Source organism: Ceratotherium simum, chromosome 21 (genome assembly GCF_057802395.1).
Source record: "Ceratotherium simum simum isolate JZ-2026a chromosome 21, ASM5780239v1, whole genome shotgun sequence".
Taxonomy (NCBI): Eukaryota; Metazoa; Chordata; class Mammalia; order Perissodactyla; family Rhinocerotidae; genus Ceratotherium; species Ceratotherium simum.
In genome coordinates, this window is record NC_141920.1 from 27,810,119 (window position 1) to 27,879,863 (window position 69,745).

At 50.6% G+C, this 69,745-nt stretch overlaps 3 protein-coding genes across 9 annotated transcripts in view; 1 reads left to right on the plus strand and 2 right to left on the minus strand.

Moving 5' to 3' along the window:
- Nucleotides 1–745: 745 nt before the first annotated feature.
- Nucleotides 746–40,715, minus strand: HM13 (histocompatibility minor 13). 6 transcript variants are annotated; one of them, XM_087445450.1, is made up of 14 exons: nucleotides 40,429–40,715; nucleotides 31,188–31,286; nucleotides 30,708–30,836; nucleotides 25,286–25,368; nucleotides 19,915–20,003; nucleotides 17,897–18,036; nucleotides 17,675–17,800; nucleotides 16,787–16,844; nucleotides 13,663–13,746; nucleotides 10,387–10,423; nucleotides 8,318–8,420; nucleotides 3,965–4,050; nucleotides 2,101–2,247; nucleotides 746–1,182 (listed from the first exon to the last, which is right to left on the minus strand). In XM_087445450.1, the coding sequence occupies exons 1-14, from the start codon at nucleotides 40,609–40,611 to the stop codon at nucleotides 1,083–1,085; spliced, it is 1,464 nt and encodes a 487-aa protein (XP_087301576.1). In that variant the 5' UTR covers nucleotides 40,612–40,715; the 3' UTR covers nucleotides 746–1,082. The 6 variants fall into 6 exon arrangements, with proteins under 6 accessions (XP_087301576.1, XP_087301577.1, XP_004442558.1 ...); XM_087445451.1 differs by lacking the exon at nucleotides 30,708–30,836 and having other exon boundaries at nucleotides 40,429–40,714; XM_004442501.3 differs by lacking the exon at nucleotides 30,708–30,836 and having other exon boundaries at nucleotides 17,897–17,982; nucleotides 40,429–40,713.
- Nucleotides 40,716–60,422: 19,707 nt separating this feature from the next.
- On the minus strand, nucleotides 60,423–68,913 carry REM1 (RRAD and GEM like GTPase 1). 2 transcript variants are annotated; one of them, XM_087445454.1, is made up of 5 exons: nucleotides 68,799–68,913; nucleotides 67,152–67,524; nucleotides 65,989–66,071; nucleotides 62,574–62,775; nucleotides 60,423–61,289 (listed from the first exon to the last, which is right to left on the minus strand). In XM_087445454.1, the coding sequence occupies exons 2-5, from the start codon at nucleotides 67,489–67,491 to the stop codon at nucleotides 61,018–61,020; spliced, it is 897 nt and encodes a 298-aa protein (XP_087301580.1). In that variant the 5' UTR covers nucleotides 67,492–67,524; nucleotides 68,799–68,913; the 3' UTR covers nucleotides 60,423–61,017. The 2 variants fall into 2 exon arrangements, with proteins under 2 accessions (XP_087301580.1, XP_004442560.1); XM_004442503.3 differs by lacking the exon at nucleotides 68,799–68,913 and adding an exon at nucleotides 68,551–68,630.
- Nucleotides 67,826–69,745, plus strand: part of DEFB124 (defensin beta 124) — a 6,527-nt gene continuing 4,607 nt past the window's right edge. Inside the window, exon 1 of the transcript XR_015555609.1 lies at nucleotides 67,826–67,951. The gene's annotated coding sequence lies outside the window, so the exon portion shown is untranslated. The remainder of the gene's footprint in view (nucleotides 67,952–69,745) is intronic.

Below are 69,745 nucleotides of genomic sequence, written 5' to 3' on the forward strand. Positions count from 1 at the left end.
GCAGGCCAGGGCTGCTGTCTTCAGCAAACCTTGGAGAAACCCTGGTTCTGGGATCTCCAGCTCTCGGACCTGGATGGCCCCCCAGAAGCACTGGGCCCAATCCTTTCCCACTCTAGACTCTCCAGGAGCTCTGGCCCTTGTGCTGTGACTGGCCTCGCTGTGGGGAAGGGGAGTGGCTCCTAGAAGCAGGCCTTGCAGTAGTCATTTTGGAAGAACCTTGGAAATGGGCAGAATGGGAGCCATGGGGCCTTGACCCAGCTGAAGCCATATGGACATTGGGACCAGGGAAGCTGGCTCCTGCCAGTCTGGGAATAAAATCTAAACTCGTCCCTGGGGCCCATGAGGCCCTGCCCATTTCTGTTCCTTTCAGATACTGGTCCTCTTGCTGAGTCAGGTCAGCCTTTTGCCCACCCCACCTTTCAACCACTAGCACCTGTGCAATTCTCTCGCTGCCCCCAAGTGTTGGGAGGAAGGTAGTGAGGGAAACTGAACGGCTGTGGGGAGAGGAGCGCTCATGGGCCCCCTCTGCTGGCTAGAAGGCGTCCTTGGGGGTGCTGAGCTGGCAGACTGGCCACTGGGTGGGCATCCAGGAGGATGGAGGGGCTGGGAGGTCAGGGCCTCCCCTCCAGGTTGCAATAGTCCCCGAGGAAGTCCTCAGGAAGGGGCTTATAGTAAAGTTTCTGGGTGGGAGGGTGAGAGCTAGTAAACCCAACACAAGATGCTGGGTGCAGAACCTTTCCAGGAGTGCAGGGGCCTGCCCGAGCAATGGGATGAGTTTTTAATGTGAGGCAAAGTCAGTCCACAATACAAAAGTCTAAAAATCAGACCCCCTTTTCCCACCTGGCACCTGGGAGGGTGGGGGAAGTTGGGGGCTTCCTTTGCCTGCAGGGGATGGGGAGGGCAGAAGGACGCCAGAGAACAGGGAGAGGAAACCAGGCCACAGAGGCCCCTCTGGAGGGATCCTGCTGCCCGCACCCCTCTGCTGGAGCTGCCGGGCCTCCTGGGCCTCTGCCCGTGCAGGCCTGTGCTGGTCCATCCCTGCCTGTCTGGTCTGGCCCGCAGAGGGTCAGGCACCGGCCGCATCATTTCTCCTTCTTCTCCAGCCCCTTCGATGCTGAGGCCTCTGTTCCCTCTTTGGATTCTGTCACTGCCGCTGGGTCCTTAGGGTTTGACTCCTCATAACTGACCAAAAACAAAACAATAAAAACACCACATTTAGAGGAGCGGGGAGAGTAGAACCTTGTGCCCCACCTCCCCACCATCCCAGGAAACCCCCAGGCTCACGAGGAACATCAGCCCCACATCCATGGCCCAGCATCTTCCAGTACCTGGCCCTGGCCCACTGTGTGCCCGCCTCTGACAGGCTGCTCTGCTCTGCACCTGGTGGTGGCAAGGGCAGCGGCAAATGGAAGAGGTTGGGCTTGGGCTTGTGTGGACCAACTTTAAGTTTCTTGAACCTTCGGCTGGAGAGAATGGGATAAAAAACGGGGTGGCCTGGACGAGGCTATGGGAGATGGGCTGCCTCCCAGGGCACATGGCAGGAGTCAAACAGCTCAGCCCCAGGGGTGTGGGTGGGCGGGGGGTTGCTCTACTGGCAAGTGGCAAGGTGCCACCTTGAAGGCGGACATCCTGGCTCAGCTCTTACTATCGGCTCCACTCACTGAGCAGCTGAGTTCACGCCAAGGACAATACCCACATTTCCTCACCAGGTCAACCTGCAAGGCAGGAATGTGCCCACTTACAGATGAACAAAGAGAGGCTCCGAAAGAGGAAAGTGACTTGCCCAAGGTTATATATATACAGCGAGCAGTAACAGTACTACTAACATACTACAGTATGGCAAGGGCTGTTGATCTGCACTCTCTCACGTGAGCCCCGCACTACTGGTGAGGACAGGGAGGTTCTGGGTTGCTCTGCTCCACGGCTCCACGGCCCCACGGCCGGGTGCACTGACTGCCTGGTGGTTGTGGAGGAGCTGCCTCCTGCTGCCTGCCCCTGGCAATACTCCCTGCCCCGTACGCTGGAGCTGGGGGGTCTGCCCTACCTTGGGCCCCGGGGCAGTGGGGGGAAGCGGGCAGGTGGGCACCCGCTGGGTATTACATGGCGCTGGGATTCTGCGGGCGCCGGCGGCGAGGGCCGGCTAGCTTCTGCTGCATGGAGTCGGCCAGGCTGGCTGGGGAGCCCGAGACTGTGGGGAAGTGGGTGAGCCTCGGGGTATGAGGCAGGATTTCCGCCGAGGACTCGTAGCTGTGTGAGAGACAGACAGACAGACAGAAAAAAGAGATGGAGAGGAAAAGACTGAGGGAGGACAGAGATTTTCCTTCCAAGGAGCAGGGAGCAGAACTGTGACTATTTTTATCTATGTCTGCACTTTCCGACTCTGTGGAAAGAAGCCGGTATTACTTGGAGAATAAAAAAGAAAAGATGTACCTATACAGGGGATGCTACACAGCTGCACAAAAGAACAAGGACGCACTAGATGTATACGTGCTGCTGCAGAAACATCTCTAAGACACTGTTGTGTGAAAAATCAAGACGCATGATGCTCCGAGAATGCCCCCATCTGTGCAAGATTACGTCCACACATTTGCTTTAGGTGCAAAGATGTCTCAGAATGTCTGTGTGACGGAGCTGGCCTGTGGGGCGGCTGGGGTGTGAAGGGGTTGTCCCTCTCACAGCCATGAACTCGGAACCATGTGAATGTGTTACCTATTTAAAAATAAATGAATAAAAAAGGGAGCGCCAATAAAGGGAAAAGTAAAACAAAGGATAAGGTGGAGGATTAGGGAGAGAGATGGACAGAAAGAGAAGAGAGACCACCTGCTTTTTCACCTCCCCCTAAGACCCTCCTGAGGGGCGGGGGCAGAAAGGAGGGCACAGTGCCCACATGGCAGAACATTTAGGGAAACCAAGTAGCAAGTGGGTGAAGCACACCCTCTGCCCTGGCTGGGGGTGTTCAGAGCTTGACCCCATGAAGGGTCTGGGGAGGTTACCCCAAGGGGTGGGGGCCTGGGGCTGAGAGTGGATGAGAGTCAGAGGAGGGTGCGGGGCAGATGCTGAGCTCAGGGATCAGGTCCCACTCCTGTCCCCAGAGCTCCCCAAGATCTGCCCTCAAGTTCACCCCCTCAGCCTCGCCTCAGAGTCCACAGGGCTTTGCCAGGCCAGGAGATACGGGCAGGCAGGTTGGGAGCCTGGGGCTTCTGGGCAGGGCAGGGAGGGCAGAGGCAGATACAGGGGAGGGCTGAGTCACAGGTTCCCCTGCAGGCAGCCAGGTGCACAGAAAACCCTGGCAGGCGCTCCAGGGACAACCTGGAGGCCAGGCAGGTGGAGCTGGGTGGAAGGCGCCTGAGTGGGCAGCTTCAATTGCAGCTGGCAGTTATTTCTGGGTGCTGGCAGGTGGGGCCAGTGGTGCTGGGGAGCAGACACCTGTTAGAGTCACGCAGGCTTTGGGGTATGGATGGGGCTGTGCACAGTGTATGGCAGGTGTGCTACGGCTATGGGGAAGGAATATGTGTGTGATTGAGTCAGAGAAACCAGCCAGCTATGGTTACACTGGGGTCCCCCCATTACTTATATGTGAAAACTGAGGCCAGGAGAGGGGAAGGACATGCCTCAAGTCACATGGTGGCAGAGTCAGGCTGGGAACCCAGGGCTCCTGACAGCAGGGCAGCCCAGGGCAATATCTACACCAGCCAGCCCCTTCTCAAGACCCAGCTGGCCTCTGGGTGTGGGGCTGCCTAGAGAGCCCCCAGGCCTTGCCCTCCCCTGGCTTCCAGCCCAAAGAAAGGTTCCTGCTGGTGCTCACAGGCCAGGCACCTACGTGTTGGCAGAAAGGGTGAGGGGTGGGGCTGGTGGTGGGAACAGTGTTCCCCTGGAGACGTGTACAAACAGCCCAGGCAGGCTCCACTAGCTGCCTGCAGGTGCACCTGTGCCATGCAAGCGTCTGCCCCCTGCCCCCTCTTACCTGAACATCTCTGTCACTTCTCCTTTGGCCAGTGCCACCAGGATGGGAAAGCCGATGCAGGCAGGGACCAGGTACAGGAGGGCAGGCTGTGAAAGGACACAGGCTGGTGAGGCAATGTTGGGCAGGGCACTTGCTCAGGGCGACACCCATCACTCCAACCCTCTCCTGGGCGCGACCGAGGGACAGGGACTGCCCAGGTTCACAGAGCAAGTCAGTGAACCGGGCCTGAACCTGCGGCTCCCGACTCCCAGAGCAGGGTTGCTCCTCTGTGGGAGGGAACGCAAGAAACTCAAGTATGCAAGGCTTAAAGGGTGCCCAGGAGCCTGGCTGGCAGCGTATGAATCACCTGAGACATCAGGTTCAAACATGCAACCTCCTGGGTTGGTCCTATTCCCAGAGACCCTGCTTCCCTAGGTCTGGGGCCAGAAGTTTGCATTTTTAACAAATTTCAGGAGATGCTATTATGATGATGATGATGACAATGACGATGACACAGCTGCTATATATAGAGCACTTGCTGTGGCCTGTATTGAGGTCACCCAGCTGGTCACTGGCTCTGCCGGGATTCATGCCCAGGTGGTCTGGGCCCAGAGTCCGTGATGAGACTCCCGGTGAAGCTGGGTTTGGAGGACAGGACAATTCTACTAACAGGCCCTGTTCATGGAGCACCTACTGTGTGCACTGAACTCGGGCCTCCCAGGGAGCGTTTCAGGCCATCCCCACATCCCGTGACTGTCCTCCTTGTGTACTGGAGGAGGGCTGATGCTTTGGGAGGAGAGGGGACAGCTCAGGCCTCTGAGGTCTAGTCAACCACGGACCAAACCTCATGCATACTGGACTCTAAAGCCATTCTTTTCCTTGCAGCAACTGGAAGCTGGACATCACTCTACGTTCAACCCTCCATGGCCCCTATGCTCCCAGCGGCCTGAAGTCCCCATGAGATGTGACCCCTGCTTCCTTCTCCAACCTCACCTGACCTGCCCTACTCTGGCCACACTGGCCTCATTTTGGTCATCCTTGTCACCTCCAGCCACAGGACCTCTGCACATGCGGTTTCTGGGATGCTCTTCCCACTTGTGCCTAGTCTCCTCCTCCTTCAGACCTCAGCTCAGCTGTTACTTCCATGCGGGAGCCTTTACTTGCATGGAGTCAGGTCCTCTCGTGGCACACACTGGGGGGCCCCTGCAATCCTTCACAGCATTCTCTGGCAATTGGGAACAAAACATCCCTGTGCCATTACAGATGAGTCTCTCCTACTAGGCTGTGAGCTCTGTGAGGGCAGGCTCCACGGCTGTCCTGTTCACTGCTGTATTCCTGCCACTCAGAAGAGGGCCTGGTAAATACTACGCAATGGCTCCTTCACAGTGCTCACAAAGCCAAGAGGGTGTCCTGGAGATGACTGGGGTGAGGGTGAGGAGACGACATTCCCAAGGCACGGCCAGCCCCTGGCCAGACAACAGGGCTCCACAGCCCCTGAGCCTGACCTTCAGACCATTTCTTGGCACCTGCCGTGGGTGGGCTGTAAACCACATCACTTCATATATATTATTCTTGAATCTAATGACACCATAAGTACTAGGATCTGAGTTTTAAAGATGATGCTATGGAGGTTCAGACAGGGGCAAATGACTTGCTCAGGGTCACACAGGGTGTGTAAGTAGCTGAGCTGGGATTTGAACTGGGGCAGCTGAGCTTCTCCCACTGCATCAGGCCTATGCTATGAGCTAAGCTTCGGGCCAAGAGTGATAGAAATCACAGTGACAAAGGTTTGCACCAAAATTTGTGACAGGCAGCCAAAGCAGTACTCAGAGGAAAATTTATAACCCTAGGTGCATTTATTAGAAAGACTTGAAATAAATAATCTGAGCTTCCAAATCAAGAAGCTAGAAAAAGAATAAACACCCAAAGCTAAAAAGAAAATAATGAAGGCAAAAGCAAAAATTAATGAAATATAAAAGGAAACAAATACAAACATTAAAATTTAACTTCTGAAAAATTGACCTCCTCATACCCATTTTATAGATGAAGAGATGAGGATCAGAGGAGGGAAAAGGATCTGCCCTAAATCACACCATTGCTCAGAATGTGGACCCAGGTTCCTGTCTCTAAGTCCAGTGTATTTTCTTCACCAATGCCAGGCTGGGCAAAACAGAGGGCTTCCAGGGGGGAAAGTCTGGCCCCCGCGAGGCCTGCCTCCTTGGAGGGCCAGCAGCCACTGAGGGGCTCCTTTGGGAGGCAGTAAGTTTGCTATTATCAGAGGGATACAAGCCTATTATTTTCTTTCCTCTCAAGGCACCAGGGAACCTCTCCAAAGAAAGTCAGTGCTAAGGAGAGGCTGGGATGTACCACTCAGGGCGGTGACTGGGAGTCAGGACACCTGACTCTCCATCCTGCCTTGGCTTTGTTGTGTGACCACAGATAAATTACTTTCCTCTCTGGGCTTCCTTCTCCCTTGCATAGTGAGGACACCTGATCATCATTCAGGGCCTTTCTAGGAGGCTGCTAGCCTCCTGGCTTGGAATGGGTTTTTGATGGAGGGCGAATGGCTTGAGGACCACAAAGGCAGAGGTGACCCCTATCTAGGGAACTGCTGGCACTGGGACTGCGTGTGTCTTGGAGAGGGAGAGGGACCTCATGGAACAGGTTCCCCTTGTGTCCCGGATCCCTTCCCAAGAAAGATTTTCAGGGAGATGCCCATGTGGTTGACAGGGGAGAACAGCTGGGCTACTGCTGGGGAGCAGCACAGGCCTGGGGCTAGCTTGACTTGCTGTGTGACTCAGGGGAGTCTCCTTTTCTCTCTGGGTTACAGTTTCCCCACAGAGAGGCCCAGCTCTGTTCGAGCCTGTGAGAGCTCCCAGTGGGATCCTCCACAAGTCCAGCCCAGGCAGAAGGCAAGCCTGCCACCTGGTGGCGGCCAAGGGAATGGCTCTGGGCTTGGAATCTAATGGGGCTTAGAGCTGGAGACCTCCAAGAGGCCTCTGAGCTGCTCCCCCCAATCCAGGTCCAACTACTGTCTCTGACCTCCTTGCCAAGTGCATGTCACTCTCAGCTTGCACAGCTCCCCAGGCCATCTGGAGCAGAAGTGAATGAGAGGTGGTTCCCCATGGGTTCTTGGTTTCTCCCCCTATGGGCTAGGAGACCATGGACCTTCTGTAAAATACTGGCCTTGATTTCACAGATATTGTAGATATGAAAATATTGTAAGCACTAAATGAATTAATGAGCAAAAGGGCTTAGCACAGTGCCCGGCACAGAGTAACTGCTCAACAAACAGCTCTTGTATTAATTCAAAGGTGGCTCTTCTGTGGCTGGTGCCCTGGGAAGGGGGCAGGAGGAGGAGGAGGAGAGAAGACAGAGGGGAAACGGGGACAATAATGACAGCTAATACCGACTGGACCAGGCATGGTTCTGAGCACTTTACCTATATTAACTCATTTCATCCTCAAACTACCCCAAGGTGGCTACTATTATTTAGCCTCATTTCCTGTTTTTATGCATCTATGAGGAATGTGGTATGTAACTTCAGCAACCCGCCTGGAGTCCCGTGGCTCGCAGATGGTGGAGTCTGGATTCCTGCCAGGGCTGCCTAAGCCTCCAATCCACACTGCCTTCCCTGTGGCCGGGGGTTCAGAGCCTGGGCTTTGTTTTCACGTGACACAGGTTTGAATCCTGGCTCTATCACAGACCTGCCATATGGCACCGCAACTCCAGTTCCCTCATGTGTTCACGAAGACCCTCATCAAGTCCTGAGCAGAGCCTGGCACACAGGAAGTGCTCTCATCTCCAGCAGAGAGTAATCCTGTCTGCTGCTTTCCCCTCCCAGCCTTCCCCTCTCTAGGCCACACTGACAGCTCCCAGCCCACCTGGTTCATTATGTGGCAGCTCAGGACCCAACTTGGTGGAAGAAGGAGGCAGAGCCTGGTCTGCCTGGCGAGTGGGAGAAGGGGGGCCCCAACACCCTATCACTTATCTGGTGAGGCAGACACTGGGTTGAAACACCCAACACCCACCCCAATCCTGTTCTTCCGTTTGCTGCCACTACCAAGGCTGAGAAACCCACATCCTCTCTTTCCCAGCCACATCACAGCTGGGGCCATGTGACACTGATCTGACCCATGAGATGTGGGCAAAAATCTGCTGAGAGGGTTCTGAGAAAGGTTTTGCCTTCCTGATGAAGGCAACCATCTTGCGATAACCACAGGTGAAAGGCCAAGAGAATCACAGACATGCCTGCTTTGTCACCATGGGTAGCACCTACCTCTGGACTGCTTGTATATGTGACAAATAAGCCCTGTAAGTCCCTGTTCCTTGCAGTGGAAGCACTCCTGATATACTGAGTACAGTCCTACTCACCTGGGCGTGCTTGAAGATGTGCATGATGAAGATGGTAAGGCCCAGGCCGAAGATGTAGGCTGCAAAGCTGGTGTAGAAGTAGGTGTGGGTGTTCTTCTTCAAGCTTCAGGGAAGGTGTGGGGAGAAAGAGGAGGGTTAGATGTAGGCACTGGAGCAGCAGCCCTTCTGAGGATGGGAGCTGGGAAGAGCCTGCAGGCTGTGTGGGGTAGCTGGGAGTCTGGAGGTGGGTGTGCACTCTGCTACTGCCCTAGCTGTGTGTCTTTGGACAAGTCACTTTTCCTCTCTCAGCCTGTTTATTCATCTGCAAAATGGGAAAACCATGAGCCATCTCCCTGGGGGTTGTTGAATAGCAAATGCTATTTCTAGGCTACAGCCTACAACAGTAGGTATAAGACTTTAGCCAGGATAAAAAGTCACCTGGAAAGCTTGTAAAAAAAAAAATACAGTGTTCTAGGTCCATTTCCCAGGGAGTATGAAATAACAGGTCAGGGAATCTGCATTTTGACACAACTCAGGTGAATCTGATACAGGTGGCTCCTGCTTTGAGAAACACTGATACACAAACTTTAAGTACGTTGTTACTTAGGTGCAGTGGATGTAGCAGTTCAGTAACCTGTTGTGAAGACTGAACAGATGCTGACTGCACGAATAAATTGCCAGCGGCTTCCTGGAGGCAGCTCATCCCAGAGCAGCTTCAGAATAGCTGAACCACACGCAACCTGGCACTGCCATTACCGGACTTCCCTTTACAATGCCAGACCACGACCTGTGTGTGTCCCCAGCACCTGGGATGGTGCCCAGCAACATGTGTGGGATGAATGAGTACTTCTGACCCCCTTCTCTCCTTGCCCTGGCTGCTTATGAGCCTGGAGCGAAGAGTACATTGGGAGCTACCCTGTGGTGAAGCCTGGGATGCAAATGACTCCCTTTGGGAATGTCGCACAGATTCTGGAACCAGCTCTGAAGGGCTTGCTTATCCTGCAAGTCCAGGCCAGGAATGAGATTCTGCCTCTGAGGGTGCTGGCAGCTGAATCTGTGTCTCCAACAACTGCCACGTGGACTCTCGTGGGCTTTTCTTTGTATCACCTCTGGACAGCCAGGAGTAGAGCAGCTGGCACAGATGTGCCTCTGCTTACAAACTGGCCAGGTCCCTTCCAAAGACTGTAAGCCTGTGCGTTCATGAGGTCCAGCGTGGCACTACCCAAATAACCCAGATGTATGTGAGTAGGGAAAAGTTACGTTTCACATGCAAACTGGATTCCAATGACGCTCGCACTGAGTTTCTCATTACCATTGTCAACATTACCGTTTTTGCAATTACTGGGCACGAGGAGACTAAGAAAAGTTCATAAACCATGTCAAAATGAAGCACACACAACAGCAAGCCCTCCACTGGGACGACTGAGTGCCACTTGCTGGTGGCAGGCCCAGATGCCCGGATGCATTAGCTCAGTGCCACCTTTTCTAAGTGGTGACCCAAGTTAGCCCCCTTCCCGCTCCCTTGTGCTCACTTTCTATAATAGACTGAAAAAGGTCTGAGTAGGGAGAGGGTAGGGAACAGCTAGAGCAGCTGGGATGCGGTGACCTGACCCCGGGGTGATAAGCAATGATAAGGATGACGACTCCGCCTGCAGCTGGATTTGCCCCAGAGCTACTGAGGTCAGCCTGTGCTCAGCTCTCCTTCTAGACTTTCTCAGTAATCCTGGGGTAGGAGCTGTTGCTTACCATGAACACGTAAGGATGAGAAGCCTTAGCTCAGAAAGGTCACGTCATTTGCCAGGGTCACACGGTGAGAAAGCACTATGGGTACCACCAGGACCTTCTGGGTTTAAATCTCTCGGCCTGAGAGTCTTAACTTTTTTTTTTTTGCCATAGGCTCTTTGAACATTTAGAACCTCAAAATGCAAAATGCATATAAAAGCAAAACTGCTCTGGCTGCCATGGGGGTGAAGGGTCTGGTCCCCTTCTCTGGGCTCCTGCAAGCTGCTATAGAACCCCGGGAGGACCTTCCTGCCGGGGAAGGCCCCTCCCTCGTGGAGCCTGAGGGTTAGGCCTCCTACGTAGCTTACCTGATGTCAAAACGCAGCAGCAGGGCAATGAAGATCCCTGCGGGGAGAAAGCCAGGGTTAGACAGTGGCAGGGACACCAGCGCCTCAGGAGGGCTGTGAGACGGAGTCCCAGGGAGGAGCAGGGTAGGGAACTAACATGCAACTTGGTCCCCAACCTGGAGTTCCCAGTCATGGAGCAATCATCGGGGGCCAAGGGTATAGCCAGCACTGCCAACTGAAATCCCGATTCTCTACCATCAGGCTACCTAGAACAATGAGAAAGTCCCAGGATTTTGCTTTGGCCTGGGACCATGTTGACTGGGAACCTCATAGCATACTGTGTACACTGGGTCCTCCACTCAAATGTTTATTGGGTGCCTGGTAACTACCAGGCACTGTAGGCAATACCGAGGAAGCAGAATCTCTGCTCTCAGAGAGCTCAGGCAATGGGGCAGACAAGCTGATCGAATGTTAACAAAAATCAACCTAAGACTGTAACTGCAAGGGTGATTCCTGTATCATGGGAAGGTGTATCAGGGGATGAGACCCAGGCTGGGGGCTGGGGGCTGGGGGCAGGCAGGCAAGCTTCTTTGAGGAAGTGGACACTTGCCAGGGAGAGGGAACAGCATGTACAAAGGTCTTGAGGAAAGAGGGCTCCGGGGGTGTGACAGGGGTCAAGGAGCCAGTACGGCTGCAACCCAGAGCAGGAGATGCAGGGGATGGATCAGCCATGCATGGCACTACAGGGCATGAAGAGGAGTTGTTCACCCTGAGAGTAAGGGGACGCACTGGACGAGTTCTAAGCAGGAGAACCACCTAAACAGATTTTGGAAAAGACCCCTATGGCGGCTGCTTGGTTGGAGGGAGAGAGTAGGAACAAGTAGACCATTAGGAGGCCCTGAAGGAGTTCAGGCGAGAACGGTTACCTTAATCCACCCACTGCACTCCTATTTACACTTCAAAACCCAGCCCACACGCCCCAGAAGCCTAAAAATCCCAGACACAGCCTCTAGCCTCTAGCCATACACCACATCCGTCTGTGTGTTTGTCTTCCTGACTGGTGTTTGGGCTCAGACAGCCTAAGGGCTGAATCTCATTTAGTTGAAGTTAGGCTCTCACATTCTGTGCTTATCAGAAGTACCAACTGGCGACATATGATCAATTTTAGTGAAGACTGTGAGTAGGGAGTTGCTGGAGAAGAGTAGGCAAATGCTGCCTTTCTGGAAACAAAGCTGTGGACTCAGTGCCCCCTGGCGGCTGAATTCTATAACTGTTCAACTAATCCAGGTGTCAGGGCTCCACCAGAAGCTTTTACTCCTAATAATGCATCTGGTCCTCAATACAAGGCCCCCAAACCCATTCTTCTCTGAAGAATACCACTGAGGCTCTGTGAGGGTGCAGTCAACTTACATCGACTGTGACTGCTGAAGGACTTAGATATACACAGGTATATACAGACATGCAGAGAAGGCCTGTGGAGCCTCAAGCTCAGAACTAGGACCAACAAAGACACGGGGGAAATGGGTGTAGGTGCTTGTGACAGACCATCCCCTGTGGACTGAGCCAAATGCTTCAGGGGACTCCATTTCCTCCATCTGATGGAGCCGCCTCCTCCCAGGGAAGCAAGCCTCTCTGCCTCATAGCACTGCAAGGTACGGAGCCACCTGGGCTCAGGATGACACCCCCCATGTCCCCGAGGCCTTAGGCAAGTCTCTGTTTTTTTTTTTTTTTTTTTTAATTTTATTTATTTATTTTTTCCCCCAAAGCCCCAGTAGAGAGTTGTATGTCATAGTTGCACATCCTTCTAGTTGCTCTATGTGGGACACGGCCTCAGCATGGCCAGAGAAGCGGTGCGTTGGTGCGCGCCCGGGATCCGAACCCGGGCGGCCAGCAGCGGAGCGCGCACACTTAACCGCTAAGCCACGGGGCCGGCCCGTGGGCAAGTCTCTTTGAACCTCGGTTTCCTCGTCTGTAAAATGGAAACACCCCTTACCTCACTGGACTGTTAGGAGCAGCAAATACAATGTATAAAAACACCTAACATAGTGCATGGCACACACCAGGTGGGGGCAAATGAGGGCTCCTGTGATTATCATCTTATTACTGTTGTCATTGTCATAAGAGCAGCTCTGACTGTGTGACCTTTTTCACAGTCAGACAGACATGGTCTGAGTCCTGGCCCTGTTGCCTACTCGTGTGTGAATTTATGTAAGTCCCTCACGCTGAGGCTCAGTGTCCTCACTGGTAAGAGAGAGCCAGCTTCTGCCTCCCCTCCACACGGATCATAACACAAGTGCCCGCGCCTTTCCAGGTTATTAGAATTGCTTCCTACGCTGGAAAATAAGGTGGCTTTTAATTTGTTCCAAACTTTCTTCTTTTAAGCAAGCACCAGGGGTGCTTCTAATCCTCTGATTCTGAGCCTCTGGGACAGGGGAACAAGCATGCCCTCTGGATGTTCACTGCCCAACACCAGGCCCAGATCTGCAGACACACAGCATCCAAGCCTCAGCCACTTGGCTGCCCTCAGAGTGCAGCTCAGCTTTGCCCTTCTTCTCCTGACTGGTAGTATGGGCTGCTGGTGCCCCGAGGCCAGGCAAGGCAGTGGGCCCTCAGGGACGTATGCCCATGCTCGGGCCCACAGACAGGGCACCTGTGCCCATATCCACAGGTGCTGACTAGCACTCACACATAGATGACGGGCTCAAAGGCTAGCTCGTGCAGACGAGCAGGTGCATGCCCCGCGTCCCTCTAAGAGCACAGACGCAGGAGCCCACACCCATGGTGCCCCGTGTCCACACACAGTGCCTGTTCTCCCTGAAGCCCTCCCAGCACAGGGGAGAGGGGGACCACGGAGATTAGGCAGTTCTAGCACATCTGTAATTCTTGCACACATTGGGAAGGGGCGTGGACATGTGTAGGTGTGTGAGAGGGGTCAGGTTCCTTTAAGACCGTCCCAGAATGTGCTTTTTCAGAGTGTATTTCAGTCTGTCACACACATTTATTTTTATTGTTCCTGAGTAATGTCTGTGCACCCAGACCAGCAGCTCTGTGAGGACAGTCTTGCTCACTGCTGTCCCTCCAGTGCCCAGCTTGGGGCCGGGCACATGACTGGCTCTCTATAATATGTGTTGAGTGGACTCCTCTACCAAACCCCTGGGCTCACCAGGGCTAGGGGTGTGGAATCACCTGGCCTAACCCTTCCCCTTTCTCTTTCCCAATGGTAAGGCTGTCTGTTTCACAGTACAGGGAATGCCCCCTCCAGCCCCTGCACCATGGCCCCGACCCCAGCCTGGTCACCTGGAATGACGATATCTCCGAGACCCAGCATGGCAAAGTTGTCTGCTTCGAGGCCCTTCTCCAGCAGATCCTGGGGAAACACCACTGCAGGGGCAGGCAGGGAAACAAGGAATTGGTGAGAGCCCCACCCACTTTGACTCCTAGCCTCCCACCACCGCCATGTGAACCTGGGTAGGGATATGGGGATGGGGAGGCGAGAGAATGTTGACAGGCTGAAGGGCAATGTTTCCATCTGGAATCACAGCTGGTTAGAGTGGGGAAGAATCTAGGATCATCTAGGCCAAAGGCTTAATGCCTTTATTGAGCTATAACTCACATTCTATACAGTTTCAATGCCGTTTTAAAGCCATGGAACCCTTTGGTTAAATGGGATCGACTCTAAAGCACAGTACATAAAAGAAATAAGAGAGTACACACAGTGCTGACGTCCAATAGGCATTTCATCACACTACAACAGGGGCCGGACAGACGGTGGCCCTCGTTCTGAAGCAGGGGAGCCTGGGCTATAGGCTCTTTCTGCATATGCTGAGGGAGAAAAGGCCACACACCTACCAATTCCTTGCTTGAAGCCCTCTCAGAAATCCTGTTGCAGCTTGTCTGGACAAATACAGATTGAGAGAAATGTCCCCCTGTGTCCAACTATGGCAAGGGGCAGCTGTAACCGGATTTCATCCAGAGGGCCTTGTGAGCAGAAGAGCAGTTAAGTGTGGGCTTCAGGGTCAGACTGCGTGCGTCTGAATCCTGGCTTTGCTGTGTGGCTTTGCACAAGTTACTTAACTTCTCTGTGCCCTAGTTTTCTCACCTGTGAAATGGATATAACAGAACTGATCCCATAGGATTAGGTGATTTGCACAGTGTTAACTGGTAACCCACGCCATCTTTACTAACCCAGTCCTGATTCTGTGTGGGGCAGCCTTCTCAGGTGATGGATCAGGTGTGGTGTAAGGCTAAGACAATCAGGACAATCCCAGTCCCTGAATTCCTGATTCCCTTGCCACTAGGGGTGGTCACGTGACCCAGCTCTGACCAATGGTATGTAAACAGAGGCATGCTGGGGGTTATGGGTAAGCTTGTGCCTTCCTAATAAACGTACAGACGCCCCTCCCTGCCCACTTCTTCCTGCCTTGAATGCAGAGTCACAATGATTTACAGATTTCCTCATGCGATCCTCCCAATCCTGGTGCCATTCAATTCTGAGTGGTGGATGTGGAAACCAGGGCCCAGGGAGGTGAAGTCTCTTCCCTAAGGCCACACAGGCAGCAAGTGTCAGATCTAAGATTCACATCCAGCCAGCCTGACTTCAGCACATACACACTTAACCACTCTGCTATACTGCCTCTGAGCTCCACGCCTAGCAGGAGGCAAGAAGCCTTCTCCCCAGGCCAGAAAGCTGGATTCCAAGCGCCAGAAACCAAATATGACAGTGTCATTTTGCTGTTCAGAGCCTTCCAATGGCTCATCCACTACCTAGAGGACGGTGTCCAGGCTCCTTGGCATGACATCCTTGGCTTCCCCAAATCTGGCCTCTCCTGCTGCTCCCCTAAACCCAGCCACACTCCCTCCCTGAGCCTCGGCTCCCAGGGCCCTCAAGCGTTTTCCTGCCTCCAGCCCTTTGCTGAAGCTCTACTCCCTCTTTCAAGTGCCCATACTGCCCTTGATGCTTGGTCAACACACCTTCACCCCTCAGGGCCCAGGAAAGCTCTCCTTACACCTCGGCTGGGTTCCTCCATCACAGCGCGTGGGGAGGAGCTGCTGTCCCGGCTTGCCCAGCATTTGTTCTCTTGCTCTGGAGCCCTGCCCTCACCTTACACCTTTGGTTCTGGGGGGCTACCAATTCAAACACTCTGCCCCCCGGCACTGGAGACAGCAGCGACCCAGGCCTGTCCATCACAGCAGGAGTGCCTGGCTCATGGGCCAGGCCAGGCTCCATAGGTTTAAAGCTGGGAGAAACTTGTTTTCCCCTGGGTCTCTGAGCTGGGACCACAGCATTTAGGAACAGTGTGTGGCCATGAGCCTCTTGCCAGCCCATGGAGAAGACCTGTCTGATGAAGTGGAGAATCAGACGGTGAGAAAAAGAGCTATTTCTTGATTCTCCGAGGTCAACTTCACCCCGACTGCTCACTGCCATGAGCCAACGCTTCCCACGGCACTTGCTCCCTGTTGATGCCCCCCAACAGGACCCTCCTCTTCTTCCTTGCTATCATGACTGATCCCGTCCTCCTCTTTGGGTCTCGTGATCCCAGGAGGTGATTCTTGATTAGCCTAAGGCTTAACTCGAAGGTAATCATGCTTCTCCTACCCCTCTTGTTAATGACTAGTTTGGATTTGTGCCTGTGACCCAATTCTGGCCAATGGAATATGCGGGAGGTTGCAGGGGGGATTTGGGGGAAAATACCCCTCTCTGATGAAAGAGAGACAGAGTTCCCCCTTTCTGCCTCTGGATGTGGCTGTGTGAGGAGTCAACGCTACAGACCGTGGCAGTCATCTTGGGACCATGAAGGGAGGAGCTTAATGGACAGGCGGACAAGCTGAGAACAGTGGGGCGAGGACTGAAGTAACCTTGGCTCCAGGTGACTCCACTGAGGCTCATCAACCAACCTGAGACACCCTACCCCTGGGCTTGCTGTGGTGTGAGGTAACAAAATTCTGCATGTTTAAAGACACTTGTAGCTGGATTTTCTAATATTTATACAATGGATATACTAAAGAACAGAAGCAGGGCAGTGTGAGAGGCGTGGGACAGACAGCACCGGATAACTAGGCGCTAGATGGATCCAGTGAGGGGGCTTCAGGTCTCAGTGTGGAGGTCTCCTCTTCTGGAGAGCCTCTGCATGCCCCGCCAGAGGCCGTGTTAGATACTCCCTCTGTGCTTGCTCCCATTCTGGCTCCTCCCACAGCACAGTGCACTGTGACCAAGCCGCCGGAGGCTGGGGCCTGGGCAGAGGGTGGCTGTGCGTGAACACAGCCAGATGAATCAATGAGCAGAAGGAAACCAGGCTGGAGACACAGGAGAGCTCGGAGGAGGAAGAGGTATGGGGGCAGGAGCTAAGGGTGGGTGCGACCACAACAGGGACCGGGAGGGGAAGGGCTATTGGGGCAGAGGCAGAGGGGCTCCCTCACTTACATTTTATTGGTGCCTCAAAGGACTTGGCCACTGTCACCATCACATTGGTGCCAAATACCTAGAAGGAGAAGAGAGGAGTCTGGAGGGAGGTGAGGGCCAGTGGGAAGCTTGGCTGTCCTCAGCCTCTTCGATGTGCTGCTCCCTGAGATCTGCAGGGAGGGAGGCAGGGAGCCGTGAGGGGCTCCAGGGCAGATGTGAAGTTGAGGTCAGGTGGCCACTGATACTGGTCACATGGACACTTCACGGGGCTCCTGGTTCTGGGTAACAAAGAGGGGCAATTCGAAGGAGTGGGAAAAGGCCTCTGATGGCCGTGGCTGGGCACCCTATGTTTGTTCAGGGCCCAGCCCCTCCCAAGAGACAAAGTCCTCCAGCATCCCCCACTGAAGTGGAGAAGAGGCTGCCTGAGGCCTGGGAAAGGGCGCCTGCGTCAGGCTGACCTCGATCCCTCACCGACGCCTCTCGGAGTGAGGTGGCAGGTCCCTCAGCCCAGGGCTGGTGTGAGCCAGAGCACACTGTCAACAGCAGCCTCTGTCCTCAGAGATCCGTGCGTTGGTGGGGCCCACTCATCAGCATTAACCATCCCTGCCTGAACTTCTCTGAGTCTTAGTTTGCTTGTGGGGAGACACAGGATAAAGAAGACCCCCGCTAGGGCCACCGTGAGGAGGACCTGAGGATGGCCGGAAGCCACCGGGAACAGGGTGGGCTCTGAGCAAGTGTCACAGATGAGGGCACCTGGCCAGGAGAGGACCTGCTCTGGGGTCCTGGCTTCCAGGCCAAGGCCGTCGCCCTCCATCAGCTGACCGCCGGTCCGGTTGGAGAGACGGGAGAAGGCAGGCACATGCACAGGCGTGCAGCGGTGGGCATCCGTGGTGCCCCTGCCCGACTCACCCAGAAGACATCGTAGATGAAGAGCCCGCCCAGCAGGATGCAGCCAGTGCTGACGTTGTTTAGGTGCAGCAGCTCCACCCCATTAAGGGAGAAGGCCAGGCCAAAGAGGTTGTTGGCAATCCAGTGCTGGGAAAGGAGGGGGTGAGATCAGCCTGCTGCGCTGCCCACTACCCCTGTCCTCTCCAGCACCTTCCCCACCCCGGCCCAGCCCTGGCTCCTTACCTTCCTCAGCAGGTACCAGACGCCAACGATGCTGCTCAGGCCCAGGCACACCAGGTCCTTGGTGTCAAACTCATAATTGATGATCTCTGGGCAGAGAGGCCGGGTAAGTCCACTCCCCGGGGCGGGGCTGCCCCTCCCACCTGTCAGCCCCTGGACGGAGGAGGGCATGGCTGTGGGCACTGTCAGAGGCTCACAGGCCAGGGGTGCTCACTGGAGCCACCCCCAGCCCCTCCAATTTCCTGTCGGAGGGAACGGAGGCCCAGAGAGAACACAGGCCTGAGGCAGGCTCAGTGGGAGGGGGTCTGTGATGCTGGAAGCACAGGGTCCATGCTGGGTGACCTTGGGGGAGGCAGCTCGCTCTCTGAGCTTCAGTTCCCTCATCTGTAAAAATGGGACCCCAGCACCTCCCTGATAGGGCTGCTGTGGGGAGCAAGTGAGATGGCTCTTACAAAGCACTCAGCACAGTGCCTGGCACAGAGCTGGTGCTCAACCATTGCCAGCTGCCACTGAGCCCAGCTCTTTAGCAAGGCCCCAGTTCATTCAGGAATCTTTCTACTCTGCCACCAAAGGGATCAAGAAGGTTGCTGGCAGCCCTGCGTCACTAGCAGAGGAGGAAGAGCAGGAGGAAGAAGGTAAGAGACGGAGAGCTGGAGAAAAGCTGGAGAGAGTCCCTGAGGCTGCTCTTGTGGGGAGCCCTGATGTCAGACCCACTCTCCATCACTTCCAAGTCTCCTAATAAGGAAGCCCAGAGAGGTGGTGGAGCTTGCCCAGGGTCACCGAGCACAGCTATTTCTTTCAGATTCCAGAGCGCAGCAGACTGCTGGTTAGCCCCGACTTCTGTTCCCTCCTTTGTGGTAACGGCACTCTGATGATTTTTAACTGGACATGACGCCACCTAGCTCACGGCCACATTTTCCAGCTTCCCCTGCCACTAAATGGGCCTGTGACACAGCTGTTCCCATTCCCTCTGATGGGACTGTGGAGTGACGGTGCACCATCCCAGACCCGAGGGTCACCCGAGTGTGCAGAGCATGAGATAGATGGAGCCTGGGACCCTGAAGACTTGTGGTGCAAGCTTAGTTTTTTCTCTTAATCTCAACAACCATTTACTGGGCACAGATGCACTAGAGATGCAAAAAGAGACGCATATAAAATTGCTGCTCTCTAGGGACAAGGCAGAGTGTGCTGGGCACCTTCACAATGAGCACGACCTTCACGAGCCCAAACTTTTACACAAGAGAGAAATACCTTCCATTTGGTCAAGCCATTGATGATCTTGTTAGAGCATTTGAACCCATACCCTAAGTAACCTCCACAGCCCAGGCTTTCCCCAATTCTCCTGAGTTTTCATTTTTTTTTTTAATTAATTAATTAATTTTTTTTCCCCCAAAGCCTCAGTAGATAGTTGTATGTCATAGTTGCACAGCCTTCTAGTTGCTGTATGTGGGACGCAGCCTCAGCATGGCCGGAGAAGCAGTGCGCCGGTGCGCGCCTGGGATCCGAACCCCGGGCCGCCAGCAGCAGAGCGCAAGCACTTAACCGCTAAGCCACGGGGCAGGCCCTGAGTTTTCATTTTTCTAAAAGCCGTGGAACCTGTTTCAAATCTTAGGTGGGGCAGTAATCACACTAAAAATAGAGAAAAATAGCTACAATGGCCAACTGTTACTGAGCGCTCACTACGAGCCAGGCAGTGTGCAGATGCTTTCCACTTGTCACTGACTCGCAGTCCTAACAACATGCCCATAAGGGAGGTACTAGATTTTAATGTTCATTTTACAGATGGGAAAAAAAAAAAAAAAAAAAACCCCAACAAAAACACCCAAGGCTCAGAGAGGTAAAGGCGTTCACCCAGAGTCCCACGTCTAGGTGGTGGCAGAACTGGGCCATGAACCCAGGCATTGGGATTCCAGAGCCCCCCTTTTCCATCACTTGCTCTACTGAAGAGCCCCAACATCTGAGGGACAAAGGGGAGCAGAGATGGATGACACCCGAGGCAGGGGAAGGCGGGCAGCACTGACCTTCCTTGTTCTCCCCAGAGCCCTGCGTGAAGAGCAGCTGGTACTGTCGATTTGGGAAGTTGGCTGGAAAAAACTTATTCATGAAGGGGCTAGAAGGAAAGACAAAGCAGGTTGGCAAACAGAGCCCCCACGGACAATCACAGCCACAACACCACCCCACGCGGGAGCCCATTGACAGCTGTTACCTCTTGACACCCTCACTGCTGCCCAGAATAGGCAGGTATTCTTGGGCCCATTATACAGATGTGGAAACAGAGGCCCTCATTGGGTAAGTGCTGCCCAGGGTCACACAGGGAGCCAATACCTGAGCTGAGACTCGAACCCAGGTGTCTGGACTCCTGGTGTCTCCGTACTACCTCTTGGTTATCACCCAAGAAACAGAAAGCAGAGGCAGACTTCCACATAAAATGCAGTTTTCAGGAGAGCAATGGATTCCAGAGTCCGGTTCACGTGCCGTCTGTATGAGTCCCTTGGTCAAGAATGCATATTCCTGGACTCCTACCCCGACCTAGTCAGTCAGATGACTGAGGGCTACCCCACTCCAGGACTTGTCAGGCCTGAGAGTTTTACAAACTGACTGGACTTGATCAGCTAGATGAAGCACAGCCCCTCGGGTGGGAGCACCCTCTCCTCCCATTCACTCCTTTCGCAAGGCCTCTGTTGCTCAGGATGGCCCATCTCTGGAAGCATTCTCTCCGATTACCAGCATACTCTACTTCCTGGCCAGGCAGGAAGAGACTTTCTTTTCTGGATCCCCTTCAGAGCAAGATTAGCAAATCAGCGCTCTTGGCCCAGCCTGGTCCTGAAGGCGGCAATATTGTGGACTGGCTACAAGCTTGGGTGGCCCCGCCTGAAGCCTGCTCTGCCACAAGCCAGCCGTGTGGCCCTGGGGGAGCCACCTTAGTGGCTCAGTCTCCACAGCTGTATGTGGCGATAATAACAGCGCCTCTCTCAGAGGGTTGCTGTGAAGGCAGGGCAGCAGCTTAGCCCAGCACTGGACCCACAACAGGGACCTAAGAACTGCAGGCTTCCGTCATCACTGGCGCTTGTCCGGAGCCTGAGCTCGAGAGCATTCGGCAACACCAGCTTGGACTGACGACGACTAACGAGGTGGGCAGATCCAGGATGGTGCTCCCAACTGTAGGTAAACTGAGGCAGGCCAAGAGGTACCTGGGGCACAGCGGTAAAGGCAAGGAAAAGGGAGCTCTCTAAGACCCTGGGGCTGGAGGAAGATGTGGATTCAAGAACCATCTCCTGGCCTCAGCTTCCCCACCTGTCAAAGAGCCAATCCCTCTCAGGCTGCAGGGCTGTGGCATGAATGATGAGAGGGCTTTGTGAATAGAGGCGGCACGGCCACAGGATGGAACTGGGAGTGGGCTTCCACAGCAGGGCTGAGGAGGTGGGAGGCAGAAGCTGGGGTGGATGAGGCTGGAAGCTAGTTCCACCTCAGTTTACCGAATCCCTTCCAGGGGAGTCTGAAGCCAGTGTGGGTGTGCCGAGGCAGGGAGAGGGCCTGAGGAGCTAAGCCCATCACACCAGCCTGGCCTCTTCCTTAGAAGCTTGATGCTGTTAGCTTCTCAACCAGCAGAGTGCAGTGGTTAAGAGCATGGACTCTGGAGCCAGACGTCCTGGGTTCAAATCCCAGCTCTGCCACTTATTAGCTGTGCAACCTTGGGAAAGTTACTTGACTGTTCCATGCAACTGTTTCCTCATTTGGAACACTACAACATTTCTCATAGGGTTATCAAGAAGATTAAATGAATGTTTGGTACTCTGTAAGATTAACTGCAGCTTCAACTTCAAGTAGGAAGTCTCTAGACTGATGTCTGTTATCCTGAGAAAAGAGGGGCTGCTGGATAACACAAGGCAAGAGGCAAGGAGCCTGGCTGGGGTGAGCCTGAACTCGAGGGCAGGGCTCTGTCTCATCACCTTCACCCCTCCTTGCCAGGCCTATGCCTAGGCAGCAGCTGGCAGGTGCCTGCCGAGCGCCTCTGAATGCAGCCTTTCGCAGCAGGCAGAGATTCCTTCCAGCCCTCGATGGCTCACGTCAAACCTAAAGGTCACTGCTTCCTGCTGGGAAACCACATCCCGGTGCCTTTCTCCCCTGCGGGTGGAAGCAAGGGTCAGTGAAACTGGGGATGTGGCCTCCCCCAGGTGGCAGATTTTGGCCTCATGGGTCTTTTCTCCTCTAAAGGTCAGCTGGGTGGGATGGGAGCTCAGAGGTGATAAAAATAAGCCGCGGTTCCCTTGGCAGGAAGGAGTCTGGCATGGGCTCGGGTCTTGGTGATTGCACAGGATGAGGCAGGCTGCGGTCCCTACCTTCCCCTAACACCCCCAGCTGCGGTTTCTTCCCAGAGAGGCCTGAGGTGGGCTGGGGACGGTGGAGGGGGTGGAAGGAATCCCACAAGAACCTCCACTGGCCTGCGGCTCCGCTCCTACAGCCTTTCAGCAGGCCTGTCCTCTGCAATCCTTAGGAGACCACAGGCTCCCTGGGAGAGGGAGGCCAGCCCACCCTCTTGAGGCTCCCTCTTCCCCTTTGCCAAAACTGGAAACAAAACTGGTCGTGGAGTCAGACAGAACTGGGCTCAAAACCTCACTCTGCCCCCACCAGCTGTGAATCCTGGTGGTCACAGAACCCTTGAGCCTCAATTTCTGTCTCAAACCTTTAGACCTTGTTGTTCGGATCCTGAGGAAGGTTTGACTCTTAAGTTTGTAGGTGTAAACAGCTCATCAAAATCCTAACAACAACGTAGACTTTCTCTGAGAAAGTATTTAAGGAAACATTTTATTGAAGAAGTATTATTTAATTCTTAGATCAATTTTCTAAACAGCATGATTAAATTATGCCCTCCCCCTCTTTTGCTAAACTTATTTTCATCCGATTCAGTTCTTTTCCATGTAAATTTTATAGTAACGACTTCTTTCATCCCATAGTTTTTGGTCCATGTCAAATTCTTGAGGGGATAGCTCTGACTCCCTATGGTGAGCACCCCTTCTGCCCACGGCCATCCATTATTTTTATAAGGTCTAATTTTCCCAGGTCAAATTTTGTGCTCTAAGTTTTAGCAAGAAAATGATTCTTCTGTAAACTTTTGGTCACTAACAAATTTTACCACGTATAGTTTTAGTTGTTGTTGGTTCTGTTTTCTGTTGATAATTTCTATCAGTAAAAATTATGAATTGGTTAAAAGACAGACAGACAACTGTTTCTTGGCTAATCCACGAGAAATTTGGGACAATATTCCTGAGTTCTTGTTTTAAAAGGAAAAAAAATGTCTTTGGTGTTAAAAATGATGCAGGTTCAAAACACCTTGCTTGGGGGATGGAGATCCCTTTTGCAGGGTTGTTGAGATAAAGCGAAATAATCAATTGCTCACTCAGTACATGGCCTAACAGTGGCTTTCAAAATATATTGGGTTCTTGTGCTCTGAGGTGGGGTTTGGGCTGTGGGGAGGACTGGGGGTCTCAAGTCTCTCATGTATGCTGGGGTGGGATGAGCTAGAGCTGGGGGGATCCTAATCAGCATTGGAAAGGAAGGGCCCCAGTGTCTGGAAGTGACTGTCCCACCCCATCCCCGGTCCACTAGGAAAGGAGAGGTCTGTCCTTTGATGAAGGATGACTGGGTCTGCCAGTCTCTTGCCAGGTCCAAGTCACCCAGGTTCTCTGGGTCTTCATTTCTGAGGATGGGGGGCTGGACTAGAATTCTCCCAAGGTGGCTAGAACAAGATTCTGTGGATGAAGGGTGGGTGTATTGAAGACAACAATGAACTCAGTCAAAAGACCAGAGTTCAAGTCCCAGCTGTGTGACCTCAGGCCAGCCACTCAACTCACGGTGTGCTGGGCACTGTGCTCTAGGCAGGTTATAGACGTGGCTCACCTGATCCTGCTCACGCCGCTACGAGGACGTGCTCCTGGTATCTCCATTTTACAGGTGAAGAAACTGAGGCTCGGAGAGCCTGAGTAACTTACGCACATCACAGAGCAGAAGAGCCAGGCCTGGGGTCCAGGCTGTCTGCCTCTTGAACCCACCTCTTGATTACCATGCTACCATGCTGCCCTGCCAGCTTGATGACAGCAACGAGGTCAAACTTAGTGCAGCTTTCAATGCCTTCTGTGAGCAGATCCTGCTCTTTCTCTCTAGCTTTCTCTCTGACTACTCTGGGAAGATCCTGACTGTGCCCTCAACATGCACAGACCTTCCAGCTCCTGGCCTGGCCTCTCCCTCCTTCGTGCCTCTTCCAGGTTTCCTACCCTTCAAAGCTCAGTCCAAGTTGTGTTCCTTCCCTCTGGGAATTTTCCCTGGTTTGCTGGCTGCCTCATGGACTATCAGTGGTTCTCAGCCTGAGGCTGAACCACCTCAAGAGGCCAGAAGGAAATAGGCTGCGACGCTTCTGTAGTCACAAGTTAAGGGATGGGCTAGGGGAACAACTCCCATCTGGTAAGCAGGGCTAAAGATTTCAAATGTTTACAAGGCATGGAGAACTGGCCTGTCCAAATCGCCAACAGCAGCCCCACCCAAGGATCATTGGCCTAGATCCTTCATCCCCATTGAACGGACACAAGCATGTGGCAATCTGAGCAGGGTGACAGTGGGAAGAGGATGGGCTCTGGGGCCACACAGACCTGGGTTTGAATCTTGGCTCTGCTGCATATCAGCTGTGTGATCCTAGCAAATTTTGTAACCTCTCTGAGCTTCAGTTTCTGAATGTAAAACAGGATTAAAAGCAAAAGCTAACCTTATAAGGTTACCTGGCAGGTTTACAGAGTAACAGCAACAACAACAATAGTTAACAGTTATTGAACATGTTACGGCCAGATACTGTGCTAAAAGCTTGCCACATGACCCATAAAGAAGGTACTATCATTTTCTTCCACATTCAAGCGAAGAAATTGAGGCCAGAGAGATTAAGTAACTTGCCCAAGTCACAAGGCTATTAAGTGGCAGAGGTGGATGCAAAGTCAGGTAGTCAAATTCCAGAGCTGCACTCACTTCTCACTCTACTGCCCGTCTCTCACTAGGAAATGAGACCACATGCGAGAAGCCTCACTTGGCACGGCAGGCTACACCACCTGGCAGGTGGCATTGGCGCTACTCACCTCAGTACTGTGACAACTAGCATGACATTACTGTTCACAAATGACTTTCCCAATCGGATACTCTTATCACTCCCTGTAAGGAAACTGTGGCCCAGAGAGGTTATGGTTCTGGTTCTAGGTCACCCACAGTGTGACACAGGGCAAAGATTCCCTTGGGTTTTACAGCCAGGATTCAAACCTGGCTCTGAATGACGCCAAAGGTCATGTTCTCATCCAAGACCCTGTTCTGGCTCCTGAGAAAGCTGCTTCAAGTGTTGCAGAGATGCCTTCTGACCTGATGGTGTGGGACAGGGCCAGGATTCCCAGTACGAAGAAATACATGGACAGCAAGAGGTTGATGTATTCCTGGGAGAATATCTGAGGCAGAAATACAAAGAGAAACAGGCAGTCAGGGTTGCTGGTGGCTATGAAGAAACCAGAGTCCCCGCTTCTCTTCTAGGGGTTGGTCTCACCCCTCTGGAGTTGGGGAATGGTGTCAGGAAGAATCTCAGACAGTCCTAGGGACCTTCCAGTTTCTGCAGCTATGGAGAAAAAGGAAGGAACCTCAGGCCCCCAGATGCAGCTCCCAAAGGAGTCTGTAGGCTGGGCTTGGTGGCTCTAATATCTGGAGATGGGCAACGTTATGTTTGTACCCAGAGTCCTGCATGGGAATCATGGGGGAGGGGAGTCTGAAGTTCAGAGCCCCAAGAGAGCCATCTGAACCTCAGAATGATGCACTCTGCCAGGTTTCTGTCTCCTTGCTCAGAAACCTAGGGAGCCCCCTACAGTGGCCACCAAGGCCCTGAGCACGCTGGTCACAAGTCTCCTGTGCCCCGCTCCACTCTCCACATCACGCTCTTCTGGATGACTCCTCCCACAGTGATGGCTGGAGGCATGGACAGCAGGTCCTGATAGCTGCTTCCTGGTCTTATTATCGTCATGTGAAACTGAGAAATGTTTTCCCTCACAGTGCTCCAAAGTGTCACATGTTGTTAACTCTGGGCTTTGGGAAGGCTATGCCACATCACTCCACATTCACTGCATCATCTTCTGGATTTGTTATTGCGAGGGTCTCTAACTGGGAGGGAATAATGTGCTGCTGTGTGGGGCGTAGGGACCTTGGCCATTCTCAAGTAGGGCTGTTCCGGAACGTGTTTCCCCTGCTTAAAGCCTCTTAGCAGCTTCCCTCTGCTCTCACAAGCTTGAGGCCCACACCCTCACCTACCCTGGACTCTCAGGCCCTCATGGCGACCCCTGCAGACCTCCTCAGCCGCAGCTCATTCCTGTTCTACGTGCTGCGGCCACACTGGCCCCCCCTCCCGCCCACAGGCAGTTGTACGCATTCTTCTGCTGCCCGGGATCTCTCCTCTCCACCTAGGGCCCCCTCCTCATCCTTCCGCTCTCAGCTCAGAGCAGCTTTCCCTGACACGACCACCCCCTCATGAATTCAGCTCATGTTACTGACTGCCTACTAAGCGCAGTGCATCGTGCCAAACTCTGGGGATACAGCCAGGAATAAGGCAGAAGAGTGCCTGCCCTCATGTGTCCGTGAGGGAGAAAGGATCTCAAAAGAAATGAATATGCAATACATTGTCAGGTGGCGACGGGCGCTGGGGAGAAAAGCAAAGCAAGGCGAGGAGATGGAGAGAGGGGGAGAGCCTCCTAACGGGAGGACACTCGCTCACTTAAGAGTAGAAACCTTAACGCCAGAAGGGAGCAGCTGTGAGGACACTGAGGGAAGCCCATCTGAGGCAGGGGGAAGGGTGAGAGCAAAGGTCCTGAGGCAAGCGCACGCTAATGTGTGCAGGGAACAGTGAAGGCCTGTGAGGCTGGAGCTGAGGGCGAAAAGGGAGAGTGTCAGGAGACGAGGCTGGGAAGGCAAGACAGAGACAAACCCTATGGTGTCAAGAAAAAGGTGTTAGCTTTATCTGTGTGAGCCAGGCTGGTAGTGGAGGGCTGAGGGCCAGGTTGTGACGTGATCTGATGGCCTGAGAGGATCCTTCTGCTGCTGTGCGGCAGACAGACTCCACAGGGCAAAAGTGGAAGGAGACAGCCCAGTGAGGAGGGCACTGCATAATCCAGAGGAGGGGGGGTGGTGCCTTGGGCTGGGGGATGGAGGGAAGTGAGGAGCAGTGCTCAGATCCCAGATTTGTTCTGGAACTGGAGATGCAGGATGTGCCGAGGGGCTGGCTATGAGGGCTGAGAGAAGGAGCAGGGAGAAGGATGACTCCCAGGGTTTTTGGCTGAACAGCAAGGTGGATGAAGGTGCTGAGGTCGGGGGCCTGGGCAGGAGCAGGGCTTCACTCTAGTCTGGTTTTTCTGTGCTTTCCTGGTGCTACAGACCTTGCCTTCACAGCACGTCCTAGGACTGTAACTTCACATTTATCTATGGGATTATTTGATGGGTGTCTGTCTCCACCACTTAATAAGACGCTCCTTGAGGGTAGGGATGGGTCAGCTGTTTTTCTCACTCCAGTGTCCTGAGCACCTAGCACAGGACCTGGTGCACAGCTGGCACTCAATAAATGTTTGTAGACTGACTGAATGGATGAGCAAATCAGTGGCCTGTAATGTGAATGCTATAAGAAAAACTCCTGGGAACACAGCATGTGGACTGGGTTTTCCTTATGAAGATGTGGTGTACCTCTCAGAGTGTTTTTCAATGTTGGCCCTTGGGAAAAATGTCTCTCTGGCTGTACCTTTGAGCTTCTGGTGGCTTGACTATGTGGACTATGAATTGTGCACCAAGTCTCACTTTCTTTGTGCTTCAACTGCTAGAAAGTCAGAGTCACACCTATGTCAGAGACATTTCTGGCAAGGGTACAAGTCTTTAGAGTTTAGAACATGGGGTCTGGGTCTGGTCCTTACCCAAAGCTTCATTGTTTTAGCCTATTTTAATTTTCTCCTTCACTCCAATTTCTTCCTTTATTTTTCTTATGCTGTTGGATTTAATTTGTATAAGCTGCCTCAAAGCAATCAGTTTTAAATGAGGTAGGATAAAGTAAATTTTGTGATTTTGAGAAATGTTACAAACTCTAGCGCCCCCCTCAAGAGGAGAGGAGGAAAGGGGCTGAGTGAGAGCCACTGTTAAGCAAACCAACCAATCAACCAGCTGTCAGTCCGGAGTTCAGAGGGACCTGGTGGCCGTGCTGTCCAGGCAGCTGCTTTTCAGAACTCTCAACGTGGACACTCTAGAGACATGGGGAAGCTGTGTGCCGTGTCCTCTGGCACAAGGCAGGCTGGGGCTTACCTGCCTGGAGAGGAGGACAGGCTGAGCAACAGGAAGCTGGTGCCTTAAACAAAAATGTTCACACTCTCTGCTGCCAGAAATTCCTTTTGGGAATCTCAGCTAAGGATGGAATCCTAAATACTAAAATATAAGAAGGTCTTGAGCCAAGGGCCTGGGTGTGTATTCCTAGCACTTTATTTTAGTTTTTTTTTTTGTGAGGAGGACTAGCCCTGAGCTAACATCCGATGCCAATCCTCCCCTTTTTTTCTTGAGGAAGACTGGCCCTGGGCTAACATCCGTGCCCATCTTCCTCTACTTCATATGGGACGCCACCACAGCACGGCTTAATAAGCGGTGCGTTGGTGCGCACCCGGGATCAGAACCTGCGAACCCTGGGCCGCCTCAGCAGAGCACGCGCACTTAACCGCTGCGCCACCGGGCGGCCCCCCTAGCACCTTTAGCACAGCAGAGACTTGAGAAACATCTGCCAAAAGCCAAGCTGGAGGCAATGGGCTAGATGTACAGAGCCACAGAGAGATCTCAGAAGCATAGGGGAGAGGAAAAGGAAACAGAGGGCCACGTATTGCACTGTTCTGTTTACAGAAACTAGACTTACTCAATACACACAGATACATTAACACCATATATTTTATAAGGAGACACACACATCTAAGGACATAAAACACATTAGAACAGGTGCCTCTGGCAGAAAGGGAAATAGATGTGGGAAATGGAGGTGGGCATTAGGGGTGAAGAGGGAGAAAGAAACAAAGGGGGTCTGGCATGGACTGATGACGGTGTGCTATGAACCAAAGTGTTTGATACATTCGACTTTTCACCTGAGGTCCAGGAAGAAAAGAAAAAGAAATGTGAATTCCTAATGTTATTTGATACACTCTTATTTATGAGAGTCAAAATCAGGATGATTTTTTCTGTTTAAAGTGAGAGAGATGCTGTAAGTCAACCGTGGTGTATCTGCTTGTGGGGATATCCTGAAATCATTAAAAAGAGTGGTTCTGATTCAACAATGGGGGAGCGATGGGACAGGAAACAGGCATTAAAAATTATTTTTTTGACTCATTTACAGACCGGTAAAAATAAAGAATTCTGATGCTACTCAATGCAGGTGAGAGTACAGGGGAGCCAGCACTCTCTGTTGGAGGGAATGTAAATTGGTATGATCTTTTTGGAGGGATTTGGCACTATCTGTCCAAATTACAAGTGGAGATGCTATTTGACCTGGTAATCCTACTGCAGACATACCTGAAAATATGTGCATGTGCCAAGATATATACCAGAAGATGTTCATGGCAGCAGTGCTATAATACCCCACCACTAAATACCCCTCAGGGGCACGTCTGTAAAGCAGAACCAGGAGTAGCCGTTAAAAAAGACAAGCTGGAGGGGTCGGCCTGGTGGCGTAGTGGTTAAGTTCACGTGCTCCGCTTCGGCAGCCCAGGGTTCGCGGGTTCGGATCCCAGGCACGGACCTAAGCACTGCTTGTCAAGCCATGCTGTGGCGGTGTCCCATATAAAGCAGAGGAAGATGGGCACAGATGTTAGCCCAGGGCCAATCGTCCTCAGCAAAAAGAGGAGGATTGGCAACAGATGTTAGCTCAGGGCTAATCTTCCTCACCAAAAAAAAAAAAAAAAAAAAACCAAAAAACAAAAAAACTCCATGCTAAGAACTACATGTTTGATACATATATTTGTTTTTAAAAAAAAATTTTTTTTAGATTTTTTATTTATTTATTTTTTCCCCCCCAAAGCCCCAGTAGATAGTTGTATGTCATAGCTGCACATCCTTCTAGTTGCTGTACGTGGGATGCGGCCTCAGCATGGCCCGAAAAGCAGTGCCTCAGTGCGCGCCCGGGGTCTGAACCTGGGCCGCCAGCAGCGGAGCACGCGCACTTAACCGCTAAGCCACGGGGCCGGCCCTGTTTTTAAACTTTAACATAAACGTAGATCTATGCATAATAGAAAGGTTCATAAGAAACTATATTGGAGAGAGGATTATGGCTCATTTGCACCTTCCCTTAGGTTGAAAACTGTTTTTAACCATGTACTTATATTTTTAAAATGTAAATTAAAAGTCATCCTTGAGGAATTTTCAATGACCAAGAAAAAAGTGCTTGTGATGCACTGTTAAAAAAAATAAATAAAAAGATGCAACACTGTTATAATATGATTATGTTAAAAATATGCTTATTAAAAGCCTGAAAGGAGGTATGTCAAAATGTTAAGTGATTATCTCTGTGTATTTTTCCCTCTCTTGACATTTTTCCCTCCGAGTTTTTGCATATATTACTTTTATAATCAGAAAATCCCACGTTATATTAAAAGAAAGTTTAAGGAGAGTTTGTAGTAATATGAGGAAATGCTTCTGATGTTATTCATGTGAAGTGGAAAAGCAGCTACAGAACCGAATGCACCACATGGTCACAGCCACGGAGAAACCACGCACGGGGAGGAACAGCGGAAGGACACACCTCAACAGGGAGTCTGTGATTGTCTCTGGTAGTGGGGTTTTGGAGGACTGCTGTTTTTCCCTTTTTACCTTTCTGTGTTTTCCAGGTTTTCAACACTGAGTCTGTGTAACTTTTATTGGGAAAATAAACCTCGATAAATTAAAAAAAAAAAAAAAAAAAAAGCAATTAGTATGGTAGAGGTATGTCTGAGACACAAGCTATACCCCATCCCAACATAAATGGTACAATGAAACCAAATTGGTACCATGAAAACAAAACAAAAAGCTACATGGAGAAAAGAAATAAAGACTGGCGGGAAAGAATCCCCAACACCAACAGTGGTCGTCTCTGGGTAGTGGGTCTACGGGTGAATTTGTACTATTTTTTCCTGCTCTTTATTTTCTATAAATGAACATGCATGTCTCCTGTGATGGGAAAAATAAAACAAAATGAAATAAAGTTATTTAAACCGAATGACACAACAGGTGGAAGAGGACTTACTTTGAAAAAGAGGTAGAGCCCCAAGAGCGTGCAGCTGGCGATGATGGGGAAGCGGGCAGCGTCCCGGCTGGTGATGGTCTCGGGCATGTCCGAGGCGTTCTGGAGAGAGAAGAAAGGTGCCTACTGAGCAGGGGTGTGGTCTGCCTCCAGGGACTGGATACGGTGAGAATGTGATGCACCAAGAGCTCATTCACCTCCTTCTCCCCCTCTGTGCCCGGTTCACTCAGGTGCCTCAGGGGTTTCCGTGTTTTCCTGACTCAAGGCTGCTCCCTCTGCCAGGGATGGTGCTCAGCCCACCCTAGGGCAACATGCTCTGATCTGGCCATTTTGCCATTGAGGAGATCTGGACCCCGACAGGGACAGTCTGGGGAGGAGACAGCGCACGTGGCATAGCTGGGGAGGGGAGTTATGGCGGAGGCAGTTATCGCATGTGATAACTGAAAGTAAAAATCCTGGAAACTAGTGACAACAGAGTGGTTCTAGACTTCATGAGAACTATTTCCAATTTTCTTATGGATTAGCTGAGAGGTAAATAGGATTAATCTTTCATCTAGTAGGTGGTGAATACTGAGTGGAAATCAACCAACCACAAACAAAACTGACAATGGCTGACACTGCACATGGGAAGACGCCAACTGCAAGGAGAAGCAAATCAGGACAGAACTTAAATTTTAAGAAACGTGAGTGGGAAAGTTGAATCTGGTAAGAGTAAAAGCTACAATTAAATTTACAATGGCAGACGTTATAGTTGGCAAGAATGTGATCTGGGTAAAGAGCTGACAGGATAAATATTTACATGAAAAAGAACTGAATGTAATAAAAAAAATTTCAATATTATAAAAAGGGAAAAAGTTGGAAGTGGAATAACAATGCAACACAGGAATTAAATTAGCTTCATAGAATTCATGCCAAAAACTTTCAAATGAAAATACATCAACAGTAGCACAATTCTGGTTTAAATTTCTTTTTTTAAATTAATTTCACTTGTTTCTTTTTTTTTTTCTTTTTGCTGGGAAAGATTCACTCTCAGCTAATGTCTGTTGCCAATCTTCCTCTCTCTCTTTTTTCCCTCCCCAAAGCCCCAGTACATAGTTGTATATTCTAGTTGTAAGTCCTTCTAGTTTTTCTATGTGAGCCACCACCATAGCATGGCTACTGACAGATGAGTGGTGTGGTTCTGCACCCGGGAACTGAACCCAGGCCACCGCAGCAGAGCGCGCCGAACTTTAACTGCTAGCCCATCAGGGCTGGCTCAATTCTGGTTTAAATTTATATTAAAAAACACAGAGTCAAAAGCTTTGAGGATCATGATGCTCTCTATGCCCTCTCTCTGCTAGGCAAAAATCCTTAGTTCTCAACAATGCAGCCAATATCAATGACATGGAGTTTTTCCAGATTTCCCCATTGGGGTAAACCTACTCCCCAACTGCAATTCCCATCACATTTTATATGTCTAATTCTATTCTATATCATAGCTACCAAAAGTCCTAGCAATGCTGGATTAGATTTCCGTGCATGCCAAAGTGAAGTGCTCTCTACGAGAGCCATAGGCTCATCACCACGACCACGTCCATCCTGTGAATAAGGCACCAGCATCCCTGGGACAAGGGATCACGTTCAGCTGCAGACTCTCACTAACATTTTGGCTGACAGCTGCCTCTTAAAAATCAATAGGACAAAACATGCTAAGGGGGAAGCTGCCTGGAGAGGGCAGATTTTGGCTCAGGGAGGCCTCGTGCCCCAGGGTGGAAGACTGCAGAAGGGGAAGGAGATGGGGGCATTCGGCAGTGAGCCCACGAAATGATCACCAGGAGATGGAGATGTGGGGAATGGGATGTGCATAGGCCATCGGTTTGAGTACAGACTGGTCCAGCCTTTTGGGGAGGACAACTTGGCAGGATGCATCAAATCGTAATTTGCACATGCCCAAGGATGTGAAGATAAGATTCACAGATCAGGAACTACAAATGGCTCTTAATCATAGGAAAAAGTGCTCATCCTCACTCTTAATGAGAAGCTCAAATTAAAGTACACTGAGATTCCATTTTTCATCTATTAGAATGGCAAAAATCCACACATCTGATAACATACTGAGCCGGTGCGGCTGTGGGGAAGCAGGCGCTGACCTGCAGTGCTGGCAGGAGGGTAAATCCATCTTGCTGCAGAGAGTACTTTGGCGATACATGTCAAATTCACAAACGCATATACCCTTTCACCAAGCAATTCCACCCCTGGGAATTCTTCCTACAGATATAATTCACACATAAGCAAAATGATGCATATAAAGTGTATCCAAGGTATTCATCGCTCTATTAATGGCTTGCTGGGTGACTGAGGCAAATCATTTGCTTTTTGAGCCTAAGTTTACTCATCTGTCAAACGGGATGATAATATCTAGCTTTACTTACCTCTCAAAGGGCCAAGAGGCTTCAATCAAATAAGATATGGGATGCAAAAGAGCCTGGTGAAGTACAGTGACTGTATGAGGAGCTGTGATTATCAGGGAGAGGCAAGCAGGGAGGCCCGTAACCAAACCCCAACATATGCACGGCTGAGGCGGCCCAGACACAGGGCTGGAGGGCAGACCCTCCCCTCTGGAGCGCCCAGAGGCAGCTCTGTGTGAGTCACTCTTGGGTAGCTTTGCTGGGAGATGGGGGAGGGTGGGTGAGCAATACTGACACTGAGAGGCAGGGTTATCTTCCTTCTCTCTTCTCTCCCAGCCCCTGGTTTCTGCCTTGGGAGGGAGTGTGCTGCGGGGCTTGGGAAAGTTTCCTCGTCCCCTCCGTGTACCTCCACAAATTCAACATACTTCCTGTGAAGCAGCAGTGTAAGCACAAAAATGAATTATAAATAACATATACTATAATATATATATTATATAATAACATACCTAATACATAAACTATAAATTAAAATAAATCTCCTGACCTTGAACAGTTCACAGGCAGGTAGGCCAAGATCTTGACATGTAAACAGAATATCACGACACAGTGTGACAAGTGACAAAATAGAGACATGGACACTGGTGTGACACACGGTATGAGTCTCGAGAGGGCTCTGGTGTCAGAAAGCCCAGCCTGACTCCTGGCTCTGCTTCCTCCCAGTGATGCAGCCTTGGGAAAGTTATTTTCTCTCTCAGAGCCTCGAGTTCCTTAGCTGTCAAGTGAGTTGTCAGGATTCTGTGACTCTTCCATGGAAGTACTCAGTGTGGTGCTTTGAGTACTTCACTCAAGCTGAAATAAACTATTTGCGTCATTATTATGTATGAGAGACTCATGAGAAAGCAGACAGGACACCACGTCTGCAGGGAAGAAGGGGAGTATTAGAGGTAGTTAGAGCAGATGCCACTTAAGCAAGGCCTTGAAGGTCAACACAGGGTCTGGTATGTAGCAGGAGCCAGATACATGCAGACTGAGCTGAGGAGTTGCTGTGTGTACAAGGAAGGGAAGCACTTACCAGGCAGAGGGACCTGCAGGTGCAGAGCACACAGGTGTGAGAGTACACACGGGGCTCTGGCGTCACCTGCAAACCCATGCTATGGCTCATTTCCACATATTCCTTTCAATTCAGCCCAGTATCCTGGGCCGGAAGAGGCTTAATACTATGTGATGGCAAACCAAGGTTGGACAGATGCTCCACTACACAGAGGAATCTGGTCTCCTCTGTGGGTGACTGTTATAAATATCTCATGCTGCAATGCTGAGTCAGAATGGGAGACCAGAAACCTGACTGACAATAACAGTAGTAAGGACAACATTTACCGAGAGCTTTCTAGGTGCCGAGCACTCTTCTAGGTGCTTTACATGATTTCACCCTCACAAAAACCTCCACGAAGCAGGTACTTTTAATAGCTCCATTTTATAGATGAGGAAACTGAGGCTCAGAGAGGTGAAGTAACTTGCTTATGGTCACACAGCTGGCACGTGGCAAAGCCAGGATTCCAACTGAGGCAGTCTGGTTCCAAAGCCCAAACTCTTGGCCACTAATCCCTAGACGACCTCTACCTTTCCTATCTGGAAATTTCTGTTGGAAAATTGTGCTCAGGGAGCCTGCGACCTTTCTGAGGAACAGAATCCTGAAGGCAAGAAAACAGTTAATCTTCATGGTTACAAAAATACTAAAAGTTGTTAGAATTCCCTACCAATTCAATTTGGATTGTTTAACCAGATGCTCTTAAGCAAATGCAATAGCTCCTGGAACACAAAGCATGATTAGAGAGTGGGGGGAAAAGCTGACACAAATAGCAAAAATAAATTTAGCTTCCAGTGACATTCTGGATGTTCAGTTATAAGGGCGGAAGCAAAAGCAGTGAGGGAAGACAGATGCCCAGCTCCCAGCCATTGGCTCAGCGCGAGCTCTGGGAGTACTGCTTCCAGGCCATGCCCCAGAAAGGATGCAGAACTTGTGGACCATTCTGTTACTCTGTCGCTCCAGCTGGGGACCCCAGGGTCCCCTCCCCCTACCACCACTTTCACTCACTCGCCTCGCCACAATTCCGCTTCCTAAGCATTTCTTGAACTGACCCCCACTCCAATCCTTTGGCCCCACTGCAGTCTTCATATCCACCTCACCAGCCTCCTTCCTGTTTTCCCTCCCACCCCTCACCTACCCCGCCAAGAGCTTGTTCTGAAGCCTAGACCTGACTGTATCACATACCTGCTCAAAAACCACTGGAGAATGGACTACTCAGCAGCCATTACACAGGAATCAAGGTTGCTGCTGGTGGGAGTGTAAACTGATTCAACCTCTGTGGTGGATAATTTGGTAAAATCTACCTAAATCAAACATGCACACAGCCTTTGAGCCAGCAAATCAGTTTTGACGAATTTATCGTAGAAATACACAGACAAATATGAAATAACAAATGTATAAGGAGACTAATGTCAGCAGGTGTAACAGCCAAAGACTGACAGCAGTCTAAATGACCAGTGGAGGACTCTAAGTCAAGGGTTCTCACACTTGAGCACACATTAGAATTGCCACGAGGGCTCGTGAAAACAGACTGCTGGGCCTACCTCGAGTTTTTGATTCAGAATGTGCATTTCTAACAAGTTCCCAGGTGATGCTGCTGCTGTTGCTGGTCCAAGGATTGCACTCTGAGAACCACTGCTCAAAACACACTGTGGGGTACAGGTGGGACACCATACAGCCGTTAAAGAAGACCACGACCATTCCCAATGTACTGACATATTTGATCTCCAACAGGTATTTGGCAAAAAAAGCAAGGTGCAAAAAAGTGTATACACACGCACACACACATATATACATACATATATATATAACAAATTATAACAGTTATATAGCAAAAATGGGGGAAAGCATATGCGTATTTATTTACAAAGGCACAGAATCTCTCAGATAGTTATCCAAGAAACAGGTAAAACGGGCTGCCTCTGGGGAGGGAAACTGGGCAGCTGGGGTGGGAGGGAGACTTTCCGTGGGCACCCCTCTGTACTTCTGGAATTCTATACCATGGGTATGCATTACCTACCCTCCCCTCCATAAACCAATGAGGTAGAGCTACATGTATTGACATAGGAAAATGACCAAGACATATTCTTAAAAAAAAAAAAAAATCAAGTTGCAGAGCAATACGTACTGTAAAATATCATTTTTGTAAAAATAAACTTATACATGCATATACACACAGGTACATACATAATATGTCTGCATACACACAGAAGAAGTTCTGGAAGGTTACACACCAAACAGCTAACTGGGTTACATCCAAGGAGTGGTACTGAGGAGGCTTTTCCTTTATATTTCTGCATTGCTGGAATCTTCTACAAGTGCAAGCGTGTAGTAATTTTGTTAACTATGAAGATTAACAGCTGCGTTGCCTTCAGGATTCTGTACCTTAGAAAGGCTGCAGGCTCCCTGAGCATCTTCTTGTTGCTGCATCCCAGCCCCTGTGCAGGGCTCACGTCACCCTACTCACTGCCTCCCTGAATACACCCTGTGGTCCCATGCCTCCCTCTCTTCCTGTGCTGCCTGCTGACCTCTCCCCCACACATGCAAAGACAGTTGCTGCCTCCTCCAGGAAGTATATCAGAATTCAGGTTAGTTGGCTGGTCACACATCCATTTCTCCTTGGTGACTGAGCTCTGTGAGGACAAGCCTCGGCCTTCTTTGTCGCTGCATCCCTGGTACCCAGCCCGGGGCCTGGCACAGAGCAGGCGCCCAGTCCAGCTGGCTGAGGGGCTCCTCTGAGTTACAGGCCATGGGCCTCCGAAGCAGTCTTCAGTACAGCTATTGCTCGGGCTGGGATCTGCTCCCTTCTGGGAATGCAGGTCTGACACGGATGGGCACTGCGCTACGATCGCTCCTCCCAACACGCTCCTGGATGCTCCACCTTCTCCCCAGGATTTCACAATGCGCCCTGCCTGTTATGGACGACTTGGCCCCAGGGAGAGAATTCTGTCCTCACATGCCCTCTCTCAGCTGGCTTTAGGGTCTAACATGGGTGGGAAATCAAAACTCCTGGGCCCCCACACTTTTCTCTCTCCTTGCCAAATGACCAGGGACGTACGACTCAGGGTAGAAAAAGGGAGTTGTCTGGCTTGTCCTTGTCCTTTCCCTAGGCCAAAAAGCCACTTGTATGGGTCTTTAGGGCACCTGTACCACGGAGAGAGCCCTGGACTAGGACACCTGGTTCTGCCCCTCACTGGCAGAAGGATCTTGAGAAGTCATTTCCTTGACCCTCAGTTTCTTTCCCTGTACAATGCGGATAAAAAACTGGCTCACGGGCCGGCCCCGTGGCTTAGCAGTTAAGTGCGCGTGCTCCGCTACTGGCGGCCTGGGGTTCGGATCCCAGGTGCGCACCGACGCACTGCTTCTCCGGCCATGCTGAGGCCATGTCCCACATACAGCAACCAGAAGGATGTGCCACTATGACATACAACTATCTACTGGGGCTTTGGGGAAAAAAAAAAGGAGGAGGATTGGCAATAGATGTTAGCTCAGAGCCGGTCTTCCTCAGCAAAAAGAGCAGGATTAGCATGGATGTTAGCTCAGCGCTGAGCTTCCTCACAAAAAAAAAAACCAAAAAAACTGGCTCAGCCTGCCACACTCAGTTGCTGTGAGAATCAAAGAGGGTGAAGGCTGTGTAAACTTTAGAATATCCTGGTTGTTCATGGTGGGGGCCTACTAAGGATCAGGCCGTTTACAATTTGACACACAGTCTACCAGCCCCCGGCCCTGCAGGAGACACTCGGGGGAGGTATTCAGCGGCTACAGTGGATCTACAGCTCTCTTCTATCCATGCCCTCTGCCCCAGCCACACCAGACCTTCCACCATCTCCTGAACTGCCTTGTGCCTCTGCCTACCTGGTCTCCTCTGCCTAGAAGGTCTTCTGGCTGAAATTCTGCTTCTACATCAAGGCTAAGCCCACCTCCAGCACAAAGCCGCCCTGCCCTGCCCAGGTGCGCGCAATCTTTCTCCTGAAACCCACGGCACCACCTGTATTACAATCACAGTTATTCCTCCCTCATCCAGATACCCCAACTCCTCGGTGACAGGACTCTGACCCACTCATCTCTGAAGCATCCCCCGACCCTAGACAACAGTGGAGGTTTAGGAAATTCTGTTGTCTGGAAGGTGTTTTCTGAAGAGATTAGTGATCCATGTGCAGAAGGTGCCAAGGAGAATTATTTAGTTTTGGGGGCCCCTCAGGTCAAGCTGCTCAGCTCACGCCATGGTGCCTTTTACCTCCTCTGTCCTGGTCTATTTCAGAACTTCTCTCTGCACCAAGAGTCTGCCTGAAAAGCACGGTAGGGAAGCTGAAGGCCTGAACTCTGCTTAGAAGAGGCAGAAGAGGAAGGCAAATGAGGTCACCTTAGCAATGCCTGACTACCCTCCTTTGCGTCTGACCACAGAGGGAGCCAGCAGTGAGTTCTCTGATCCTGGGGAAGGACGGTGGCAGGCCTCGGCCACTGCTCAAGTTGGGTAGTGTTTTGCGAACCCGGATTTGAGCAGTTTCAAAAGTGGCAGCTGCTTTGTGGCCTGCCCTCTTTGGGTAATACAGCTTCCGCTTAGGTTCAACTTCAGGTTTGGGAGGGGAAGGAGCAGGGAGCTGCAGATCAGGAGGTTGTGGAGGAGGGGAGAGGGTGCCAGGAAGTGAGAAGCCATTGGTACAATGGGCTACAGAGGCTTAATATAGGGAAGAAGAGTGGAGGGAGGAAGTCAGGAGGTGGAAGGTGCTGGGGTCCTCTTGGGTATCGAAAGGGGACAGATGTTGAGGAAGGCCAGGGATGGGGTCTGACCCAGTCTCAAAAGAGAGGCCAACAGCAGCTCAGTTACTCAGCAGGTAAGCCCAATTTGGTGGAGGAACTGTCTTAGGGGGCAGAGGGAGAAAAGCTACTTTGAGGTAGGATCAGGGTCTGGGTGGGTACAGAGTCAAGGGTTAGGAACAGGGTCTGGGCTCAGGCTAGGGCAGGTCCAAGGTTGGGTGGTGGTCAGTGAGAGGAAATCAGAAAAATAAGGGGCCTATACCTGGTTAAAAAGAGAGGCACCAAGGTGCTGGGTTCTGAGGGGCTGGCTGACTGGAATTGGTTCCAAAAAGTGATGCAAAAACCTGAGGCCTGAGCTGGGGCTCTATTCCTGGCTTAATTTTCTTGAGGTGGGGCAAGGGCCTCATCTCAGGGTTTAAGAGAGCACACGATGGGTCACAGATTCCAGCTGGACAGGCGTCAGAGTCTAGGGATGGGCCTGGATGCTAGAATTTGCCCTGGGGTGGGGTGAGGCAGGGCTCCTGACGGAGGAATGTCATGAGCTTGTACCATTCAGGAGTTGTCAGGCCCAGTACCCCATCAGGTCAGACTGGGGTTGACCCAGAGCCCAGAATGGGGCGACTGTCCCAGATGGGATGAGCAGCGAGAGCTGAAGGTGGGGCTAGTATGGCCGGGTCCAAGAGACTCAGAACAATTAGCCCGAACAGCAGTGTGAGGGGCAGCTGACAGTGTTCCCAGAAAGAAGCACAGAGGGAGGGATGTGTCACGGTCCGATAGGGGGTAGAAACCAGCCCCTATTTGAGGAAGGTGTCAGTATCCGGTTCGCGGGTCGGTGCCCAGATCCCGGGGCACCGAAGGCCAGGGTCGTGGGCCCAGGGTGGGGAAATGGTAGCGTTTAGTGTGGGAAGGGTCAGTGTCCGGGGAGAGGAGGTGTCTGTCCCGTCTCGGGCGGGCGTGTCAGCCGTGTCCCGGGTGGGAGGTGGAAAGCGCCCGGTTTTGCCGCTGACCCTACCTTGCCGCGGGCGCAGCGCACGGAGCGCAGGGCGCCGAAGAAGATGGGCAGCAGCGCCATGAGCAGGAGGCTGCCGTAGGCCAGCGCGATGCCCTCGGGCGTGGAAGGCGGCCGCGTCTTGCCGTTGGCTGGGCCGCCTGCCTCGGCGCTGCCGTTAAGCGGGTCGCTGAGGGCCGAGTCCATGGCGAGGCTGCGCTCGGGGGTCGGACTCCCGCTCTGGCTGCTGCACCAGAGACGCAGGAGGGGAGACGGACGCTTCAGGGAAAGCCACGTTCCCCTAAAGAAACAGGAAGTGACGTTCCTCCCTTGCCGGCGCGCGTCGCGCACGCGTGCGCGTTCACGTCTCCCCGCCCGCGCGCCCTCTAGCGGTAGCGGAGGGGCGGGCGGCCGGTTGCTAAGCAACTTGCTGGCGGTCGCGAAAGGAACACTGGGTCGCTGCGGTGGGCGTCCATCCCGAGGGAGACCAGAGGACCCCGTTCCTCAGTTCTAGTTGACCTCCTCAATCGCAGGCTGTCCCACTCCCCACAAATCCTCATCCTAATAACTAAGAATTTGTTTATTCATGCATTCATCCAATATTCAATTGTTCCTCACTATTCAATCGTTCCTCTACTCCTTAAATATTTGTTGAGTATCCCATTATATTCCAGGCACTGTATTAGGCTCTGGGGACACCGAGGTGAACAATACAGGCAAAAGTCCGTCCCTGCCCTCTTGGAGCTTGCATTTTTAGTATGGCAGGAGTTGGGGTGTTTGGAAGACAATAAAATGAACAAATAAAATATAAAGTCTATAGGATGGTAGTGTGTAGTTACGTGTTACATAGCATGTTAATGGAGATAAATAATTTAGAGAGACCTCCCTCCCTAGGAGCCTAGTGCACTTCTGCATACGACTTGGGCCAAAGTGATTCCAACCAGTTCCAGAGGATGAAGGTCAGGTGGCTGGCACTATAAATGGCCAGCACTATGGGGGTCCCAGTGTATGTGTATCCAGGGGTGAGGAGAGGGTGTCGGTAGCAGTGACCTGGATTTGGGTGAAGGCCCACGTTATCTGGGGCTTCTGGCTGTGCTACTGCTGCCCTAGTTAAGAGCTGGAGAAAGTATGTGGTAGATAAACTGGAGGAAATTGCACCCTGTAGGCACCTAGCACTGGAGAAACTTTGGGCCAAGCAGTGGAGAAACAAGCATGCTCTGTGGGAACTCAGGAATTAGCCAAGCTGGAACAAGGAAGGGAAGAGCCATTCTCCTCCAGTGCCCTTCTAGTACACTCTACTGAAAAGGCTTAACATATGTCAGCTGCAAAGGAGAAATATTTACAAGGTCCAGCTCCATTGTCACAACAAAAAGAGCAGATTTAGAGCTTAGAGGCAATAAGTTGATAAATGACACAAATGGTGTAATATCACATGGCCTGGTCCAAGCTTGGCAGGTGTGAGGTGGGGTTGGAGCATGCGATTTATGGTGAGGGGAGACAAAGGCAAGGAGTCAGACTATAAAAGTTTGAATAATAGAGTTGTTTGCCTAGTACACGCCAGGGATGGTACTAGCAACTTTGTGTGTTTTCTTTGATCCAAATAAAACTAGTAAGGGATGTTTTGTCCCATTTTACAGATGAGGAAACTGAGCCTCACAGCAGTAAACTAGCCAGCTCAGATCACACAGTCAGCGGTGGAAGAGGAGAGACTTGTACTCAGGTCTGTAGGACCCTAAAGTCCCTGCTCTTTCTAACATTCCAGCTAACAGAGGCTAAGGTGTTTGGACCAGAGTAACTTAGTCCTGGGCAGATGGTGTACAGTTTGAGGTTCTGTTTTTCAACAAGTTGGACAGGACCTGAGTGGATGGGTGAAGGCAGTGTGCCTGATGAATTCATCCATCAATAATTCAGGCCACAGGATTTGCCCAGCAACCAGGCCTCATGGCTCTGAGCCGCCTTATCTGAGAGCATATGATGGGAAATTGGAGACACTGCCTGCTTCCCACTAGGCTGACCAATTGATTTAGTTTGTCCTAGGGCAGATCTGGCCATCTCCCTTTACACTCCAGAGTGGGAGATTGTGAATATGACCCAGGGAATTGAGGGGTTAACCCAAGTTCAGAAAGCTCCTCTCAGGCTTCCAGAGGGTTGAATTTCTGGCTTGGGGCTGACCTGTCTTGATAGTCTCTGAGACAGGGAGACAGTCTGAGGGTGGGTGCCCCGAGGCTTTACCTGCTGAAGCCTCCCATATGGGGTTTCTTTCCCAGAGGAGATCTGAGCTGAGGTCAAGAATGGAGTCTCTTTAGATCCTGGGGTAGTTAAATGACCAAATATTTGTTCCAAAGAAAGATGCAGCCCTACTCCCCTTTTTCATTTATTACTGTCACTGTGAGTGGATTTCAGATTTTCCAGTTTTTTTCTCATATATGCTCACACACACACACTTGCACATACTGTTACATACTTAAATAATTTTGAAAATAATAAGCAAGGATCATCAATGGATGCTACAACTACTGGGAGAAAGATTGTTGAGGGACAGGATATTCACACAATCTTAAAGTGTTACCCCACCGATTACTTATTAATTATAAAAGGAAAAAGTTTCCATTACAGTGGAGTGACCTGGTAGACATTCCCTTAACCACATGACCAAACTTAGCATCACCAAATGGGATGCGACAAAATGACAGGATGTCATGCGATGCTGGGGACACATCACCTGTGTAATCTTTTTGCCAGACATGTTTAACCCACTTCTACACATGAGGAAACATCAGGAAAAATCAGAAAAATCCAGATTGTGGCATATTCTACAAGACAACCAGCCAGGACTCTTCAAAATGTCAATGCCATTAAAGAAAAAAAAAAAAAATCCACACGGATTGTTGTAGATGAAAGGAGACTGAGGAGAAGTGAAATCCAAGTGTAATACGTCACCCTTAGTTGGATCCTGGATCACAACATTTTTTAAAAGGCTGTAAAGAAAATTTTCAGACAAATGTGGAAATCTGAATATGGATTGTTTGGGTGTGATAATTGTTTTGTGGTTCTGTAGGAGCTTGCTAGTCAAGGTGTGGTCCCCAGACTAGCACCATCAGCATCACCTGGGTAGCTGGAAGAAATGTAGAATCTCAGGCTCTACCCTAGACCTACTAGATCTCCAGGTGATCCACATGCCCATTGAGTTTGAGAAATGCTGGTGTAGGAGAACCTGCTTATCCATAGGAGGCAGATGCCCACCTCAGAAGTCCAAGTGATTCCGTGTTCTTGATCCTTGTGAGAGAATGGGCGAGAAAGCTGTAAAACTCTGTACAAATGTTTACTGTTCTTATTGCCTGCGGAGATCACAGAGCCTTGACATATATGTGCTCAATAAATATTTGTATATGAATAAATGAGTATATTGTTCCTTCCTCCTAACCTTCTTTTTCTTACCCCACATCCTGGTTAACCCTACTCATCCCTCAGAGCCCCAGCCAAATGCCATCTCCTCAGGGAACTCCTGTATTTACGGCAGGTGGAGCCAGCAGTAAGTGTCAGAGGGGTTTTACTAAGATAAAAGAAACAGAAAGAAACACTTTCTGTGCCTTCATACCTCCTTGCATTAAGGTTGGAATCCTCATTTGGGAAAATCTTTTCGGAGGCCAAAACCACTCATGTGGGTTGTGTTTTCCTCTCCACAACCCTAGAGAAATTCTTGTACAGGTCTATTAGGAGACATGTCCACGGACTTTCCTGCAGTGTTTTTTTTTTTTTTTTTTTTTTCGGTAGCGGGAAGTTAGAGCAAACCTAGGTGTGTGTCCCTGGGGAATGGATTGACAAAATGTGCTGGGTGTCTACTCTGGGGTACTACGCAGCAACAAGAAGCAACAACCCAAGCACGTGCTCAGCTGGGGTGATGTTGCATCCTGGTTTGGGCAGGACAGTCATGGTTTATGCCCTTTGTCCTGGCCTAATTATTAACAGAACCCCTTGCACTCTCAAAAGTGTACCAGTTTGGATGATAATGTGTGGTCACTATCACAGGTCAGGTTTCCTAGAAGCAGAGCCTGAGATGAGGATTCTTGTTTGAGTGATTTTGGGGGAGAGTATTCTTAGGAGGAAGGGAATGAAGGAAGGCAGGAGATAAAAGGCTAAGTGAGGATGGGTCTCAGCCAGAGACTCGCTTCACTGTGACCCCAAGGGGAGCTCTGGGGCACAAACTGCGCTGCAGAGTTGTTCCTGCCTTGAGGCTAGGCCTCTTGTACCCCTGTATCTGTCAGTCATTGGCCACAGTCTAGGAGTCAGGGGGTGAGGAGTAGTCTTCCTGGCTAGTTGGCTCCTGTTTGACCAACAGCAGTTCTCCCGAGAAGGTGGCAGCTGCGCGTGGCTTTCAGCCAATACTCACAACACCTGGGGGTCGAGCCACTATGTCTGGTAAAGGGGATCTGCAGGGGGCACCAGCTGCATCCCTTACACTCCCCCTAACTCTCATCAACATGTTTAGATCTTTAAAATGTAGAGCTGAGCATTAAGAAAGATGTGTGATATGATTTATGTAAATTAGAAGTACATATCATATAGCAACATCGCAAATCTAACAAGGATATTTACATGCTAAAGAATACATATCAAGCACATTAGAATGGTTCCCTATAGAGGGATGGGAATGAGAGTGAGAACTGGGGATTAGAACAAAAGAATATGTACATAAGTAAAATAAAAAAGGGGCTGTGTGGATTACGGTGATGATGGTCTACCGTGAAGGAATGGGTATGATGAACTGATCCCTCAGCTCTTGAGATTCAAAAAAGAAAATAAAAGGTCTTTGGAGACTTTAAGGAAGAGTTGTCATTTCAGAGTTCCCTTTGTTCTTTGCTGGGTTGGGGACAGAGGCTGGATTTGCAAAGGGAATGGCCAGTGCCCTTCTGACGGTGAGCCAGGGTTCTTTGGTTTGCAAGGGCTTGGAAGCATTTTAGGCAAAGGAGGGAAGGTATAAGGCTCTTGAACTCCAAGGCAGAGGTGAATAAGCCAAACCCTTGGACAGGACAGGCAGGGACAGAGCTGGGCCTCAGTTACACCTGGAAACTAGGGCGTCTATGTTGTCAGGATCCTCTCTGCATCTCCTCTCTGCTTTTCTCTGCGTACTGTCTTTATTCTCTTTCACAGCAAACCCGGTGTGCTACAAATGGCAGGCCCCATGAGCTGACTTAACATGTTATGATTTGCCTCAGGAACCTGAGTTTATGAAACTCCTTGGCTCAGTGTGGTCAGGGTGTCCAGCTCCACTGTCAAAAGGCCTCTGGGGTGGGTGAGGCTTCCATTGCAGGGTCTCAGTCTGGGGTCACTGAGGATTTCTGTAATCACAGGCCAAGCCGTAGGATGTTGCAATGATGGAATGTTCGAGTCATGTAATGTTAGCATCACAATGTAGGTGTATTCAGTCCTCCCCTCTGTATCTGCGGGTCCCGTATCTGCAGGTCCCGCATCTGCGGATTCCACCAACTGCAGATGGAAAGACCTACTTTGGTTGCATCTGTACTGAACATGTACAGACTTTTTTTCTTGCCATTATTGCCTAAATAATACAGTATAACAACTATTTACATAGCATTTACATTGTATTAGGTATTATAAGTCATCTAGAGATGATTAAAGGAAACAGGAGGATGTGCATAGGTTATGTGAATACTATGCCATTTTATATAAGGGACTTCAGCGTCCGCAGATTTTGGTGTCCGCGTGGGGTGGGGGCTGGAACCAGTCGCCTGCAGATACCAAGGGAGGACTGTACTCAGGGTGAAAATGCTATCGTCCTGGCACGGGTATTGTTCCTAGGGAGGGAGTTATAGATATGTATAGTAGGGGAAGATACCTTGACAATCTGCTTGAGGGGAACGTGAGACCCTAAGAGCCCTGGCTGGCAGGTGCCAAAGAAACAGACATGGCAAATCTGCTTCACAATGGAAATGAACAAGAGGGAGAGAATGAGACAGACAGAAATGAAGAGGAGTATGGAGGAAGGAGAGGAGCCAGTGAGATGGTGTGAGGCTGGGACACCACGTGGAGAGAGGGGAATTCCCAGTGGCGGGCGGTCAAGCCCTTGTTTGTGAGGTTCTGATGTGAGCTTCTCTGTTCTCTGCATCTTCATCCAGTTTTTCCACCTGCAGAGTGCCCTGGGTGGGTGGGGCTGTGTGTATATCAAGGATTTCCCTGTTTGGTTCAACACAGAATGGTCTGAGGAGCTATAAACTGAGGAGAGGATATCATGAGCACTCTGGCTGCTGGATGGGAAATAGACTGGTCAGGACAAGAATAAAAGTGAATAAATAGATCAAAGAAGAGATGGTGGTGGCTTTGGCTACGGTGGGGCTGGTGGAGATGGAGAGAAGTGGATGTGATTAAGATATATTTAGGAAATTTCTGATTTAGGATTTTATTTAGAAAATAGAATCAACGGGACTCCCTAATGGGATGTGATGAAGGAGAAGGAACTGAGTCCTGGGTTGCTGAATTGAGCTACTGGATGATGGAGATGCCATTAACTGAGATGGGGAAGATTATTGGGGGTGAGTCATCCTTTCTATCTTTTTCAATCTGAAATTGTTTCTTTGGGAGGCAGCTGCGGCCGTTGCTCTACTGCCCTCTTCTGCCAGCAGAGGGCAGCGTAGGCCAGTCAACAGATTCGGCCTGGGCACTGCGGGGAAGTCCCAGATGGTCCCAGGGATACCAGCTATGGGAAGGCCACTGCCTGGTTTATGGAAAAGCAGCAGGTCTGCTCTGAGGCTTAAATCCAGCCTTTGACTTTGAGGCCAGTCCAGACTCAAAAATCTGGGGCTGTCCACGTTCAAGGCTGCTGGCCAATCCAGGCCACATCCTCCCTCCCAGGCTATTTCAACAGCTTCCTAATTCATCTCCTGGAGACCCCTCCACATCATTTCTCTCTGCTTGAAACCTTTCAATGGCTTCCCCACCCCCAAAATAATCCCCTGCCAAGATGTCCAGTTCATCCATTACTGCTCTCCTCTTTCACATAGAGCTGTTTTCTGCCTCAGGCCCTTTGCGTAGGCTGTCCCTCCTTGTCTGGCCTTCTCTCTCCCTGATTTTTTTGTTAAGCTAGCTCCTTCTCATGAGTTTCAGCTTAAATGTCACCCCCCACCCCGACCACCTTTCCTGTTATTTATCTCAGCTACTTAAAAAAAAATGCTCATAGCAGATAACACTTCAGTGGGCAATGTACTATGTACCAGGATAATTTGATGTATTAATTTGTGTTTTTTCTCTCTATTTTCTCCTCCCCTTTCTGTATCTCTTGCCTAGGCAGAGTTTGGTCATAGGGTTCAAAGCAGAAGCTGCCTCCAAGACTTTTTCCTTTCTGGCTTCCATTTTCTATAAGTTTAAGCATCATAGAGCAGATATTGCAGTTTCCTAGGCCCAGTCCTGCTCACAGATGTGTTTTGTATGACCTTCACCAAGGTTTAACAACTATTTTCACTCAGTTGCCACAGTTAAAAAATAGAGCAATTTCAAAATAAAACTTTGGATCTTTGGCTTCTCTTGAATATTTAGAGGATCTGGCGATCTCAGCCCTGCATTTTCCTGTGATAGGCGCTAATATTTATTGAGTACCTACTAACGTCAGGCACTGTTCAAAGTACATTTTCACGTGAAGTTGTCACTCAGGTACGTATGAGTATTATTCTTTTTTGTGGTTAAGGAAACAGGCACAGAGTGGTTATTTGCCTAAGAACTCACAGACAGTAAACAGCAGCAGCCGAATTTGAACCCAGGCAGCATAGCTCTAGAATGTGGGCTCCTAACCACTAGGCAACACTGCCTGATAGCTGTTTGGTGACCTGTGCTGTGCTTCCCCCTCTAGGTGGGCACGTGCTCTCCCATCACCAGGTCTCACACCTCCTTTTTTCTTACCTGCTTGGCCCCTGGAGACTCTGAATTTGCAAACCCTTGGTGTAGAGAGGGTGCTTGTTGCTTCTGAGGACACGGACAGAGGGAGACAAAAAGGAGCTCTTGGAGATTAACATTTACATGCATTCACTAACTCGTTTGATCTTCACATGACCCTATGGGGCAGGCGTCTTCACTGTCCTCATTTTATACATGAGGAGTCTGAGGTACAGAGAGGCTAAATAAGTTGCCCAAAGTCACACAGCTTGGATTGTGTCTAATAAATATTCCTGGAATGAATGGATGAATGAATGCTTCTCTGGTGTGTACCGTGCTCTCTTTTGCCTCCAGGCTGTCCCTCATCCTACACAGCTGTGTCCCACAGTATTGGAATTACATGGGTCAGACCCAGGCAGGAGACTGTCCTAGACCCTCAGTGAATCCCTGAGGCCCATGGGACAATGTCCTCACCCCGGGAACTGGTGACTTATCCTTTTCCATCACCTCCGTCCTCTCCTTCTAGCCTACTCTCTTGTCATCCTCGGCAGTATACCCTGCACTTCAACATGCTAACAACTTATAGATTCTTTTAGCCTCCCTGCTTTTGCTCAAGCTCTTCCCTGGGCTAGGACCATCCTCCCAATCCTGAGATTCCATTATTCTAAAAGGAGAAACCAGGAAGGTAGGCCAGTGCCTTAAACCATGCCAACCCTTGTTTAGTAATACAAAAATATTAGATTTTATCTGGTCTCCAGCAGCCTTACAATAGTGGTGGTGCTGAAGGAGGCGATTGTGGAACAGTATTCTCATCCCCCTCTGTCTAGTGGGGATACCAAGTCCCAGAGAGGAGAAGGGACCTGATAAAAGCAGAACAAGGGATCAGACTCAGAGCAGGGCTAGAATCTAGGCCACTGGACTCCCCGCCCAGAGCCCTTTCCACAATGGGGCAGCAACTCTGGCGTTACACAGAGAACAGGGCCTGACCACCCAAAAAGAGCTCCTCAATCCTGGGCTAAAAGTGCCCCCAATTCCACCATTGGAAAGCACTTCCTTTGGGGGGGCAAAGGGTGTTGAAGTCTTTTTGGTCTTTAGGGAGCCCCGGCTAATGATGAACACTCCTGCGATGAATCCTACACTAAACTCATGTCAGCCTGTTCCCAGGAGGAGGAGCTGGCTGACAGGCAGCCAAGGGTGAGATGCCGTGGGAAGGAGATCCTGACTGAGGGCTGGAGGAATGTGGGAAGCACCAGGGCGGGCAGAAAAACGGGGGCGGGGTGGGGGTGTCAGCCCTGGAAAGGGCGGGGCAGCTGTGAGAGCCTTGGCCTGGGGACTCAGGAAGCTTGGCTTCACCACCAGCTTACTGTGTGATGTTGGGCATCACTCGGAGCTCTGATCTGGGTCAGTGCTATGGAACAGACTTGCTTCTGAGTTTATCTTAAGGCTCTTGGTGTCAGGAAGTTGGGGCCCTGGGTGGTAGTTGCCATGACAGCTATCTCAATGGAGATAGTGACCAAGGAGACTATTGCCATGACTACGATTACAAGGTACAAGAGCCAAGTGATTGGCTATCAGTTGTGCCTTGAGACAGGTTCCTCCCCATCACCTCCTTCCATCACCCGCTAAAGTTCAGTGTTTGTGGGGCCAGATAAGTTAACAGCCAAGGGAGGTGTCAGGAGTCAGGGACCTGTGTTCCAATGCCTTCTCTTACACTGACAGGCCATGTGACCCTGGGCAAGTCTCTACTTCTCTCTGGACCTGGAAAATGAACAGGTTGCACAAGGCCCTTTCGCCTCTAGATTTCTATCAATTTGCCTTTAAACCAGAGACAAAGTTTTACAAAGGGTTGTTTCCAGGAATGATATGAAAAGTACTATCAACTGTTATGACCGTCACTCACTGACCATCCACACAGGCCTGAACTGCCCTGCTATGGCTGGTGTCACCTCTTTAGTGGCTGTAAGTGGGGAGGTGTGGGTGGTCCCAGAGGAGGGTCTGGAGTGGCCATTATGCTTGAGGATACTTGGAGGACACTCAGGACAGGGGTTATTAACAGCTAGTAGGAATGTATCTAAATATTTTGACAACTGGTATGGCCATACTTTGCATACTGGCTGAACGACAGCCTCAGTGCTATCTATAATGGTGGAATTACAGCATGTGAGTAGTGAATGGAGATTTTCTGAGCAGAGGGGCCACACTGATGTCACAGAGATCAGGTCACTGTAAAGCTGATGGCTCTCAAGCCCACCCCTGGTCAAGATCTACAAGAGTAGGATCAATCCTTTTTCCTGGCCACTGCACCTCCCTGAGTCAACTGTGCACAGTCCCCAGAGAGTTGGATTTGCCAGCGTCTCAATTCCGGGATGGCTGATGCCGAGACAAGTCGGTAGGACACAGCAGGAGCTGGCAGAGCAGGGGAGCCCAAGGAGGAAGCAGGGAGCTTGAGGGACGTCTGCTCCTCCTCTCCCAGGAGACCAGGCCTTGGGCGGATGCCAGACCCCCCACCTCCCGGGTCTGCTCCTCTCCCCCCACCTCCAGGCCCAGCATCCCCACCCTCCTTGCCTCTCCCAGCAGGACTTTGCAAACAGCTTCTCCGGATGGACGCGGCTGCCGCCTCCTCCCTGCACACTTTCCATTCCCAGCCCTGAGCCTCAGCCAGGGTTCCTCAGGAAAATTGGCTGAAAGAGACATTTTCCATGCTCTTGACTCCTCTGCTGGGTAGCTGTCCCTGCCTCCACTCTCTTCAGTCTCTTCTCCAGCTGGTCACCCAGACCTAGAAGGAGGGGAAATATTTGGTCAACTGGTTGCTGCTCACTTACCATTTAATTTTACCTCCCTGGGCCTCAGTTTCTTAATCTGTGACATGAGCTAACTGCCTTGGGAAGCAGGCTTGAGAGTCAGACATTCTTGATCTAATCCTTAGCTCTGCTGGTTACTCACTGTGTGACTTTGGACAAGACACTTAACATCTTAGAGTCTCAGTTTTCTCATCATAGCTTGATGTTGTCTCTTACTGTTGTGAGGATTAATAAAATAATCTGAGACAAGGGCTTAGCTCGGTGCTCTGCACATGGCAAGTGCCCGAGGAATACCTATATTTTTTTAATTAGTTGTCATTAGTGCCTATTAGGTGCCAGATGCTGTGTAGGCCCTTTACATACCTGATTTCTAATACATGTAACACTTGTACAAAGTGCTTGTCATCGCCTTTGTAAAGCTGAGGACCCAAAGGTTCAGCGAGGCTGAGTAACTTGCCCAAGGTCACACAGGTGTCAGACGGCTGAACCAGAGGGATTCAAAGTCAGATCTGGCTGATTCCAGATTTCCTTCTAACCAAGGCTCTGGTAACTGGGGAAAGAACACCCCTCTACTCCAGGCAGATAAAGCAGAGGGGAATAGCCTAGGCTGAGAATTTAATGCAGACCTTAGAAGCTCTAATGTCAAAGCTTCACTGGGGTTTTGGGCAGATAAGGGGCACAGTCATGGAGGGAAATTTTGCTTAGCTTTTTTAGAATTAGGGAAATGCAAAGTGAGCAATGAGACATCTTCTTTCCAGACCTTCCCTCATCCTGTCCCCAAGAGAATGTCAAATGAGAAAAGACTAATATCTAATGTGGGTCATAGTGTGGGGAATTGGGCACTGTTGGTCTGAATATAACAGAAACAGTCCTTTTGGAGGGCAACTTGGCTGTGTCTGTCAAAAGTGTACATGCTCTTTGACCTAGTAAATTTGAATTTGGTAATTTCTCCTACATGTGCAAGAATATTCACTGCCACACTGTAAGGGCAAAACGTTTACATTAACCTAAATGTCCTTCAATGGGTAAAATCTGTATATCCATATTGTGGAATATTTTGCAGCCACGAAAAAGAACAAGGTAAAGAAAAATGGAGAGACCAAAAGGAGAAGTAGACACATCACAATTATAATTGGAAATTTCAACACTCTTTTCTCAGCAACTGGTAAAACAAGTAGGCATAAAATCACTAAGTATAAGGAACACTTGAACAGTGTTATCAGTTACCTCGACCTAATTGATATTTTTAGAACACCACACCCAACAATGGCAGAATGAATATTATTTTCAAATGTGCCTGGAACATGGATCATGACAGACCATATGTTGAACTATAAAACAAGTCTCAAATTTGCAAATTAAATTAGGAATCAATAAAAAGAAAGATATGCAGAACTCCCGTAAATACTTGGAAATTAAACAACATCCTCTGAATAACCTATTGGAAGAAGAAATCACAGGGGAAATTAGAAAATATTTTGAACTGAATTATAATGGAAACACAACATACTAAAATTTGTGGGCTGCATCTAGAGCAGTGCTTACTGGGAAATAAGTGTTTATTCAGAAATTTATAGCTTTTTTCTAATGTAGCTTTAAATGCTTATATTAGAAAAGAAGAAAGTTCTCAAACAAATGATCTATGTTTTTATCTTAAGAAGCTAGGAAAAGAAGAACAAAATAAACATCAAAATATCAAGGTAAATTTATATGTACTGACATGGATATAAAGCCAGGATAAATTGAATGAAAAAAGCAAATTATACCAAATATATACATATCATGGCAGAGATTGCTTGCTGCCCCTCAATGTCCATTCGCTCCTTCCTTAAACATAGAATGAATCCCTGATTTTCAGCTGGCACATGCCTATTCAGAATAAAGTACATTCCCTAGACTCCTTTGCAATTAAGTGTGGCGATGTGACTAAGCTCCAGCCAATGAGATGTAATCAGAGGTAACGTGTGCATCTTCTGCGAGCCTGCACATTTTTTTTTTTTGCTCCTTCCCACTTCCTGCTGGCTGGAATGTGGATGCGATGGCTGCAGCTTCATATTCTACTGAAGATGGGGTAACCAAAAGATAGAAGGAGCCCGGGTCCCTGCACTGTGGAATGCCATGCCAGCCTTGGACTGCCTGCTTCTGGACTTCTTTTACATGAGAGAGAAACATACTTCTATCCCGTTTCCATCACTGCTATTTTGGGTTTCATTCCTCGCGACTGAACTCAGTTCCACCGCATATAACTATGACCCCATTTATGTGAAAAATAGCAAACAAACCTATATATCTATATCAGATGGATGATTTTGACTTTGGTACAGAAATCCCCAAGATAATTTGCTTCAGCATTGAAGACATTATTATTATTATTATTATTTTGTTTGTGAGGAAGACTGGCCCTGAGCTAACATCTGTTGCCAATCCTCCTCTTTTTGCTGAGGAGTATTGGCCCTGAGCTAACATCTGTGCCCATCTTCCTCCATTTTTGTATGTGGGACGCCACCACAGCACGGCTTGATGAGCAGTGCATAGGTCCATGCCCGGCATCTGAACCTGCGAACCCCGGGCCACCGAAGCAGAGCCTGGGAACTTAACCACTACACCACTGGGCCGGCCCCTGAAGACATATTATTTTATAGAACAGTAAGTCCAGAGGCGGGGCAGCTTCAGGGTTGATTAATTCAGTGACTTAACTTCATCATCAAGGACTTGGGTACTTCCCATCTTTCTACATTGCCGTCCTCTGACTAGATCTCGTCATAATTGCAAAATGGTGGCGACAGTTCCAGGCATCACATTCATACCCTTTGATGACCAGTAGAAGAAAAGGGACTGGCTCTTCCTGCTGCAGCTCTTTTTTGTTTCTTTGTTTTTCAGCTCTTTCTTACAAGCAAAGAAACGTTTTCTAGAACCCTCCAGCCAACCTTCCCTCACACCTCATTGGCTGTAGCTGGGTTGTAGGTCCATCTTTAAACCAATCTCTGGCTTAGAGCAATCAGGATTTATTCCTGATCCCACAAAAAAGAGAACAACAGAGCAAAATTGTGGCTCTGACAGTGTGAAAGAAAAGAGAAATGGCCAAATGTCTGCTACAACGCATATGTAAGTGGGCTGAAAAATCCGGAAGGATACACCCCAAATTGCTAATTGGTGGGTACCTCTGGGGAAAGGAGTGGGACTGGGGGAGAATGAAAGGAGTTCTGTGGCAAATACTAAAGTTGCCTATCCAGTGATCCTTACCCACTTCTTTGCTCATGAAAGCCATCTTGTTAGGGCAGCAAAGGGATGAATCATGATTGGCCCAAGCTAGGTTTGGCAATCTCATTCTTTTTTGCCAGATAGTTGCTTTCTCAGCCTCCCTTGCAGCTAGAGGTGGCCATGAGACTCAATTTGGCCAGTGAGATATGAAGGGAAACTGCTGAGAGAATAATTTCCTCCTTGATGAAAAAGTCCCCTTTCTGACCTTTCCCTTTCCACTCTTGCTTGGGATACTGGTGTGAGGATCTGATGCTTGGAGTCACTGCGGCCACAATGCAACCATGAAGGAAATGCCTAGAATATTATGGAGATGCAGACTTAGTGTCCTGGCATTTTACGGCTGATGAATCAACCTTAATATTGCCTACCTCTGGACATCTTGTTAGAAAATATCCTTATAAGGATTTTTATCATGTGTAGTTGAGGGCAGCTTAACAGATAAATGTATCTTCACTTTTTCCAATATATTTTATGCTGTTTTGATTTATTCTTATAATTAAAATGTATTATTTTGGTAATTCAAAGTTCAATTTAAAAAATATACCACTTGGCATTGGGCACCTTTGGTATACCAACACGCCTAAAGAAGCACTCTTGGAAAGAGATAGGAAGGAATTGAACAAAAGGAACAAGCTGTTCTTTATAATTAAGTACTAACTTCATGGTCTGAGAGGTGACCTTGCAGACTGGGGGATGGCTGAGAATACATTTCTCTATCCCTATGTGGGTTTAGACCGGAGGTTACAAACTGTCAGCCTCTGGTCAGAATTTGGCTCATGGACATGTTTTGCTTCTTCTGTCCAGGGTTTTTAAAAATTGGAATTAGCAATAATTATTTAAGAATTGGGATACTTCACATAAATGTCTGGCTTGCTGGCTTCCCTAGAAAAACCAAAATATCTGGCAACACTGAGTTCATATCCTAATAGCAGTGATAGGCAGCTTAGTTCTTTCGCTCCCTTAGGCAGGCAGATGCTTCCATTTGCCACAGACATTGGGGCTCCCTAATGTCCTTCACCCAACTGACTTCACCGATTTATATTACCTGTCTGACTCTGTGAGCTTTTGAGTTAGTAATCCCTAGTTTAGGTTTTAGAATTAACGCGTGCACGCATGTGTATGTAAGATTCAACAATTGCTTCCTAGACAATTGGCCATGTGGAAAGGCATTTGCTCTCATTCAGAGGTAGGCAGACCTTGAAGAGGACCGGATTCGGAGCAGTCACACTCACTCTGGACTGTTCTGTAAGACTAGAAGAGCTAAGAGCATCCTGATTGCCCTGCTGGGGCCCCTGGGGTCTTAATCCAGCCCCAATAACTCAGACTTCTGAAGATGTACTGCTTGGGGAGAGGGATAATTCTGAGGTAAGACCCACATCTGTGGGTAGGAAGCAGGGTTTTCAAAAAGGTGGATGGAGATTTGCCCAGTGGAGTTTGGAAGAAGCTGGTACTCCTGGAGAGAAGCACCGACTTGAGCAAGGGAGGCAAGGTCAGACTTTGGGGGCAGTGTCCTAGTGCCCCCAACATCCCACCACGAGGGAACCCCTTTAGTTTAGGGCCTTCTCTATTTATCATTAAAACAAGACTGAATGTGTGTGTGTGGGGAGAGTGAAGACCCAGCCACCGGGTTCCTACTTCCTCCACTCTCTCCTGCTATGGTTGGCAGAATAATAGCTCCCCAAAATGTCCATGTCCTCATCCCTGAAATTTGTGAATGTGTTATGTTACATGGCAAAGGGGAAGATGGAATTAAGGTTGCTAATCCGATGACTTGAAAACAGGAAGTTTATCCTGGATTATCCGGGTGGTCTCAGTGTAATCACAGCAGTGGAAGAGGGAGAACCAGAGAAATGGCAGCGTGAGATGGACTTGGCCTGACACTGTTGGCTTTGAAGATGGAGGAAGAGGTCAGGAGCCAAGGAAAGTGGTTGGCCTCTAGAAGCTGGGAAAGGCAAGGAAACAGATTCTTCTCTAGAGCCTGTGAAAGGAATGCAGCCCTGCTGACACCTTGATTTTAGCCCAGTGAGACTCATGTTGGACTTCTATTCTACGGAACTGTAAGATAATAAATTTGGGCTGTTTTAAGCCACAAAGTTTGTGGCAATTTGTTACAGCAGCAATAGGAAACAAATACACCAGGCCACCTGGAGGGGCCACGTGTAGGTGAGATCCCAGCTTCCTGCCAGTGTCAACCCCCCGACACGTGAGCGAGGACACCAGACATATCAGATGCCTCCAGTCTCTCCAGTCTTTGAGTTTCCCAGCTGAGGCCCCAGAGAGGAATTGTACCCACTTTGCCCTGCCCAAATTCCTGACTCACAAAATCTACGAGCATAATAAAATGATTGTTTTTATGCCACTAAGCTTTGGAGTGGTTCGTTATGCAGCGTTGTAACTGGAACAGGGATCTATCCTAGACTTGAACTTGAACCAGATGGAACTCAGGAAAACTGCACACCCTGCTGAACCTAGAGCTCCCATCCCACCATTAGTCTTATTTTTAACTGAACCCTGAACTGAACAGAAGGGAACACTGCTGAAATTGAAACCGAACTTGTATATTTTTTCAAGCTGTTGAACTAAAATATTCAAATATTCTTGAGACAGAGACAGTCACATAGAGAATTCTGCCCTAATCACTTCACTCTGTATATATTTTGATTTGCCTAAGGTCACACGGTCACGGCAGAGCCGAGAGATTCTTAATGTTTGTAAAGCAGCCAGCTGTGACCCTCATTACTCTCCCTACCTTCCTTCAGAGCACACACCCTTGTCCAAGTTTGCTGAATGAAGGAAGGATTGAGCTGTCCCTGTGAGATGTAAATGTCCCATCATCCAAGAACAGGGCGTTCCAGCCTGAACCTGACTCCTTGGGGGTCCCTGAGTGGAAGCTTCATGCCCCTGGCTGAGAAAGTGGAACTTTCCATCAAGGCCAGTGATCCTCAGTATTTGACCAGCCCGGCTGGGGTGTGTTGGGATCCAGGTGGCCTTCATCTCGTCTGAATCAGACCGGCACAGTTTGTAGCCCTCCCCTAAAGCAAGCAGGAGGGGGGGACACTCTGAGGAGACTTGGAGCCCCTGGGGAGATATTCATCTTTCCAGAGCTTTATCATTTTTTCCATAACAGTACCCTTCCTTCAAGGTGGAAAGTCCCAGCTGGCGGCTAAGGATACTCTCAATGTGCTTTTGTTCTCCCCCTCGCCTCCAGCCTAGGCAGCAGGGTGCTGGGCAAAGACACTTCCCTTTTTATACCAGCGTGCTCCGGACTTCCATACTGACAGATGGCACAATATAGACGAGTCCTTAACATCACGAGACCCGATTTCCTGGTTCCAATCTTTGCTCTGCTATTTGCTAACTGTGCAAATTTGGCAGAGTATTGAACCTCTCTGTGCTTTAGTTTCTCCATCTGAAAACTGGCATGGTGATAATATGACCACTTTTGAGGATTTAATGTATGAAAAGTGCTTAGCATAGCACCTGATACACAGTCAGAGTGATGTAACTGTTTGCTGTTATTATTACATGACCTTGGGCAATTCATTTCCTTTCTCTGGGCTTCAGTTTCCCCAACTGTACAATGAAGGTAGTTGTTCCTACCTGCCTCTTGACAGCTGATCTGAGTGCAAATCCTGATTACCCTTTCTTGCTGTGTGGCCTTGGACAAATTTCTTGGGTTCTCTTAGCCTCAATGTGCTCATCTGTTAAGTGGTACCTATTAAGTAGATGGTCGTGCTGATGATGAGAAAATGTGCATCAAGCATGTAGCATGGGGCCTAGCACATAGAAAGAGCTAAAGCAAAGTTAGCTTTTTTTTTTGGTTTGTTTTTATAGATGAGAAAGAACTTTCTAAACTATAATAAGCCATGTCCCCAGGAGGAGAATTGTGGTTTTCTCACATGATTTTCCAGCCATGCCTTATTCACAAACTCCTAGAAGCAGAGCTAAGTCAGGATTGGAAGGGCCATTTTACAGATCAGTTAATTACGCCATTCAACACATATTTACTGATCACCTATTAGGAGCCAGGCACTGTTGTAGGTGCAGGGGAGAGAGCGGCATTGAGGGCCCTGCCCCCCATGAGCTTTCATTCCTGTGGCAGGGGAGGCAGACAGTAAACATGTGAGTACATGAATATATGATCCAAGCTCAGACTCAGTCTCTTCATTTTACAGATGGGGAAACTGAGGCCCAAGAAGGGAAGAGATTTTCCTAAAGTCCTCCAGTGTCATGGCAGGGCAAAGACCCCCAAGCAAATCTTCACAGTATCAGAATATCTTACCCTTAACAAACCCTGGTTTCCCCAAAGTCTTAAGGTATGATAGTGGGAAGCGATATTTACTGAATCGTCCTAGACACAGGCACTCTTTTAAGTGTATTACACACCTTATGTCATTTAATCTTCACATCAACCCTGAGGAGGGAGTTGTCATTAATCCTATTTTATAGATGCGGAAACTAAGGCACAGAGAGGTGGAGGGGAGCAGGGTTTGAACACAGACCCCCCAGTTCAGTGCCCATGGCCTCCACCACTGTGCTGTCCTGCCGTGCTGGCTGCATACTCTTCCTTCCATCTCGGTCTACAGTCTTTCTTTCTTTCTCCCCTGCCCCACATCCTGGTCTCAACAATTTCTTCCACACTCTGAGTAGCCTCTGGTGAGCCCTCTTCCTCTCTGGCCCTCAGTTTCCCCATCTGTGAATTGAGGGGACTGGATTGTCTTCAGGGCCTTCCATGACCACTCTGATTTTTATCCCCTTATCAGTTTGTAATTATCTTATTCACTTCCTTTTTTTCTAGTCTGCTCTCCCCAATGGATTGTGAGCTCCAGGGAGCAGTGCCCTACTCCTTCTGTTCCCCACGATCTCCCCAGAGCCTGGCACTGTGCCCTGCACTTAGTAGGCCCTCAATAAATACTTGTGGATGAAGAAAGGACGGCATGATGGCCATTGTCCTCAGTTTTCTCAAAACCAGCTCTTGCACTCGCTCTCTGGCCCCTCTTCCTTTCTCAGCCTGTGGGGCCCCCTCTCTCCCTCCCTCTCACCTCCCAGGGCCGACTCAGGCCCTCCATCCGGCCTGCATTTTTCCGGGTTTGATATCATTTTTTCCACTCTCCCGGCTGCTGCCGGCTGCCTCTGCCAACTTTCCACAACCAGAGCCCCTCCCCCACGACCACAGGCCAGAGACAGCGAGGGGTGGGGGAAGACCCTCCTCCTCTTCCCTTCCCCAAGCTGGAGTTGGGATGGGGAAATAAGGCCCATAAGTGCCCTGCTGGCAATACTGGGTGGTTGCAGCTGGAGGATATGGTTCGCCTGCCCATGTTTCGGTCTTCCTTGGCACGGTGTTCCTGGTGGCTGGGACACGGCCCATGTTGGGGGCTGAGGCATCTGGGCAGACAGCTGGTTGGGGGCAGGGGTGTTAGGCATAAGGGACACAATGGTCCAAGCCGTTTGCATCTTGTTCTCCTCTTAGAGTAGTGACACTCCTTCCCTTTAGGCTGGAAACTCCTGACCTGACCCCCAAGGCCCAGCCCCAACCCCAGCCCGGTTCCATGCCTCACTGCCTCACACTTCCTGCACAGACATAGGAGGAGGCTGGGCCCTGGGGTCTAGTCCTCACCCTCACTGGCCAGGTGACGGTGGGGTGCTCACTTCCCCTCTCTGGGCTTCAGTTTCCACATTTGAGAAAATGAATGAGTTGGACTAAATTGGGGTCCATCCTGGGGATTAATGGATTGAGTTTCATGGAGTCCATAACCCCCCTTTAAACTATATGCAAAATTGTGTTTGAAAGTCCATTTCTCTGGGACTCTATAGCTTTTTGTCACATTCTCCAAGAGGACTGTGGGTATGTCGAACACAGACTCTAGTCTTAGGAGCCTGGGTTGGAGTCCTGGCAGCTTCACTTACAGCAGCTGTATGATCTTGAGCGTGAGCCTTCACCTCCCGTGCCTCAGTTTCCCACTTAGTAAACAGGGGTCATGAAGATCAATTAATAGTTGTGACTGTTTAGTACAACCAGCTCCTAACAAACGCCAGCTATTATATTGCCAGGATGAGTGCAGAGCTTCCTTCCAGATAATATTTTACGAATCTATAGTCTAAAAAATGGGTTACTGAGAAAACAGGGGGTCATCACACTGAACTGTGGTTGTTTGTGCTCCACAGGGTCTCCCTCAAAGACTGGGGGCAGGGGCCCTGCCCAGTGGTTGGGAGAAGAGGCCGAGCACACAATTGGTCCAATGATTTTATTGACTGACACACAGGTCAGCTGGTTAACCCAGCGTAGATGGGCGAGCGGGAGGTGGAGAAGCCTGGAAAAGCCCTGGGCATCAGACAGGACATCCTTCTGGTCTAGTTTATTATGGAGGGTTTCTGAGAGTTGTCCAGAGCCCAGGGACAAGGAAGATTTTTACAAAAAGATATGCACTACGTAAAGAACCCTACTCTGTGCCCAGCTTGCGTTTAGGCCCCATAGTTTGTCCACCGCTTCCCCGGGGTGGAGGGGTCCCCGAAGCTCCGGCTCCGGGAGATGCTCGGGCCGTCGGGGCAGCGGGCAGGCAAGGCCCACGATGCGGTCTCCAGGCCACCGCGCCACTGCCCCTCGGTGGCGTCGGTAGAGCCCCGCGTGTACCCCAGTGTCCTGCCACACCTGGGAGGGCGGGCGGCCTCAGAGCACGGCCAGGTTGTGGCAGGACTTGGAGCGGGCCTTGAGTGCCCGGCGGCGGGCACTACGGGCCGTCAGGCGGGCTAGGAAACGACGAGCGCGCTGGCCGAGGCTGGCCCGCCGTCGGGGCAGCGGGGGCTCCCGGGCCGCGCTATGCCGGCGGCGCAAGCGCAGTTGACGCACCACGCCCTCGAAGAGCTCGGCCACGTTGTGCTGCAGCGTGGCTGACGTCTCGATGAACTTGCAGTCGAACACCACGGCGCAGGCGCGGCCCTCTGAGGGGGCGGGGTCAGGCGGGACGGGGTGGAGGAGGAGGAGATAAAGATGGGAGAGGTGTGTTCAGTCTCAACCGGAAGCAAGTTTTTCTTTCCCCATGCCTTGTGCTGGATGCCAGGGAACTCAAGAGATACGTTGGACCTGGCTTTGAGGAGTTAGTTCGCAGGCTAGTGACTGACACTGGTAGCAGGATGAGGCTGGGAAGACAGAGAGGCTGGGACCGGGTAGGGAGGGGTCTAGAATGCCAGGTAAGGGCTCTAATCTGTGCATCAGAATTATCTGGGGGAACTTGTCTAAAATGCAGGTTCCTGAGCCCACCCGCAGACATTGTGATTCGGTAGGTTTGGGATGAGGTCTGGGATCCCGCGTTTTAACAAAATCTCCTGGGGATAATGTTGTGGAATTTTGGGATAGCATATGGTCTTCCATCTCCAGGATGCCCCTGGGCTGGGAGGCAGGGGCCCGGGTTCTAGTCCTCAGTGGCTGGTGACCCTGTGGAACTGGCTTTCCCACTCTGAGTCTCAGTTTCCATATTTTTTAGATTTTGCCCGGTGAGTAGGACCATTTTAAGATGTTTATGGGTCCCACCTGATACAGCAGACATATTAATATATTCCCCCATCCCACTTTAAATAGGATTTATATATAACTTTAAACGTTTTGGTTTGCAGTTGCTGGCTGACACAATATTATGTTTTGTATACAATTAAAGCTTTGTGATTTGGATTTATGATTTTCCCACTGTATTTTGGAGGCAATAATTGTCTTTTTCATGTCTCAGATGTAAGTCCTTGCAAAGCTTGTAGGCAGTGGGCCTATCATGCCTGGTGGATAAAATGGCTCTGACTAAGGGCACGGAGGAGCCATAGGGGAATTTTTAAGTAAAGAAGTGACAAGGTCAGATCTGGTTCTGGAAAACTCTGGCAGCCGGCGAGGAGAACCGATTGAGTGGGGAAAGAGAAGTGCAGGGGCTGGCCCAGGCTAGAGTGGAGATGCCAGGATGGGGCAGAGGCTGTGGGCATGGAGGGAGGGGAATGTGGGGTTAAGGGAGATGGACCTGACAGGATCTGGGGACTGGTTTGAGGGAGAGAGGAGGCAAGAATGGTTCCTAGCTTTCAGACTTAGGCAAGGAGATGCAGGATGGGGGTGAGGGGGTGACGGTCACTGAGATGAAGAGCACTGGAGGAGTTGCAGTGACAGTGGGACTGAGAGAAAGGTGGAGGAGGAAGGTGGGGTGGAGGAGGAAGGTGGGGTGGAGGAGGAAGGTGGGGTGGAGGGCTCACCTTCCACGGAGACTTCTCGGCAGCGTGCCAGGTCTGCCTTGTTGCCCACCAGGATGATGGGCACGTGGTCCGCCTGATGTGTGCGCCGCAGCTGAATGCGGAGCTCAGAGGCGCTCTCGAAGCTGCCTCTGTCTGCGATGGAGTACACGATGACATAGGCGCTGCCCACCTGCAGGCACGACTCCTGGCTCCAGGTTTCATCCTGTAGGGGAGGGACCCCAGGCCCATCCTCAGAGGGTACCTAGGCCGTGGCTGAGAAAGGGGGCGGGCAGGGATGGTCTAATGGGTGGGATGGGGCTGAGGTTTATACTTTGGACAGATGTGGGGGACAAATTCTGCCACAGTTCCCTGTGTCACCTTGGGAAACCACCAATCCTCTCTGAGCCTCAGTTTCTCTGCTTGAAAAATGGGGCTAATAACACTACCTTACTACATTCTCTCATTCATTGATCCTTCTGTAGGCTGGGCACTGCAGACAAAAGATTTATTTGGTTCTCCTTCCTGCTAAGGACGGTTCTGGCTTTGCCTGTTCAGCTCTTTTGTCTGGTTTCAGAGGAGGGTTCGGTCTTTCTAGAAGGTTCTTTTGACCTTCTGCCGTCCAGAATTAATAGAAAAAGGGAAGGGATAGAAGTGAGGAGAGGAAGCTGACTTCAAAGGGAGGCATTTTTCCGGATAGTTTTGAAGAGAGAGGGGAAGGAACAACTGGAATGTAAGGGAAGGGGTTGTGAGAGGCCAGGGGCATTTTAAGAAGTGCAGCCCTTTTGGGTTGTTTGACAAAGAAAGGAAAGAGCTGGAGTAATTTTGATATTCTGTTTTGGATGATGATCTCTTGTCAGGGACAGCACACTGAGACTGGACCACCTGGGTAACAAATTTATAAGTAATAAGACACAAAAAGCTCATAGTCTGGAAGGGAGGCTGTGGAAATGGGGAGTTATAATGCAGTGTAATAAGTAGCACTAAGAGAGGCACATGCAAGGGGCTGGAGGAGCCATGGGAGTTGGCGGGGGTAGGCCAGAAGAATTCAACCTGGCAGAGTGTGGGAGGGCTTCACAGTGGACTGGTGACTGGGGTTTGAAAGGATGAGCAGGCTGGGCAGGAGAGAAGAGTGGGCCAGGAGTAGGAAATGCTGAGTGCGGTGGAAGCATTTTTTGTGAGGGGGAAGAAGCCAGAAAAGTTTTCTGATAACCAAATAAGATAGATGAATAGGAAAGCGTCAGAGCTATGGTCAACATCATTGTCAAAGGGAGTAAGTTCTTAACAGCCATATTGAGCCTTCCCTAGGCCAAATAACCATGGGCTGAGTTAGACAGATGTGGGTTCTCAGTCTTGACTATGGACAGGTTCTTTCCCCCCTCTGGGTCTCAGTTTCCCCATCTGTAGAATGAGAGGGTGGGTCTTGACCATTCATTCATTCATTGCACAAATATTTATGCAGGATTTGCATAAATCCTGCATGATCCTGCGAGGATCATGAAAGCTGGTTGGTGCATGGATTGGTGGGTAAGAACCCCTTGGGGGTATGATTAAAAATATAGATTCCAGGACCCCACTTTTGTAGGTTCTTATTCACTAGGTCTGGGGTGAGGCCTGAGATTTTGATTTTTTATACTCCCTCCGGTGACCCTGATGGTCAGCCAAGCTCGGGCACTAGTGGATGAGCTAAAGGTGCACCCAGTTCTGTCTGATTCTGCCTCTGTGACATCAAAGAATACCGTATCGCCCAAGGATGGATACTTATTTCAGTAAGGCTGCCACTGCATGCACTGCCTTCACAGTCACTGACCAGGGAAACTGAACCAGTTTCCCCATTTTACTTTTAGGAAAACCAAGGGCTAGAGGAGAAGTGAAAACTCTCAAGGCTGCACAACCAACTGGGCACAGAATTCTAGTTCCTGCCTTCTAGTCCAGTATTCTTCCCTCACACTATCTCCCAAATGAGACTCCCAGTCAGATCACTTCTCTTAATTCACTGGACTCTGCCCCACAGGATCCTCAGCTGCATTCAAAAAGTACACCCTCCCTCACCAGCCAGTGAGCTCATGAGGCCAGGGGACATGTCTGTCTTATTCACTGCTGGGTCTCCAGTGCCCTGGCCAATGAGATATACCCAGCTGGTGTTTCTGGATGAGCGAAGGAGTGAAACTTCAGCTGGAGGTTCAGAATGTGATGCTCCCGGGGCGAGGGGGAGGGGTAGTCCTACTGCATAAGTGTATAGGCTCTGGGGTCTTATAGATCTGGGTTTGAATCCCACTTGCTATCTGAGAGCTTTGGACACATTACTTAACCTCTCTGAGCTTTGATTTCCTCGTCAGTAGAATGGGAATCAGAAGAACACTCACTGTATAGTTTTTGTCTTGACCGAATGTTATAATAATATATGTCCAGTGCTTAGCACAGGGGCTGACACTTAGGAAGAGGGTGCTTCATAAATGTCAGCTGCCTGTATGAGAATCATCATCATTATTATTATGCTCACTTGGACCTGGGTGTCCTTCCATGCTTGTTAAAAGGAATTGGCCACAGAGCTCCTTCATCCCTAGCTTTTGGGCCTATCACTGGAGCTGTCAGCCATTCTTTCAATCACCCAACACTGCCCTCCTAAGCCCCACCCTATGGGCAGGGCCTCCCTGCGTGTCAGGGGAGGAGCCTACCCTTAGAGACATGGGATCCCAGGTGATTTTTAGATCCTTCTCTTTGCTTAGCTGTATTTCTTCAAAGTTCTACAATGAGCATATCTTACCTGAATAGCAAGAAAAAAGAAAACTCAAACAAGATAAGAAAAACATACTAGGGACATGTCCCTGCCTGCTGCTTTCTTCCTGCTCTGGAAGGGGCTGGGAAAGGACACACTTTGGTTTCCTTTTTATTATCAAGTTACGATTAATAAAAATTATCATTATTTACAGTTCTTCATCCATGTTCAGCATTTTTTCATGTTCCAAACTGTGCTCACCTCTGTGAAATTGCATAAGAACTTTTTAAAACCAGCTGGTAAGGAAGGCAGGAACAATCAACCCATTTATCAGATGAGAAAACTGAAGCTCAGAGTGGTAAAGTCAATTGCACAAAGCTACCCAACTGGTAAGAAAAAGAAAGGGGTTCATCTCAGGCATTTTGGTGCTAATCCAGTGTTCCTTCCTCTGCACACTGTGGGTGGGTGGAGTGGGATGAGGGTGCTAATAAGGGGGAGGCTGGCAGGGGGGAAGCCCACCCTGGCATGGCTGCAGGGAGGGGATCAGGGACTGAGAAAAGGGTTGGGTCATGATGTTCTTCTGTTTTTGGTTGGAAAGGTTTTGGGGAGTGCTGAGGATGGCCCCTCCCCTGTCCCTGTTCTGTAGTGTCCTAGGAGGGGACAAGAGTCTGGCAATAGGCTCAGCACCCCTCCCCCCAAATCCTGTTTGCTGTGTCATACCAGTTTCTCGGCCTCCCAGGTGTCCATGACCACCAGCGTGGTGTCTTCTCCGTCCACCGTGAGGGTCCTCTCGTATACATCTTCTGCAACCCAGGGAAGAGCCGGATCTCAGGAGGAGGTCTGGGGAGGGTGTGGGCACCCCTAGCCCCCCAACTTCTGGTCGCAGCGCCCACTCCACTTCCCTTTGAAGAGCTCACCACACTTGTGTGACGCCTGTCTCTCCTGATAGGTCAAGAGGCTTCACAAGGAGCCCATGTCTCCCCAGCTGCCAGCACAGTACCTGGCACACAGTAGGTGCTGAGAAAGCTATTGTTGGTTTGGTTGATTGAATGAGTGTGGGGTGGTGCGGTTGAAGTTGGGCTGGGAATTCTCCCGGTCCTGCTCTGTCCCTGGCTTAGTGTATGCTTTAGGCAGGTCACGTGACCCTCTCTGAGCCTCAGTCTCCCCATCTGTCACACATATAGGTGTTCATATGTACACCACTCATAGGGGTTCCTACTCTCAGAGGGGTCAAGACTGGGGCCTGGCCAGAGTGTCCCCACATTCTCTATGCTTTTAACCAACCCTCCTCTCCACTTATCTTGTGTCCTTTAAGCCAGTCCTGCAGGAACTCATCTTCATTTCCTCTGTCCTGCCCCTGTCCCCCACCATCTTGGGACCCCTGACCCTCTCACTGCATCTTTTGGGAATAAAGGAACCCAGGGACCAGACCTTGGAGTCTGGCAGTCTCCATTCTGGGCAGGATCTTACTTTTGCTGCAGGTCGTAGTGGCCATGGATGGTGTCGATGGGACTGGGAGGATCTGAGAGTCAGGGGAAGCTGGGGCTGGGAGTTTCTGAGCTGGGTGGAAGGCCACCATTTCTTTACACTTGAGACTCATGGGACTCAGAATTGCTTCCCTTATGACATGGAAATGAATCATACACCTCTCATCCATGAGCAATTGGCAAAATTCTCACTCACTATTCAAGGAATTTCCCTCCCATAGAACATTGTGCAGGCTGTGCCCTGCGCAACTCTAGGAGGGCATCATTCACTTTGTAATCTATGCGAATGGTTGAGCAGTGCACGAGTTGTACGGCTGTTCTTGGCAGCCTTGTGCCCCTGATGACAGGGCTTTCACACCTTTGGCCACATCCCAGCCCAGCCCACAGGGTCCCTACCTCCCAGCTGTTCATGGAGGTCCCGCTCTTGCTTCCCTGCAAAGAGGCTGGCCAGGCTGGTCTTCCCTACACCAGGATCGCCAAGCAGTACCACGCGGTAGAGGGCCTCCCAGGAGCCTTCAGAGTCGCTGGATTCAGAGGACCAACCGTTGGGGGCAGGTAAAGGTTTCCGGGTGGGAGGGTTGAGGGAGGCTGATTGGCCCAGCCGGGGATGCTGGGATTGCGTGGAGGGCGCTGTGCACAGGAGGCCAGGCTGGTGGCCCCGGGGGGACAGGGGCAGAGGAGTGCTGGCTCGCCGATGCAGGGGGGTCTTTGCTTCTTGCTGGGTGTTTAGTGTCATCCTTGGGAGAGGGACTTTGCTCCTTCCTTCCTTCTGTGAGCAAGAAGGGGGAATGGGCGGTGAGCCAGGTGCTTGGAGCCCCCCCTTCTGTAGAGTCCCTATGAGCTGCTCAGATGGCTTCCTCCAGAGCCCCTTCTTGTTCAAATGGGAGGAGGAGGAGCCTCAGCTCCTTGGGGTGGGGGCTTTCTGGCTTCAGGCCTAGGGAATGCCTGGGTAAGACTGGGAGGAGTGAGTGTGCAAGCTAGGAACGCACACATGCATGCACACCCAAAGGCCATTTCCTATGCCTTGAGGATGACCCCCTCCCCCATGATACAGTCAGGCAGAGGTGCAGCAGCGCGGTGGGACATCCACACAAGCCGGCACACGCTTGTGTACACAGACCTGCCCTTCCCATTCAGAACATGAGACCCACGTTCTCAAAGGCTCCTGAATTGCCCCCTCCTCCCCTTCTCCACAGGTCTGTTCCCATGGTTCGGGACTGGGGGGTATGGAGGAGAGTTGAGGGCTCCTCAACTCACTCACTTCCGCTGCCCCATCTCACGAGGGCTGAGGAAGAGGCAGGACGGGGTGGGTTGGTACTCCGAAGGGCGAGGGGGATCTGGGGGTTCCCTCTGGCTGAAACCCGAGCGGCCTGGTGCCATGGGAACAGCGTGTCTGGCCCGCCCCTTGCGTGAAAAATTCAGGACCGGCTGGTGCGACGGCCTCCAGCTGCTGTTGGGGAGCCGGGGCTTCGAGACAGCCGGGCCCCAGGTTTGGTGACAGGACAGGGTCCAGGCGTGGGGCGGGGAGGGGACCTACAGGGCCCGGGAGCGCATGTGCCATTCCCGGAGTCCGAGTCGGAGCTCGTCCAGCACGGGGTCCTGGGTCCGATCCCGGAAGGGTTCCCTGTCCGAGGCTACCCAACCCTCCAGGCCCAGGTCGGAGGACTCTCACCCCCGGGACGTGGGTTCGAGGCCCCCCTCACCCCTGCCTGCGCCGCAGAACTCCCTCATGCAGGCGCCTGGCGAACTCCGCTCCAACTTGACTAAGTTGGTGGCGGGCTGCGCGGGCCTTTACCTCGGCGTGGGGAGGGGTCCAGGGTCCCCGGCCGCCGCAGCCGCCGGCTGCTCCAGGCTGCACCACCGCCTCTGCGCGCAGCCCCTCGGGCGGGTCCCGCCCCGTCGCCCAGTCGCCCCGTCGCCCCGGCGGGGGAGGAGCCGCGACCCCGCCCCGTCCAGCCCCGCCCCATTAGGGCAGCCCCGGGGTCCCCGCCCCAAGGCCTTGGCCGCTGAATGACTTTTCGCAGAGCTCAGCTGACCCGCTACCTCAAGTCCTTCTCCTGGGGTGGGGTGGTGGTGGCGGTGTTGCCTGGAGGGCCAGAGAGAAGAAGGATGCGGGTTCTGGATTCCTGGATCCCTTCTGCTTCCGCATCTATCCACTCTAGCCGTGAGGCGCACCAACTTTCGCCCTCACAAAAACAGCTTGAGGAGCTTGTTAAATATTCAGATTCCAGGTCCCACCCTCCAAGAGAGGCGGATTCAGCAGTCCTGGGGGAGGGATTCGGGATTCTGAGTTTTAAACAAGTGCCGAAGTGATCCTGACGCAGAGTTCGTGGACCCCACTTTGAGAAACTCTGATCTGGCTGGAGAATTAATTTTGGGAGGTGGCTTAAGGGGAGGAGGGAGCCCAGGAAGTCTTCAGTGAAGAGTTCTGAATATCTTATTTTGGCATCATTCATTCATCACCAAATTCTAGGTTAAGCACCCCTCATACAGCTAGGGCTGTCCTGTGCCTGGAAGAACGACTGTGCCCTCTCCGATGAATATTTACTGAGCACTTGTGCTGTGCCTGGTGTGGTTTGAGCACTTTTCCTGGGTTATTAGCTCATTTAATCCTGACAGAACACTAAGAGGATGAGCAAACTGTGGCTTACCTGGACCTGGGACTCAGGTCTCTGCCTCTCAGCCTACCATCCTTCCTATCATGGTCCATGGCTTTTTAAAAAAATCTTCCCAGGCGTGGAGGAGGAGGAAAGAGACATTATGATCTTGGTATAGAAGAGAAGTTGGCTGGAGGGAACTGGTGATTTTGGCCATCCATGGGGCCAGGATCCAGGCTATTTGAGGAAAGTGTTTCCTTTTAGGTCATGAGGGACTGGGGCCTGTATGTGTGTGGGGCCCATGGAGACCAGGCTGTACCTGTGGGTAGGGCTCATTGTCATGGCTGAGGGGGTCCAGGTGTCCGGCCCAGAGCAACTCCCACAGCAGCCTGG

Coding starts and splice junctions, on each gene's coding strand:
- HM13 (XM_087445450.1), bottom strand. CDS start 40,611: ATGGACTCGGCCCTCAGCGACCCGCTTAACGGCAGCGCCGAGGCAGGC. Junction 30,837..31,187: donor GGCTCTACCTCTTTTTCAAA/GTAAGTCCTCTT, acceptor TAATTTATCGAG/GTTTATTTTCCCAATAAAAG. Junction 25,369..30,707: donor ATCACAGACTCCCTGTTGAG/GTGTGTCCTTCC, acceptor TTTCTGCCTCAG/ATATTCTCCCAGGAATACAT.
- REM1 (XM_087445454.1), bottom strand. CDS start 67,491: ATGACACTAAACACCCAGCAAGAAGCAAAGACCCCCCTGCATCGGCGA. Junction 62,776..65,988: donor CCTGGGAGGCCGAGAAACTG/GTATGACACAGC, acceptor CCTCCCCTACAG/GATGAAACCTGGAGCCAGGA. Junction 61,290..62,573: donor CCGAGAAGTCTCCGTGGAAG/GTGAGCCCTCCA, acceptor CCGCCCCCTCAG/AGGGCCGCGCCTGCGCCGTG.